This window comes from Odontesthes bonariensis, chromosome 10, assembly GCF_027942865.1.
Source record: "Odontesthes bonariensis isolate fOdoBon6 chromosome 10, fOdoBon6.hap1, whole genome shotgun sequence".
NCBI classification, from domain to species: domain Eukaryota; kingdom Metazoa; phylum Chordata; class Actinopteri; order Atheriniformes; family Atherinopsidae; genus Odontesthes; species Odontesthes bonariensis.
Genome location: NC_134515.1, coordinates 16,759,271 through 16,831,359, shown reverse-complemented (window position 1 = coordinate 16,831,359; position 72,089 = coordinate 16,759,271). Strand labels below are relative to the sequence as shown.

The window sequence follows — 72,089 nt, the reverse complement described above, 5'->3', positions numbered from 1 at the left end:
CCTTATGTGCCTCTGTTGAGATGTGCTGCTGTTCCTCTTGAATGCGTGTGACTGGGGTCTGCGATATTATTGGCATTTGTGATTTGGGATCAAAATGTGATACGTATGTCATTCCGCTTCAGTAGCGTATACAGACAGAGAAAAAACCAACACAAAGCCGTCACTGCAATAAGTACTTGTTGCACGGGGGAGTGCGACTTCCAGAAGTGGCGAAAATAACAAGAATTTCCATGTGGAAATGGGAAGAATCACCATTAAAGAAATCCACAGGAAAGTCTGAGTTGTAATATGAGACAGTTTCAGCGACATCAAACAGCGAAGCTGGTTCACAAAGATCTGCAAATACAAGATTTCCATCCGTTTTATATTTTCCACATTTATTTCCAACCACACCAACAGAGCTGAGTTTTTGTGAAGCTTTTTAACATAGCAACCGCTGCAAGTATTGACTTCATCTTCCTCCATGATTTCATTCGTTAAGCGAATATATAATTGTCTTTAAAGTTCCTTTCCCCCTTAAAGCACAGACCTATCTCTCCATAAGCTCAGCAGATCTAAATCAGACGATCTCTCCTGCGCAGCACCTGTGTGTTTTGTTTCTGGTCTGGTGACATTTTTTTCTCCACCTCTTTTCTTTTCTTCTTTTTTTTTCTTCCCATAAACACATTTCACATTCTTCAGAGCGAGGTGTATCTAGAAATCTTCATCGTTCAACACATTTTCGACGGATGAAATGCAGATAACGAAGCGTTCTCTTTGCACAGTTTTCGCTGGAACATTGGGTCAATGAAAACAAACATCAGTGGTGTGTTTTTTTTAAACTTAAAAAAACTCGGGCCAGCTCACACAGAGAGTTCTGCAAACCACCAGGAAACAGTTGATCTGGTCGTCATGGTAATGACTCAGATCATTTTATTATTGTTCTCTTAAAAGCTCCGGTCCTTTTAGTTTTTCTTAGTGACGTCAGGCTGTATCAGAGGGCCGAGGCTCAGGGTCATGCTCAAGAGCACTTGAAAAGAAGTGCAAATTCAGAGCAGCGTTATGAAGATACAGGTGCTGTAAGTCAAGGCTTTTTTTTTTTTTTTAAAGAATAATAAAAGGAATAGAATAATTGCGACCTTTTAAACTATGTTTGCTCAAAATTAAGTCACTTTTTCACCACGGATGAATAGTCCTCAGATGAGAGCTGCTGCACCACTCCTTGATTCCAAAAGAAACGCGCCTGTGGTCGCTGAGAAATGACCAAGTGTAGTCACAGCGTTGCGGTGGGAACAAGCACAGTTCCCACATTTCTGTCGGCTCTGTCTGAGCTGTGCGCATTTTTAACAAAAATGGGAGGAGGCGCGGATTTAATGCTGCACATGAGATGTTATTTGGTAAACATGCACTTGTCATCTTACAAACACAAACGCAATCCATTGGAAAGATCAGTGTTGAGTCCCATTAAAAAAAGCTTGTGAAAACTGAGCCTCAACTGTCAAACTGTCAAACCGGTTGCATAAATGTTTACTAAGAAATACCAAACATTGTGTTCTATTTGTTTTACTTTTCCTCGAGTTTGCCCGATTGCCGTAGATTAGTCATTCCCAGAGTTAAACACAACTTTGCCAGCAGAACAAACAACTAGCGGCAGACGAGCAACGGGGAAGAAGTGCATGAAACGGCAGATCAAAGCTGGCTCGTAGCCACGTGGCCATTACCCCCTCAAGTAGTTTGCTTCAGAATTGGACCAGTCGTCTCCAGAGCTGAGTGGGAGCGTTTCATCACTTCATAAGTCTGATCCAAAAGGAGACAGCTTACAGCGAGAAGTCAGAGGGGCCTTTTCTCCCTCTCAGAAGCCAGAGTAATTCTCATTCCACTTAAGTCGCCGCAGCACAGCACCGCTAACTGGCAACCGAGGCATGCTGCTGCTGCTGCCGCTTTCTTGGCAAACGGAGAAGTTCTTAAGTGCTAAGCTGTAAATTCGCTTAATTTGACATGAGTCCGAGGGGAATGGGATCATTTTCTTTCAGGGAAAAAGCCTGGCATATTGGCTGACATTAAGCTGAAATGGTCCAACATGGTGTTTCTGCTGTGCGATGACGGCTGGAACACAGAACAGACAGCGTTCGACAGAGCTGTAAAACCGTTTGACTCTGGCACCAGCGCCGTGTGACTCATTTTTATGTTAATTATGTGAAAGCCTTTCAACTGTAATTTCTGGGGAAGAAAATGATGATGAAGCGGCTTAAAGTGGTTTGTCTGTTTGCACATACAAGAACATTAGAATTTACTGAGTGTGCATATGCACCTGCATTAATCCGCCTCAATAAATATCTCTTATTATGAGCCGCAGACTCAGTGATACGAAGAAACTAACAAATCTATGGTTGCATAATGCAGTAAGTGTCACTCATTTCTGACTTTTGAGAAGGAACAATCCCAGGTCACACTGAAAAAAAAAAGAAGAAAAAAGATGACGTTTTGGTCACAGATGTGGAAGCAAAACAGAAAATATTTGTTAAACACAGGAACAGGTCAATCATAAAGCGATATCTGACTCATAAGAGAGCGGAACCGTTAACTGAGATCAGAGAGAAGCTGTCTGAAAAGAAAACGCAGGGGATTTACAATAAACCGCTGAATATCACACGTTACAATGTTGTTACAATGTTTTCAGTATCCATAAATGACATGAAGTAAATGGACAGCCTATTAATGTTTTATAATCATTTTTTATAAACTTCAGTTCATTATAATTTCATTCCTCTCAGCTGACAACTGCTGTGTTTAGGTTTAGCATCGCAGAGATGCAGTATTACTAGGACCCAAGCAGAAAAGTTGCTCAGGCACCAATATTCTTTCTGCCAACATCATTTCCTAGAAAAGTTGTGACGTTTTCAGAAATGTAACCAAAGAAAAGTTTTTCTGTAATTTCTTAATTTCTTTGAAGCTTAATTTAACTACAAGGGAAAGGATTTTCACTGTCTCACAGACCAATCCCATCGTATTTACAGACAAATCTGGAACTGGAGGCCAGCAACACATTCAAAAGAAACAAAGGACAGAAAAGATTCTACACTCATAAGTGACAAGTGTGGGTGTCCAGACTGAGTATAAGAGGAGAAACAACCAAACTTTGTGTCAAATTCCATTAGATAATCATCAATCAGTTAAAGAAAAGTTCAAAATTTCTCAAAGTTGTGTAATATTAAAGGAGGACATCTCAGGGTGTAAAAGCCAAGGATGAAAACCCAAGTTGGATGTGTGTGAGCTCTCAGGTGGCACTGCATGAGAAACCCTGATGTCACCATGATCAGTACAGCCACGGGCATGTGGGGGCTTAGGGAAAACAATTCCCACTCAACACAGTCCACCGCTGCACCCAAAAATGTAACTTGAAACTGTATTACTCAGGGAGGAAGCCGTATATTGACTGAGCAGAACTGTTGCTTCTGAGTGTAGAAATGCTCTGTGGTCAGTTGAGTCCACTTTTCAGCTTTCTTTTGCAAAAAAAAAAAGGAACGAAACTCACATTCGCCTCCATGTGTGAAATGAGAAAAAGACCGTCGAGGTTATTTATGCAGGACATTGTCAGGCCTTGTTCTGTACGACTTTCATCAATGTCACTACACTGATACAGAGTGCGTATGCTTGGCTGGCCTAAAGTCCAGATTTGTCTCCTATTGAAAATGTATGATGCATCAGAGGAGCTGCTGAAATCTGATAAATCTTATAATCAGCGAGAATAGACTCAGACTTTTCTCACAGAACTCAAACAGTTAGTATCCTCAGTTCCCAAGCAACTAAAAAGTGTGATCAAAATGAAGGCTGGTGTAACACAACGTTTACTTTCTTTTTTAAGGAACCCTGAGATGACCGTGAGATCTTTCCAGGCTTCATCAAAGTTGGCAAACACCTGCCTCACAAAAGTTCTTGCTCTTTAGAGCGGTTGTCCGTCCCAGGCTCACTGAACTGGTAGCTATGCTGACAAACAGGAAATGAGGTCATATCTCAGCATTTGATCCATCACAATTAGGCATTTTACCATCATAGAGTACTGCATTGGACGAAAAAGGGTATCGCGTTAATAGCACTGATGCGATTGTCTTTAATAACGATGCTTTATGATTATGATTATGAGGAGGTTACAATCCTCACGTCTGGCCACCTGGAGAACAGTTCAAACCAAGTTTCATAAATTGACCAAACAGAACATCAGCCCTCATCTCAGCTACTTTTAAGATATCGACTCCAAACAAATATAAATAATTCATCCTTTGAGGGCTGTTGGGAAAAAGCAAAAATAAGTTTCTCCTCACAATGCCACAGTTTATGCTTTTCTGTTGTGTTTTCTTTTCTTTTTGTTGTGGTTACATCACTTTGGATAAGAGACTTCAGGTTTTGTGGGTTAGCTTGATTTAGTTCATATTGAATCTTTGTCCACAGGAACTTGTCCTTTCCTGAGTCTGAATCTTGCTGGAGGTCTCTTCCTGTTAGAAGGGAGTTTTCTTTCCACGCTCAGGATGGAGGATTGAATCCAAGAGAAGTTTTCATGCAACCTGTTGAAATTTTGTCAAAATTGAATTGGACTATCTTTGAAGTGCCATGAGATGACATTTGTTGCGATTTGGTGCTACACAATTAAAACTTTATTGAATTGAATTACTCTCCCTGTTCTCTTGCATTCAGTTAGCTGATTACCATCACCTGCCTCATGTTACTTATGATTTTCTGTTATCGTTTACCAGATCCTCATCCTAACTACCTCGTGTCTGTCGTCCTGTGTCTGTTCACCCAGCACTGCCACTTTTTATTTTTAATTTTTGGTGTTTCTTGCCTATTCGTTTGTTGTAAGGAACACTTTTATTTCTTTAAGACCTGCCTGTTTTGCCATGCACTTGGGTTCTTCTCCTGGGATCGTGGACTGTGACACACAATTTTAACATGGTTGCCTCAGGTTTCCATGGCGACTTTTTTTTAGATTTAATGAAATACTTATTCAGTTAAAGTTTGAGGGTTTGGCATTGGCAGTTCTTGGTCATCTTAAAGTATAAAAGCGGGTATGTTTTAAAGTATTACATTTCAGCTTTATTTCTGTTGAAATGACTCTCGAATAGCGCCGGCCTCTGATGAAGACGACAGCCTTTAAAAAGACCGGTTTCAGTATCACAGCTGTGACCTTCATAAAACAGAGCTGGGCAACAGGTGGGCATCATGTGTGTGCTAATCTTCCACATTATGGTTGTTGATAACAGACACTGCATATCACTGCGCCGTTAAAACTCAGTAATTTAATATGGAATACATCAGCAATGTGATATTTGTAGCATGGAAGAAGCAAAGGTTGGGAAGATTCAGCTGATGCTAAGAATAGAAAACGCACATCATTCACTTTGGGTTTCTGTTACCAGAAGAATTCTGAGTACCGCAGACCCTCCAAAACAAGACATTGGGTGTCCACTGAGGGCTTTTGGGATTACTTTTTTCACTTGCTCTCCTCTCTCTGAGGGCATGAAAATAGGGATTGTATTACACTGTGACAATCCATGCCAATTTGGGAGGACAAGGTTGGTGCCTTCCCCCTTTTTCACAGGCTGTCCTTCTTTTACCCATCAATACTGACATGTGTCTGGTTGTTGCAAGTTTGGGCCTTTGGACAGCTGGGAAGCTAGAAGAGAAGCGATTCGACGGGCACAGTTGGAAAGCTAAAGGATGTGGCCTTATGACTAATACCGAACAAAAAGAGACTGAAAAAGACCGATGGATACTCTGAAAATAAAAACTGGTCAACACAATTAGATTTAAAGTGAAAAAAGTAATAGAGTAACTTTCTTTTTTTAATCACATGGCTTCCCTGGAAAAGAAATGGTTTTGATTTCTGATCTAAGAAAGTAAAAAAAAAAAAAAAGACAACACACAGTGGGTAATATGACTAAGAGCCCATAAACCAGTCTTTTGACATGGAGTCCTTTATAATCCAGTTGTAAGTGACCAGCTCTGGTTTTGTTATACTATTCTTTCAAATCTAATAGTAATGTTAAAACAACATTACTGTAACTGATCATTATACCAGCTCAATCACAAATGAACACAACCCCAACTCCAAAAAGGTTGTGACTGAAGTCTGGGCTTCAGACAGGCCAGTCCAGCACCTGGACTCTTCTGCTACGACGCCATGATTTTATAATAGACGCAGGATGCAGTTTTGCTAATATATGCAAGGCCTTGCCTGAAAAAGACATTGTCTGGCTGGGAGCATATGTTGCTCTTAAACCTGCTTATACCTTACAGTATTGATGGTACCTTTCCAGATGTGCCAGCTGCCAGCTCCATGCACACTTATGCACCCCAATGGCATCAGAGAAGCAGGCTTTAGAACTGAGCGGTGATAACAAGCTGGAGGCTCCCTTTCCTCTTTAACACGGAGTAGATTATTCCAAAAGAAATTTAGAATAATGATTCATTTGACTCCAAAACATTTCTCCACTTTCCCTCAGTCTATTCTAAATGAGCTTTGGCCCGAAGAAGATGGCGGTGGTGATTCTGGATCATGTTCACATATGGCCTCTTCTCTGCATGATAGAGCTTCAACTTCAAACAAAATCACCATTAAAGAAACTCATAGACAATGTCTGTGCATTGAAATCAGCTGTACTTACATGTGTGATGACCTCCCACATAATAGTTAGAGGTGGCAGAATGTTTTGAACATTTTCTCACTCTCCACTGCATTGCAGCATCAGACATACTTCACTCACATCACTTGAGTCTGCTCCCGTGCATCTAAACAGTTCCAGTGGTGCAGTTAAATGGCACGGGCAAACTGTTACTGTGGCCCGACTCAACTGTTAATGGAACCATGCTGAAGGACTTCTGCAAGTGTCCTTGAGCCCATACAGTGACGGGCATCCAATATGGATTTCGAGTCGTGCACAGAAATGTCTCCAGATTCTCAGAATCTTTTGATGATATCATGTACTCAAGTGTATGTGCATTTACATTTTCAAACTCTTCAGTCAGAACTCCTGCATGGATTTTCATTTTAATACAATCGGCTGCAGTTGCTGCAGCGTGTACATAAAAAAGAAGGGAAACTGTCACCAACAGTCAGAAGAACAATGAAAAAGTTCACCCATGACGCTTCAGGGACGCTGTTCAAATTGAGCTACTTGAATTGAAATGAAAAAAAGAAAATTTCAACCCTTTTTGTGCTGGCACGAACACAAACCCACAAATGGACAATCCATTTGAGCTTACACAAGATTAGGAACGTGCTTTTCATCTTATGAACTACTGGTTGGAGAAAAACTGTGTAAAGCTTAAGTTAGCTCTTCAAAAACACAAGGCTCATTGCAAATGTGAAAAAATATATATTTAAAAAAAAGAAAAGAAAAAAAAGATGGCGCTGCAGCCTGCCCCTTATATTATTATATCTCCCTCTCTCCCGCCTGGCCGACCACCACCATGCTTCAGGTGCTCCAAAGACAGGCCTTGTTATTAGTCTAATTTGCAGCAGAAAGCGCAGCACCTGTTGCCCCTGCGCCGCCTGCAGCCGCGGTCCCTCAGCAGGCTGACAGCCCTTTCTTTGGATAATCCAATCTTTCCACCTGCGCAAGACAAGTGCATCTGTATTTGCTGCAGCTTGCCTTCCCTTCTCATGGCCACCATGCTCTTGACGGCTCAGAACCATTCATAAATACTGCCAACCAGTACCCAGCACCCTGTTCTTTTAACAGCCAGCTGCTGTTTTCTCTCACCACGTCTTACCGGCACCTTCCTTTACCTGTCAGTAAGGTGAGTAAACCATCGCCTAAGGTTCAAAAGGGGTCCCACAGTCATTCATATGACAGCCTTCCACCATCCACATACTCCATTTGGATTTGAAACAGCGCCAAGAGAAAATCAAGTGACACAGGCCACACAGAGTGGGAGGGAGGGGAATGTGATCCCACTTGATTGTTGAGAGTTTATATAGCGAGTGATGACAAAGTGCTTTATGACTTTGCAGTGTTCGCTGGGCCCTGCGATTGAAGCCTTATACAGGCAAAGCCCCCTGGTGACCTTGGCTTGTCAAACGTTCTCATTTTCACCAGGAAGGAGCCGGTGTTCAGCCGCCGCTCAGAGCTGGTAAGCTGCTTTTAGAGGGACAGCCACGGAGAGCTTTTGGAGGTGACCCATGCTTCCTTATTTTCACTGCTGAAACACTAGTGAGCAAATGCATCAAAGAGAGAGAGAGAGAGAGAGAGAGAGAGAGAGAGAGAGAGAGAGAGAGAGAGAGAGAGGGGAGAGAAAGCTCAAATAGAATACACAACCATGAATATTTTAATATAAGAGTCCACAGCCATGCAGGCAGCTCTTTGAACCTGAACTTAGGGCAGCACTTTGAACCAAATGCTAATGCAAAAACGCTTACAAAGATAATGTGAGGATGTTTACCAGCTGCAATGTTTACGACTAAGTTTGCTCGCCAATGTAAGTTGCAGACATTTACTGAAGCACTGAATCAGCATCTTAAATGAATCATTCAGCCCGTCAGCTCTGGATCAAGCTCTGCAGAAGCCTGATAAATATTCATACTTTTGGGTCAGGTATGCTGGAACGAGGAAACGGGAAAAATGTGACCGGCTGACGAAAAATTATTGGGAAATTATTAAACAAGTAAAACTAGAACCGTTCTAAGGGGATCTTGAACTTGTCCAAGTCTTACATTAATCCATCAAAACAATGTAGTTTTTGTGCCAATCCGTCAAGTTGATATTTCACTGGATGAATGGAAACTTTGATATAATAACCAATAATACTGTGGGGGAAATAAAAAAAAATGTAATAAAAAAAAATCCAACTGATTGCTTCCAGATACACACCTTATCTCATAGGGAAGTAGAAATATTTCAACCGGGGACCTTTGTTTCCTGCATTAGCTGTGACCTTTCCAATGCAAATTGCAGGACACTTCCCTTACAGCTATCTGGAAGTGTGGTAAAGCGTGACGCCTCAGGAAGCCCCTTGTAGTTACGATGTAAATCATTCCAATTCAACGTAGTGTGAAAACAATGAACCGGGGCGGGATCAACACTCAAGGGCTCAAAGAGTTGTTTAAACTGAACAGAAATAATACGCGTGAGGTGCAGACAGAGCCACAGATGTCCTCTGACTGCTCCTGCCGCTGCTATGGGCTAACAACTCTTACATTGATCCAAGGAGACACTCAGCCCTCTAACCTGCTGAGTGCTCAGTTCCAGTGAACAATGGAGTTCAGAGCGTGTCGATACACTATCCTATTGAGTGCTCTCCGTTTAGCAGCAAGATTGATGAGGTTAAGGCTCCCAACCAGGGAGCCAAACGGTGTCAAAACCAAGGTGTTGCTTTGGTCAAACAATCCCTCCTCGCAATGCCACACTGCTGGCGCTGGTTATTGGGTTATACGCCAGGAAACATATTTAAATAACGAACAAGATTTAGGAAAGGGTATGCAAACTGTGGTGGATGTTGCTGGGACACCAAATAAATGTATATGATAATATGAGCGTAGCATAGATGACACTTTTTGGACATGAATGCACTGCAAATCCCCCAAGACAGTAAATGATGTACAAGTGGATTTATTACTGTAGGTCCCTATAAATCTAAGGTTGGCCTGAACTCCAGGGAGAGGTTAATGGATTACAAAGGGATGCAGTATCGAACCTCAGAGAAGTTTATACACTTCATCAATATGTGAAACGCTATTGATCACTTAAACCTTGATAAATTAAATTCATATACTTGACATGCATGGCAATATTCAGAATGCCCCACATGAGGGGCATTCTGAATGTGGCCCAGACATGGAAAACTAAATGCTTTTGGAGTTCGGCATTGTGCCTGCATTAAAGTTACTATAAATGACTAAAACAGTGAATCTGGAGAGTGTTTCCTAAAGTGTTGCTACTTAAAGATATAATCAAGAACACGAAAACTTTACCTGGAGACAATTTGTCCACTGGTGAGATGTTTACGCTGAGCTGTACCAGCTTCCTTTAACTTTCCCGGAGGGTGCCCCTCAGGCCAGGTGCGTTTTAACAAAGCAAACGAAACGTGAACTTTCAGATCAGCTTGATTCACAGGCTGTTATTTTGTGTCATTCAAACAATTAACAGTCGCTCAACTACTTTGGTCCAGAGAAAATGGTGGCTGTTGGATTGGCTCATAATGACAGGAATCTCCACCAAAATCTGTTTCCAAGGCTTGGGGAATTTCAAGTTTGGAGTTCTGCAACACCTGATGACAGACCGGTGGGTCAGGAGTACATTAACCTCAACCATTACACAACACACTTGAATCTCCAACTAAAATGTATGTGCATTTCAGGCAGGCAAAGTAGGCTATAAAGTAGTTTGTTTGTGAATACATTACATGAGAGTCCTACTAAATCTGTAGAGTATTCTTACATTAGCATTATTATAAGAAAGTAGAATAAACACAAAACCTCTTTTATTGTTTATTACTATTTTCATATTAATATGTGTTGTTATTTTGTCATTTTCCAATGCTAAATTCCCCCTCTGCAGGGCTAATAAAGGATTCTTATGCTGAAACATAACTATTGTTCTGAGCATGCTTGCCACTTTAACAATACATCCGTCTGTCCCACCCAAATAAACAACTTGGGTTAAAGCAAAAATCATTCCAGCTAATAAAGGTTGAATGTGCGAGAGGTAATGACATGTGGTTTGCTACACAAACTAAAACTCCTCAACTCACCCTCATCTTCTACGGTGGCGACAAAAAAATGCAGAAAAAGCCTGCTGAAGAGAGTGCATTTGGTTTGTCATAGAACGTAATAGAATTTCATCTTGCATTGGTCTTAATGGATCAAATATTACACAACGGAACTTTGACTCTATTTTTAAAGATGGCAATCAGGATACAGAAATGAATTAAAAAAAACAGAAACAACCAAGAACTGATGATCCACTTAGAGAAATAAATAAAAGTTCAAACGTTTAAGCAAGTCACTTAGTCATTTCCAGAGCGACAGCCTAAATAAAATGCCCCGTCATGCTTTCTGACTACTCAGCAGAGGGTGATTCAAGACTTTACACGAAGCGTACATGAATAGTGCTCGCTAGGACATAAAAACACAAATACATTTCAGCATTCACATTAGTCTGACTTTGGATTGTTCGATACACGAAGGTAGAAGCTCTTGGTCTTCAAATGGCTTAAATCTCTTTTTTTTCCCACACACAGAAAACAATCCGACAGACTGATGATCACATTCACACAAACATCTAAAGGGAATTCAAAGTGCAAAGCTCTCAGCTCACTTTAAGGGCAAGCGCTGTGTGTTCCGACATACAGTCGACTGCACCGTGTGTTGCGTATGGTCGGTTTGCAATGAGTAAGAGATTCCCTCTTGAGATAAAACAGATTTATTACAGTTATGGCTGAAATTCAGACAGTGTTTAGCAAGTTACAGAGGACCAATCAGTCATACTACAGTGGTTATGAAGCATATTGATTTTGAGCTTCTCATTGTTTTTCCATCCACAAAAAAAAGCTCTTATACATAAAAAGAACAAAGAAAAAAAACAAAAACTTTACAGCATACTGAAAGGATGACTCATAAACCAAAACTTAATCTCAATCAACATAGCAAGAAGTGACCTGTAACTCAAAACCTGTGTCTCGGATATGTGCGGTGATCCTCTGCCTTCTCTGTGCTTCGAAGAAGGCCATGAGATAGAGGTGGAAATGGCATAGAGGGCAGATATCCCTTCTTCTCACTCATGGACTCTTCCTGTTAGCTCGAGGCACAGTGAGTAATTCAATAAGTCAAGTATTCATTTATTACTTTCCTTTTCAATCACGGGGCAATTTTTTCTTTCTTTCTTTCTTTCTTCTACTTCCCCCATCCACCTCCACATTGAGAAAAAAAAGAAAGTAATACAAGTTCTGCAACTTCCATCTGTGGCGGGTCTTACTGCAGCTTAATTACAAAAATATCGGCGCCGTTTTCTGTAAAGATTATTCACTGTAGGAGGCCCTACGTAATTTGGACCGGAGGGTTTGTCACAGAAAATAATACAATGCAACTGGGCTTTCTGTATTAGATTTCCGCTTTTAGCCTCCTTGACATATCAAGCTGCATGAACTAATACATCTGTTATTTGTTGATCATTTGATTATTAACATACTTCACAAACCAAATCAGCTGCCCTGCTGGAGAGACAGAGACTGTCTGGGTTTTTCTCGCCTGCCGCGCACAAACACAAACACACTCGCAAAGATGCACAATTCAGCCCTCAGTGAAAAAGGAAAAAAAAACATTTATCTTCCCCTCCTCTGAGCGTATGAGCGCTCTGACACCGGCATGGAACAAAGCCCGTCATCACATTCTAATCTCGTATTTCAGGGCTTTTATTTCACCCAAATGCCACCCTGCTGGCCTTGTGAATTATTGACAGACTGACACCAATGCGAAAGGACACATAAAAGAGGCTAAAAGCTCCAGCCCTGGAAGAGTTGTCCTCTCCTATTGCCATCAACAGGGAGGAAGAACTCTGCTAATGCTTCAGTGGAAGCTCACGGTAACTTTCAAACTGAAGTAACATATGATCGCTGACCCACAGCTGCGCTATACAGCACAGATATCCTGTGCAGCACCACCTCTTTGGTCTATGTAGGAGCCTTAGTACAATTACAAAGATACCAAGGCAAAGGTGGGAATTATCTGATCAAATCATGAAAATTAAAAGTAGTAACTCACACATGATTAGTGCTGCGTACAGGCTTTCATTCTCATTTGACTATTACTCACCATTTCTGCTTTTAAAGAGATGTCACGACGTGGCATTTGGATGGGATGCAGCTGTTTTGTTTGCATGATTAAAAGTAAATCCTGGTAAGCCATAGGTCACCGGACGCTCGGCTAATCAGTCAGTCGTGGACTTTTTTTTTTTTTTTCTTTCTTTTTTTTTTACACCCATGCCTACTTCTCATTTTGCTCAACATGAAAATGGTACAGAAACAAGTGGAGACGGAGAAGACGGATGAAAATAAAAGAAACTAAACCGAGCATGTGAGCAGAGAGAAACAAAGCATCAGCAGAGCTGAGAGGTGAGAGGTGAGAGGTGGTGTTTTGCAGAGTGTGTTGTGATTTTTACTGCCGTCTAATCAACCTCGCTCTCATTGCTGGCACCCTCGGGTCTCCTCAGTTTGTCCACCTGTTCGTTAATCTGTCCATCTCCACCTCGCCGATCCTCTGTCTGCATGCTTAGACCTTCCACCTCCTCCTCCTCCTCTTCCTCCTCCTCTTCCTCCTCCTCCTCCTCCTCAACATGACTGGCATCCTCCTCTTTCTTCTCCTCCTCCCCCTGCACCTCCATGCGGACCTGGTCCAGGGGCAGCGTTGCACCTAGGCCCACAGTGCAGGTATCCCCATTGATACCAATGGCTCCATCTGGCCCTCCCAGTGGATCCTGGGAGCTGTGGTGTCCATCCTTGATTGGGGAGGAGCTGGCGGACTCGTTGCTGACAGGAGAGATGTCGCTGCTGCTGCTGTTGGTGGTGTGGTTAATGGACGGCGAGCCGGGTACTGACGGCGACTTCAGGGGAATCTGCCATGAGGGGATCTTGGGAATCGCAGGAGTTGAAGGGAACTGTCTCCTGTGGGGTGTGGGGGATGGGGTTAGCACAGAAGAACGTTGTACAAAATTAGGCCTGATCACAAATTGTATCAGAAACCTTAGTGTGATCAAAATGTGTGATATGAGCTTTCCCACGATACCTTCATACGAAAGGTGGACACAGTGCAAACACAAAACTGAATATAGCTTTCTTAACCATGTGCTGACTAAGAACACAACCTCACCACACCTTCACATTTTAGCATGCAACTACACATAAAGTACCCGATGTGTTTCTTATAATTAAAGCAGAGAAAATGTTCTTTCTCCCCCAAACAGCCAGATGTTCACCGCACCTGGTAAAGTTGCTCAAAGATTTTTTTTTTTTTTGTCTTTAAGCACATCCACTTCAGCTTTTAAGATCAAAAAGACCACATTAGATGCGTTCAGCACTTCTTGATGCATGAAAATGGTTTGGAGATGATTTGGATCAGCTTAACAAAAAGGAAACAGAGTTTGGAGACAGATGGTAAGAAGAAGAGTCTTATTTGTGATTCAAGCCGTTCTCAGAAAACTCATTGCGTGTGTCAGGATGAAGTTAAGAAAGCAAATGACAAAAGGATTATTACTGATTAGAATGTATGAGGGAAACAAAACGCGCTCAACTAGACAGTTCTGAGGTAATTCATGTCCTTGCCGGTTTTCTGATGTACACCCTTACTCCATTATAGACACTGATACATAATCATGCATGCTAATGGGCCTGACTGAGCTGGGCTGTGCCTGATTAGATAGGAACGAGAGGACGTCAAAAAGCACATAGTGAGGCCTCATGACAACAACAACACAACAGCAAAGCCAAGCGACATAAAAGCACGTGCAATCAAATTTTACAATCAAAAGCATTTTCACCTGTTGTGAACACTTTCCTGGTCAAAGAAGTTACTTTTCTTTTTTACAGTGACAGTGTAGCTGTTGTGCACATTTTGTTCGTGGGTTTCATTGCTTACCAAGGATCAAAACGCACACAGCTGATCCCGCCAGTGGCGGCAGCATGCTCACTGGCTGAGCTGTAAGGTCGAAAAATAAACAAATGGTGCAGTTTGCAAAAGCAACGTGACATCCTGTGTTCTTTTGGTTTGTGCATCCACACCAAACCTTGTGCAGACCTACGGCAGCTCAGCACAGTAGCAGACAGTATGCATGGTGGGTGATTTGTGTGTTGGACATTTTTCCTGGGATTTAAACTCGAAACTCCAAGGACAACATATATATTCTGAAAGGGATAGTTTGCCTCTTTTGACATGAAGCTGTATGACATCCCATACTACGGGCTGTGTAGACCGTGCAGACCGAAGTGCAGACCGAGCGGTAAACACCGTAACAGGTGCGGCTGTCGGCAGGTGGCAGCACGCAGTGATACGAAGGTAGAGAGAAAATAGCGCCAAGCGATTGTGAGGTCTGACTTTTTCTGGATGAACGATTTTGTGATGCAAACGTATTACTCTTTTGAACGCATACTATTTTGAGAAGCAAAACGCTTTATTTTTGTGGCCCCAGCCAACTACCTTCATCAACGCCAAAACTCGGCTGGAACTCGGCTCACAGGACGCAGCAGGGGGTAAGTCAAATTTAATAAATGATATGGGATGTCATACAGCTTCATGTCAAAAGAGGCAAACTATCCCTTTAAGACTCTGAAGCCCCTTTCAGACATGCACTGCTTTCCATTTATCTGATGGCAACTAAAGATGTCGGCGTCGTGTCTGAACGGGTACCCTGGCGCGTCCCCATAAAAGTTTGCAGCAACAAGCTTACGAAGACAGACGAACAGTAAAATGCACTTGCCATGTTCAACATGGCAGAAGCCTAAACTGATGAAGTCACATTAAAAGACAGACTTGCAGATAAGACGGTGGGGTGGGGAGGGTCTTCATTTGTCATATTATCTACTTTTCAGAGGAATTCAACAGGGGCCTGTTGAATCTTTTGTACTTCATGGTTTCCTTTTCACCCAAATATTATTTTTCCACAGAGCGTCAGGCCGATGAACAGATCGGATGTTTCTCATGCTGACAACTCATAAGTTATTCCAATCCAGAAATCAATCAGAGCTATTTATAACTCTGAATTAGAAGAGCCCACCTACCACAAGTAGGTTTCATACAACTGCCGCTCGCCCACGATATTAATCATCATGGCAATATAATTTGTTTCTGGAAGAAAAATAATTTTTATACCTGGCTAGGTAATAATAGTAGTTCTCCGACACCCTGAATGGTACGTTTAACTAAACCCGTGAGGAACACTGAACATAAATTTGGTTGCAAATGATTGGAAGAAGGTTTTAATGCAGCATATCTGCTGTCTGAAAATGGCTCAAGTTGCTTCCAACTGCACTCCATGGGCCTTGTTTAGTCATCTATGTCAATTTGTGAAAGCTGAAACATTATTGCAAGCGTTATTCAAATTTACAGAAGAGAGCAAATGGAATTCTTCATGTCTGACGGTGACGTGTGGCGAAGTCTTCTAAAGGTCTAAAGCTTGTTTGGAAACAATCTCTCAAAACCTGAGGGCTTTCTGGAAAAACTTTAAATTCTAAATAAAACTGTAAATGTGACGCAAAAATCGACCGAAGGGTCAAACCACTCAAAATAAAACAAACAGAAAGGAAGAAAATGTTCTTGAGTTAATCCTCACGTTGCAGCAAATCGCTCCTGGAATATATGCAAGTAGAAAAGGAAAGAAATAAAAAAAAAGTCACCACCACCATTTAACTAAGCAAATGATCTGGGGTTGCTTTTGTCAGTCAGGTCTAGATTCAGCAACATTATGAGCCCGAAATTTGATCTCTCTGAATACACTAAATGACCAGGTTTTTCCATCAATAGATTATGTCTTCTCTGATGGCATTAGCATATTCCAAGCTGACAATGCCAGAAGTCATCAAGTTCAAATTGTGAAAGAGTGGTTCAAGGAGCACGAGGCATCATTTTCACACATGGATCCCCTCATATTTCATGAGGGAAATTATTCGATATCACTTAAGTGTGAGGGACAAAAAGTACACGAACCCCCGAAGATGAGCAGTTAATGCGAAGGTGAAGTTTTCTATCAATGGGATGACATCTAAAATAGGGCAGTCTGGAGTCAAATGTAGAGCAAAGAATTCTGAATACTACCAGCGACGTCTAACAGATAAAATCAGGATCTGTCTATTAACTGATTCTAAAGTATTTTGGGGTAGCCAAGTCAAAGCCCGAACCTTTTCTCTTTGGACCAGTGATAAGCAGTCCACATGAGGAAACCCACCGATATCCCAAAGTTGAAGTTGCTTGGTACATTTGAATGGGCTTATGATGGGTAAATTCCTCTAAGATGATGTGCAGGACAGATCAACGGTTTACAAGCTTTAGCCACTCACGTCCTAGTTTATCATTTTACTCGGTAACTAAATGAGTTTCATATCTTTGTCTCCTTTATTTATCTGGGCTGCCTTTGTCTAATTTTGGGATGGAGTGAAAGTCTGACGACATTGAATGATATTTACGGACATATTAGAAAATCACCACAGAACTTTCACGTACCGGAGTGTCAAGCTGATGGTGCTTTGCTCCTGTTTTATCACTGTCAGAGAGTTGAAATGGAATGGATTAAGGAAATCAAAAGTACCAAAAACAACATGTCCTAAGCCTCTCAACACACACACACACACACACACACACACACACGCACACACGTACACCTGGACTGTTTCATGCGACGGGGGTCTGGAAAACTTTGTTACCTGCTGAGCAGTAAGCCCTTCAAAGAGACAATCTCAGCCTTCAGCTCTCCAACTGTTTGGTTGTCCAGCATGCGGTTGGTTGAGGACGATGCCTGTTGAAAAAACACAAGTGAGACAAACACACACAACTATTAAAGACACACAATAACACACACAAGCACTGTTCCGGTCACATGCGGGGTCACAGCGCAGAGTCAGTACACCGTAGGTCTTTCAACAGTTCCTCTGTGCGTGGTCTCCATTATATGAAATATTAAAGCCTTTTTTTAAAGGAAGGACATGGAAAGTAAACAAATATGGTAAATGCAAATACAAAAAGCCACATGTTTTTGTGTAGTCAAGTCATCTGTCACCATAACAACCTCCCAACAGCCTACTGTGGGTGACGACTGAGAGGAGGGCAAACAAGCTCACTGCAGCCACCTTTATGGTGTCAGGAAGTCCGGTGAGCGTGAATCACGCGGTTTTTACATAATTTTCCATACTATCTAAAAAGATTAGGTCAGTGTGCAGAGTTTAGGATAATGATTATCTGAAACAATGGCCACATTCATGAAGGCAGACCAAAGCTTTGTTTTTCTTTTCGTCTTTTATCAAAGGCTTGCGTTATCACGCACACACACACACACACACACTAGTTCAGCAAGAAATGGTACAGGGTATAATGGGAAAGTATTTGAATGGCAAATTGCTTTCGAAAATCAGTCTCTGCATCACTTTTTTAGGGATAGGCTTGAGTTACAACTATAAAAAAAAAAAACAAGTTTAGACAAACGCCTGGAGAGAAAGGCATCACAGGTAAAATACAACACAGAAAGCTAACTGCTGATGCTACGAAATCTGTAAAATGAAAGACTATCATAGCAGCTCCAGGAGATAGGAAAGCCCAGTTTTGCACGCTCTTAAATTAAGAGGTTTCATGTCAGAAAAGTGGAGCACTTTAAATGAGGGAACACACAGCAAACGGTGGAAAATACCATTACAAAGAAGAGTATTGTTCTTTTTCTCCCCCTGAATGAGTATTCCCAAAAAACATTCCAATTAGACAATGAATCTGAAAATTTGACCTTCCTCTTTTCACGGCCTGCTCTTTCCCTTTTGCAGCCCGTGAGAAAGCACACTGAGAAGGCATTATGTGGTCATGATCGCAAAATATTTGGGATCCACGGATGTGCACGACTGCTTCCTGTTCTTAGTCTATTCCCAAATAAAAAGCACCAACTTGCTCGAGAGCCAGAGGATAGACCAACAAGACCAGAGGGATTAGAAGGGGTAGACAAGGGAAAAAGTGGGATGAAAGAAAAGTAAAAGCTGTAATTAAGACTCTCCTGACTCACCAGAGGAAGCTTGTTAGGAAGTCTGGACCCCCAATTGAGGGGAGAGGGATAACTTGGACTCTTTCGCTTGTAATTAAATCTAAGAGAAATTAATTGAATCACATCTGAAAGGGATCAGACTCATTTACAGTGGATGGAGGGAGGCAGAGGAGGAGAAGTGGAGGGAGACAGAAAAAGAGACGAATGGGAAGGAGAATTTTTCTTTTTTTTTTTCCTTTTTCTTACCGGCTCTTAAACCTCCCTGATAAGGAGCCGTGTTTCAGAAGGTGGTGCACTGGAGTCCCGCTGAAGACACTCTTATTACAGCCGTCACCTCATTAGAACCATCTTAATCCCTCGCCTCCCTAAGGCACCCATATAATAAGGCTCGATTCTGCTTCTCTCTCATTTTATGTTGGGAAAAAAAAAAAATTAATTGCTGTAAAGGGTTGAGCGAAGAGATTTCCAAGGCGCAGAATCCCTTGAAGAAAAGGGTGGATTTCTTAAAATGACTGAAATGCGATAAACTATATTTACTTATGTCACCTAACGTAAGAAAAGAAGGCTTTCGAGAAGACATGTTAACCACCAGCTACATTCATAATATGCATTATCTACAGAGCAGCACCATATAATATCTCACATCAAGGCTTGTCACACAACACTAACTCTGACATATGTCTTATTAAGTCTGAAGAAACCTAATTAAATGTTGGGCCAAGACTGAGTTTCAGCTCAGAGATACATTATGTCGAGGTGTATACACACACACACACATTGTGTGAGAGCTGTGTGTTAAGTGCACTGGGTGCTTGGGTAAGGGTTGAGTGGAGGGGGTATCAGTGACTGCAAAGAATTGGACAATAGCCGACTTTAAAAGCCCCACCTGAAGTGTTGACACATATCCAACAGACCACACAAGCGTGTAGGCTGTTTTCAGAACTGCTGACAAAAATATTTGCCCTCCGCAATTATTTAGCTGTTCACAAAACGCACGCACGCACCCCCTCCTCCCCCCCGATTCCAACTTCCGAGCTGTTTTACTTAAAAAAGTGCATCGTTTTTTTATTAATTTAGCGAATGTCATCAACTTTAAATGTTATATATCTTTGAATATCTTTTCAGCGTGCGGCATTAAGTGTGTTCCACGCAAACTTTCTTTACATGCGTTCACAGCCATTAGAATTTGGACTGGGTGAAATATCTATTAGGACAAATACCATACTCTGCACGTGTTGCAATTACTTTTTCTTATGTATTGAAACCAAATTGAGAATCTTTGCCAACCGCTGTTGCTCGAGTCCAATGTACAAAAAAAATATTTTCTATTTTATATATAAGTAAAAAAAAAAATCTGAATTTGCATTCTGGCACGTAGGTACGGGGCTTTAAGGGTTCTGCGCTCCGTAAAGAGTTGAATGCATTACTTCCATTTAGAACTCGCACGTTGTAAAAAACGATTATGCATGAACAGGCAACCACCAAACAAATGAGCCAAACAGCCAAAACAAAATACCCCAAACAAAGTGGTGCCGGCTATTAAATCAACCACCAACATGTGGTCTGACTGTGAATTTTTACCAAGTAAACACTGCTTACAGCAAAGATTTCCACCAATTGGTTTAAAAGCTTTTGTAACTTGTATAGTTTGGATGCCTAATGAGGGTTGGCGTGTTTCTGCTGGTTAACTAGGTGCGTCAGAAGAAAAAAAAAAAGAAAAATATAGATTACCGACAAAGGGGGAAGAAAAAAAAAAAAGAGCATCAACTCTAGCAGCACCCAAGGATGGCAGCGCATCTGGCTAAATGAAGATAAATGCCTTTGGACCATTAGCAACAAGATAAGATCTTTAACAAGCCTTGTTTAAGAGTGTCTGAAGGCAAATTAATTCACAGTTATTCTGCCGGCAGACAGTGTGTTTTCGTGGAACACATGTATATTTATGATGGAATTAGTTTCAAAAGGAAGTCCCCAGAGGAGCCTTTTTTGAGTGGAAACACTGGTACAGTGCAATTGATTTCACTCTATTTATGCACTTTCCCACTGGCAATTTATCTTGTGCAAGCAAAGGGGGTGGTTTCTAATCTTCTATGTAGTATCCACTAATAAAGAGAACGATCAGCGAGTTGAGACAGTGGAGCAAACACAGTTAACAGGCAGATTTGTAATGATAATGGAGCAGAAATAGACTCGGGTGTTCACCATCAGGGATGGATCTTCCTGAGGCAAATCTATCTAAAACACCAGTGATAGTACACAGCATGCATCTCCTTTCAGAATCATAAGTGGGAAAACAGTAAAGTCTGGAAATGTGCTGCATCAGCTCGTGCTCTGTTGGTGTGTGTGTGTGTGTGTGTGTGTGTGTGTACGTGTGGACATGAGTCAGTCTGCCTAAACTCACATCCATAACGAGGTCCCCACTTTAGGGACAGCAGACGCACTCCGCAATTGAGCGGTTTCAAACTATGAGAAATGTTTTCTTAGCAGCCGAGGAAACAGAAGTCTCCATGTGTTTTGGGTTAAAGGCACATTTCCGTGTTGAGAGGTATAATTGCTAAGCGTGGCGCGTTCGAGCAGCGTGGTGCAGCAAACCCTGAAAGCCGCAAACGGTGAATGATAAGTAGCTCCCCAGCTCCAACATGTGTTTCTCATCAAACATCCCGGACCTGAAAACAATTTCTCAATTTCCCTCATGGCCTGAGACAACAGAGGGCCCTCGTGCCGACTCGCAAGGAAAATTTAAGATCAACACTATAACTATAAAGCGGGGTTTATGATTTGTTTAATGGGTGTTTTGATGGGAAATATACTTTTTATACACTACCACTGTCCAACAAGGCACTCATGGCAAATGAAGTAGACTTTTTAATCCAATTTGTGATTTAGTGATGACAAATGAAAAGAAACGCTGTCACTTCTTCCTTAATGCTGGAGGGAACTCATTGTTTAAATTGGACCTCTTGTCTGACTGAAGGACAACCTTAAATAGTTTAGTTTGGATCGTGTCGGACCATCGCTCCCACGTACTAACACGTGCTCAGTTGGGCCACCAGTTCTCAAAACCATACAGAGAGAACACGGGGCTCAGAGCCTGAAACAAAAGGAGCTATGCGTTGTCACTTTTTGATGAACCTCGTCCAAGGAGGAGATCCATATTTTTCTTCCTCGTTTGTGCCGAAGCAGATGTGTCCACATATGTTTTCCTGCGATATCCAGATGCTACTGTAACACAACCATGTGCTTAACAAGCTGTGGACATAAAACATTGTCTAAGATTGTCTCATCCAAGGCAATTTCTAGAGCCCAGAGATCATAAAGCAATTTATGGGCAGTGTTGTAAAAATCAAGCAACATTTCATCCCTGCAAATAAGTTTTTAAAACAATCGCTCAGCAGGATTCATCTAAACACAATTCTGAGTAGATTATGAACACTGTCCATAAAAAAATCAAGGCGAAGGCGGTATGGTTAAAGATAATGGTCCCATGATGAGATGCACCTTACTTTTTTGTAGCTTGTGTTCTGATGATATACAGCATCATAAGGCTGTCTGTCTCAGGTAGTTATGACTCAGGCAGAATAAAAGATTTTAGTGCACGGAGGCTTCGAGAAGCCTCGCCTCTCTCCTCATCAATCTGGAGATTTTAACCTGCAACTTATTGTTTACTTGGCTCTTCTGCAAGTTCAAAGTTAGTGCCTGTCCAGCTTTCCTTAGAAACATTGATCACACAATAACAAAGCTTAAAAGTGCAACCCACAGCTCCTGTGTCAAAACTACAGCAAAGCTCTCTGAGGATGTTTCAGGCCACTATCCTTAGTTTAGTTTTAGTTTCTAGCTCATTTAGCGAGATGATTATGTTTAGATTAAATGCATATTTTTGTCCCACTACACCAATAAACCAGAACATTAAAAATTACAGTGACAGCTACATTAAAACGACTCATCTTGTTACACTCTGCTGGGAAAAACTGCATCCTGCTATTTACATGTTACTTTAGACATTTAAAATCTATTTAAACTACATTTTAGCAGACCTGTCTCAAATGGCAATAGTAGCAGCTTCCCCAGCAGCACAGCTGTGGGCCATGAAAAGAAAAAAAGAAAATCTTAGGAGGCGCTCAAAGAACAGGACAGAGTCTGAGGTGTTCACTCAACCTCCAAACTCCCCAGATACCAATCTGATGGCATCTGTGGGAAGCAAGCCCCATACACAAAAACCCCACCCCACAACCCACATGGCCCAACGGATCTATTGCTGACTTCCTGGGAACAAACAACCTCAGACGTTCTTCAATAGGTCAGAGTTCTTTTGGTGGCAAAAGAAAGACTTACTCAATGTCAGGCGGGTGGTCAAAATGCGATGGCTGACTAGTGTACATACTGAATTACAGAAGAGTCCTATTACAAGTTGATCAGTAATAGGGAAAGTGATCTGAGGATTTTCAACTCGGCGACAATCTTCAAACCAGTTGTTGGTGGTGGTTAAACGGTGGATGTGGAGCTACTGATGAGGTGACGGCTACTGTACCTCTGATGCAGCCAGCTCCTGTGAGAGCTCCTGGATTCTCTTTTGCTGCTGGATCAGGAGCTCCTGGACAGAAACCAGGGTTTGCTGAAGCTGGCTCACTGTGAAAAACAAGCAGAATAACCGACAGTAAATTCAGGAAAAAAGAAAAGCAAGTAAGACTGTCTAACAAGGTCATTTTACAAACTGATTATTTTCTTTTCAGAAATGATGAGAGAACCGACGAGGGTAAACTTGTGTCACTGATCAAAGCTGTCCTCTATTAGATTCTTAGACTAAGAATCGTAATCAAAGCTAATTCCCGGTAACTTAAGTCGCAGCGTTTTGGTCCGAGGCATTGGGGGTAGAGGGTGGGAGGAGGTGTGGGGGTGCACATAGGATGGAAGTATTAATCTCTAGTGTCTGAACTTAAATTAAATAACAGTCTCTAACCTTCCATTATCCACCCAGACACTGGCTTCTAATGCATCTTAAATCCTCAAACGATCAACAAAGGAAAAAACAGGGCTCTCATTTGGGAGGAGGCTGCCAGACAAAATGTCCCTCCTAATCCTAATAAATATTGTTCTTTTTCCATTGACTTTGAAGATTGAATTAGTTCAAGTGTTGGTGTTGGACGAAGGTGTATGATTTCAAATAACACCGAGCACAGTTTGTTGCCCCCTGCTTCCAGTCACGCGTGTATTACCAAACAATGCATTAAGTTTCCCTGAGCTGATTATATTACAGAAAACCAATAAACATTCATATAAATCATGGGCGTGTAAAGTGTTAAATCAAGCCTAATAGGATTAACATCAACAGATATTGTGGCGGTCCACTGCTGAGGTTGTCAGGCCAATGGTTAAAAGCCTGAGCTGCAGCCGGCTGGACTGGGCGTAAAGAACCCTCCTCTCGCACTAACCCCGACCAGAACAAAAGAGAGAGCCTTGCTTGGGAGCTGGTTTTTCTTTTGAAAAACCAATGCAGACAAAATATTTGATCTTTCAAAGACACTAATATCTTGTAGTGACACCTGTGTTTAAATGGGTGGGGCTGTATCAATATAGGTGGGGCGCTGAAACGTTTCATCTTTTCATGCTTGCAGAATCCAACGGGTTTGAGCAGGATTATTTGTTGGAGCCAAAGGCCATTGTGAAAATAGTTTGAGTTTGTTGTTGCACGGTTTGTGATCCAGAGTGCGAGCGACATCACTGAGGAGGGCAATAAAAGCAAAAATACTGGCTGTTCCTGCTTTAAAAGGTGTTACTGTGACAGGGTGTGCACTCTAAACTAAGAGCTGTCCAGTTAGTCTTTGAATCCGCCTCACCACAGAGCAGCTTATCCAGATGTGTGCATCACTCTGCCAGCCCGTGGTGCTGTGCCTGAGAATTACCACTGGCACTGCTTTTTCAGCCACTTCAGCGAAACAGTTCACAGCTCAACTCTTTTCATCTCTCTCCACAAAGTTGACTCCTTTGTACTGCTCAGACACTTGACAAAAATGCATAACTTCTTCCTTCAAGTTACCACAGATATGAAGCCAAGAATATTAATAAAGTCAATGGATTTGGCCAGCCATGAATCAGAAGGAGGCAGTAGTTCCGATGTGTGTGTGTGTGTGTGTGTGTGTGTGTGCGTGTGTGAGAGAGAGAGACAATCAGAGACAAGATGATGTGTGAGGCTTGCAGCTGCTGCAAGGAGGGTGCACATTGTGCATTCAGTAAATTATTCAGTAAATACCTCGCTATAATGTACACTACATATGTCCAGGCCTGTCTCTGTCTTTAATGGCCAGCTGGTCACCAATATGGCTCCCACCAACAAAGAGTGCCCAAACAGCCACGCAATTCCATTACAGCCTGGGTGCGCTGAAGTAGTTCCAAGATCCATTCATTAATTGTCTGTGTGAAGTTGTAGGCAAATCATAATGGGAGTCAAGGCCCTTACTCTTGAGCTGGGGCTGGTGAAAAAGACTAATGTAGTCCCCATTCAAAAGAATACATCACCTCATTGCGCCTGGCACTAGAGAAATACATGAACTTTAACAAAAGGGGGTTCAAGCAATTGGCAGCAGCGAGGCAGTCGGTCGGTATTACTCAGTGCAGAGAGGAGAGTGGAAGTGAGAGGGAGAGGAAGACAAAGGGAAAGCAAGGAGAGAAAACTCTCAGTGTAATTGCAACCCCTCTCCCCAACTGTTAACTACAACAGTCATTAACTACAATAGCAGCTTGGCTACTGCAGTCATAGCAAATTAGTTCTACACACTGGTTGAAGAAAAGGCCAATGTTTTTTTTCCCCTTCATTGGAGTCTCACCTTCACACTGGCAAAACCCGAGAGGTCTCTCCCTCTGAAATCCTGTCCTCGCTGACCAACAGAACAGGGTTTTCAAGTTGGCGAATCTCCAAAAATGGGATAAGCAGGGCAAGAACGGCCAGTAAATAGCCAGGGGAAATGTGTTTGCATAGTTGGGACAAAATGACCATAAAAGAGCATATATTTGTTTATCAGATTCAGTGTGGCACACCTCGCACGTCATCTCACACAACTGCCCTCCACCTACCTCTGTCAGCCAGGAAACAATAGCATGGGTGTGACCTGATGAAATGATAACAGCCCTATTTTCACCTGTGGGCACTTGACTGAATTTGTTTTTTTCTTTGGAGCTGAAGGGGATATCAAACAAAGAATGTGCAACTCTAAAAGTTTGGCTGATCTTTGGCTCTGCATTGCTAAAAAAACCCAAAAAAAACAACAACACAGGTCTCCTGCTAGTTTGTGCGCTTTGTCTCCAGAAACTGGAAAAATGTCACAACTGAGAAAGAGACAAGTCCCTTACCAGCAAACTATTAAATATCTCATGCGCACAAGGACAAAGGAGCTCATTTACAAATGACTGTGACCTTCTGAAATGAAAGAAAAAAAAGGAATTAATTTGGTTATAACACATTGAAAAAAAAAAAAAAAAAAATCACATTTCCAACAACAACAAAAAAAAAGAGAATCATTGACCTTGATTATCTGTGTATCAGCCTGGGAACAGAGCATTAGTCTGATTGCAGTTTACAATAATAATGACGATAATAAAGCCACTCCAGCAAACATCAACCAAAAAAAAAGACAGAAATCTATTGGTACCAAAAGTCTTCTCTCTTTTACCAGCAGACTTGACAAGTTCTATGCACGTATCTTCAAAACTCGCTTCAGAAATTCTGCCATTGTGTTGATTTGCCAAGTTGTTCCATGGAACTGTGTCTGCTGGCGAGCCGCTTGTCCCAGAAGGTATTGTCTTTTCCTTTGCTCTATCTCTGTGTTGAAGTTTTTAAATGACTGGCAACGTAGCGGGCCTGCTTGTTCTTTGTTTGTCTATTTCTTTAAAAGGTTTCATACATCTAAGAAGAGAATACCCCAATAATGAGGAGGTGCAATGCTAACACAGCCCTGACCTGAAAGAACCTTTGAGTATCTAGAAAAAACACTGCATAAATAACACGTTTTATCAACATTAGCATTAAAGAACACAACTGTTTGCCTGAGCCCGTTTTTTTCCTACCACGCCGTCCGTCTCCGACGGCGATTGGTACCTTTCATGTGAAAACACACTCCAGTTCAACACTACTGCTAACGAGATCTAAGTTTCTCGGAGAGCCTCTCTCATTTACGCCTCCCTGGATTTTTAATTATACTGACGAAGAGCTAGGAAAGCATCTCTCTCTCTCCCTGTCTGACAGCCAGGTTGAGATTCCTCACCTGTCCAACATGGGAGCCGCACCTGTCACCGTGCACTTAATCACACCGGGGCCAGTGCTGAGCCCAGACACCACACAGCGCCACGCCGCACACACAAACGCCAAAAACACACGTGCATGCACACAAAATTAAAATGAACTTTCTGCCCACCTACGGGGAAGAGGGCGGCTGACGGTGATGGCAACAGAGGTTTGGATGGGGGTGAGGTTGGTGCAGGGGGGGGAGACGGATGGAAGGGGGGAGTGAGAGGGAATGGGTGGGTGGGTGGGGGTTGAGAAAAGTTGTCATTTCCCAACTCCTCATTAATATTCCGAGGTTAAGAGCTTTTCAGCGAAACGTAATTAATTGAGCCCGAGCCTGACAGTAAACAAGCAATTTCAAATTAAAGCGAAATGACAGCGGCGTCATTCGTTAAAAACGTGCGGGGCCCCCCGATTTTGGCGACAGATAAATGAGGGAAAATGTTAAGGAGGGAGAAAGTGATGAAGATATTAATCTTCACCTGTCTGTGTCAGCGTGCCACTCATTGCCGCAATGTTGCTTTCCATCCTCTGCAGATGCTTCTTGTCCTCTCGGCTCCCAATAATGAGGGGAAGGATGTATTTCTGCAATTAAAAGCATGGCACAATATTACGCCTCTATCTGGTGGAAAGGGGCAGAAAGATGAGGAAAAGACAGGACCACCTCGACTTGGCAGCGCAAGGTCAAAAGCACTGTTGATTGGACACTGGCCTCACTGTCATAACAGCATGGTTACGCGTGTGAAGAGTCAAAGCACTTGATGCTAAATGTGTGCAGACACGTCAGGTTTTCAAACCATTAGTGGGTTCGAAAATTAATCAACCATTTTGCTAAATGAATAGTCATTTAAAAAAATTTTGTCAAGCAGATATTTCCTGGTTTAAATTGCGTACCACTGCAACTTCATTTAGAATGAAAGACAAATCTAATGGAAATAAGTCTTGTTGCAGCCCTGGAAACATATTTCAAACAACATAAATCAACAGAATCTGCATAAGGACAGTGGAAGCAGGAGGCAGGGAAAAAAAACACGGTGAACGGTAAAAAATTGGTTTTCAAAACCAAAAGCACATCGTCATTTTTATATCATTTCGAGTTTGTTGTCCAGTGTGAGACAAACTCAGCTTGTGAGTGTCTCCTGAATCCCTTTAAAGCTGTGTTAACTAAACAAAGTCAATGTTCATGCTGACACGCACACTCAAATAATTTGAAAATGATTAATGTTTCTTGTTCTTTCTTTCTTTTTTTCTCTTAAAAAGATGTACAACTTAATCCCACGCTGCCAGTTGCCAGGTCTCTGCCAGGGTTTCGCTCCAGCTTAGCGGGCAAGCAGGCACACCGGTGCAAGTAATAAACACTTTTTAGAGAAAAAGATTAAATGGGTGTCAACACGTGGTAATTAATAAGTGGGTTGCTGGGAAGGTAGTGTTTACAAGGTGCGCCATAACATAAATAAAGTATGGCCAGAAGCCTGGACATATGGTGCGACTGGCGCTCCGCTCTGGTGACATGACAACAACCTGTGCCGTCCCACCAGGGAATCCCACCTCCCAGATGACTGGTGGAACGCAAACACTGCTGCATGCAGGAAAGAGTGGGCTGCTAAAGTGTGTGTTTTTGTCTGCTGCAACAGAAGATCCTGTGTGTACATGGGCAGCCTTTTAAAAAAGCTCTGAAAAGAGAAATGAACATCAGGATATGAAACAATTCAAAGAGAAGGGGTCAGGGAGGTATATGAACGTACATGTTAGGCGCTGCCTTTCTCTCTCTAACACACACGAAGAAGAGAGGCCTGTCATGTGGGCCAAGAGCTACCGCTGGAGCTCCTGTCCTCCTCTAAAACGAGAGTAATGGCTTCCACATGCCATTCAGACTTCTTCTAACAACCACTATGGGATTAATGTCATTGGGGACAAGGGGCCTCATGAGCTCATGTTCAAGGGCTGCTAAGCCCGATAAAAACCAGGGTGATTATTTTTAGACTGTAGGACATCCAAAAAAAAATAAAAAATTGGTGTGTGCTGAGCTGGCAAATTTACTTTTTGAAGGAAAAAAAATATCTACTTGAGAGGAGGGCAAGTTAAAAAAGAAGGGGTTCAAATGAGATCATGCTTTGACGTAAAGCAGAGTAGGTTTAATAACAAGACCAGAGTGATGTTATGTACTGCGGAGGCGCCTTCAATTCTAGCACCGCAATTCATCATAAACTAATACCTACCATTTTCTATGTAATACGAGGGAGAGGCAGTACAAACAGATCTTAGGACGCAGCACGAAGAATAATGTCTTTATCAAACATTTACTGGGAATGGAAAATCTGCGAGGACACGCAGTCAAAGTGCAGTTGTGAAACTAACCTTGTACAGCTGATGAAAGCCAAATGCGAGGCCCACCATGATGATGGTGAGAGCCCCATAGTCTCTCCATCTGTAGCCCACCGGTCCTGGAGAAGGCAAAGGATAGGTGGTAAAACATGGGCACTGACTAAAAACTACATAGGCTTACAGCGTTCATGTTACGTACGGTAGAACCAATAATGCTTTTTTTTTTTTTTTTTTTTTTTAAATCGTCATTATGAGAGACAAAACAAGCAGGTGTCACAAGCAACTATCAGAAAACTGAGTTTCATACAGTAAACAGAAAAAAAGAAGAAATAAATGGAGGCCAAAACATGTGAGGCACAACAGATAAACATATTCATTGCACATGAAAAAAGAAAGTGACACGACTTGTGGTGTTACATAAATACGATTTGCAGCGCTCGACTGACATTCTAGATCCTCCTTCTACCTAAAGAAAAATATTGACTTCCACTAACTTTTTAAGTGGGGCAAACATGCAATTTGTATATAAAGCTCCTCAGAGGACCAGAAAGGTAAGAGGGTGTGTATTTGTGTATTTAGAAGCCGACTGTCTGACTGAGTGACAGATAATGTGAAAGTGTGTCACTGTGCAAGCTGTCGTCTGGGTAGGCCAACTGTCTGTCAAAGTGGAAATTCCCCACTTAAGAGAGGCATTCAACTGAAAATGTCACTAAACAACAAACATGCCAGCAGGAAATGCGTACGTTTTTTCTTTTATTTGCTCTGGTGGGGCCGCAATGAATAGGAAATTATCAGAGGTTAAGCCCCTAAAGCACACCATTGATATTCTATTAAAAGGTCTGATTTCACCTAATGGGTAATGTGGTACATGTTTACTGGCCTGAAAGAAGTAAACCACATTGATCTTGAGCCTTAGCACTTGTGATTTTACATGCAAATAAGATGAGAGACCAACTCATACTGGACTACATTGGTATGGTTCCAAGGTAAATGCTCTTTTATTTTCTTTACTCAAGGACACGTTTCACTGATACAGCAGCATTCAGCGATAAACCTGTAACCTTTCCCATCAAAAATTTTGAATTGTTCTCCAACGGCGACATAATAACCACATAAATTTGGATCTTCATCAACATTACAGCTGGAGTAGGCAGTCTCCTATCCTAAAATACCACGCATCTGAAAGACCTGGGAGTCCTTGGGATATGTGGTTGACCCCGAACAAGCCTGAATGCATCAACTGGATCTTCCCATGCTCTTTTTTTTCTCCCGCCTATGGGACCTTTCAGTCTTCTTCTGTCTTTCCCTTTTTCTATACCACTTCCACACTGCCATCTTCCTTTTTTTTTTTTTTTTTTATTTGGTCACTTAAGCTGTGGAACTCTGGTCTCCATCCTCCGTTTTTCCAATCTCGTCTCAAATTTATTGGGTTCAGTGGAGGCCTTGCTGTCCTTCTGCCGTGTGGAAATAGAGATCAGAGTATCCATTACTGCGACAGAGATGGATGCGGGTCCCTCTGCACCGTCCCCATAAGAAGGACATCAAGGGGAGGTAGCCCCCTCTTTTCGGCATGACCCCCGATACAAGACTCCCCGCTCTCACCTCATTATGCAGCTCCCTTATAGCCGTTTTGATATAAAACCCCCCACGATGGACAGAGAGCTGCGAGTCTCCCTAACTACATGGCCATCCCATCAACATCACTTTCATTACAAAACATGAGATGCCGGGGGAGTCAAGGACAGTGTGGTAATAAATGAGGGTGGAATACATCTGGAATCATTGTCATATGGGTTAAGCATTACGCAGACTTCATTCTGCATTGGTAAATCAGTGGACGGCACTCACAACCTTCTGAGGTAATAAAGATACAGGTTGTGGTGTGGGGTCTTGTCAGAGTGGAACCTCTTGAAAGCAGAATGGCGAGAGAGTTCACGAGCTTCTTCTGTGCCTGCTGACTTCACAATCGAGGCAGGAGTATGGTAGACATGGCTGCACTGCTGGTACTGTAGAGTTCAGGTATTTGTGGCTGTGCAATGTGTTTTCATTCAAACTAGTAAGGGAGGAGATCTGTAAGAGCAAATCTGCATTTGACCAGGAACTAAAAAAATTTTTTAAGGGATACATATGATCAGGATCAATAGAGCACATGTGTCAAAAGGAAGTAAAGGGCGTATGCACTCACTGGGTGGAGCAGGAGCGAGCTGGGCTGCATAAGGTGGATACGGGAGCCCCAGAGGGGTCAGGGGCAGGACTTCTTCTGTGCTTCCAGAGCGCTGGATGGCTAACTCGACCTCCTCATCCGTCAGTCCTGGAATCAACACACACACACACACACACACACACCTTAAAGGCATTCCAATCATGAGCAGAGCCGGAGCATTAAGGTGAAAATCCAAATGGCTCCTTGGCTCTAATAATGTAATTTTAAATACTTCCCAAGCTTCCAACAAATCTTTTAAGTACAATTCAGAGAGTATGCCAAATCACATTCAATTTTACCAAGCCTCTTCTTAAAAATGTATTTTCATTTCATAATTCAGAAATACCGTTGAGACTTTCAGGGACATCCATCAAAGGAAGTGCAGGAAGGTTCACACAATGAAATTTGAAACTCTGCGAGCCTATTAACTGCCACCAAAGGCAAAGAAAATAAGAGTCTGACCACTTCTCCGGTTATATTTCCCATGTGGAGATTTCATACACCCCAGACAGCGAAAATGCATTATTTTAATTTCTTCATTGTAATGTAAATGTATTACATAATTTTGCAAATGCCAATATAATTTAATCTTCAGATCTTTTTAATGATTTTAGTGATGATTAAATTGCAAAGGGCTCCCTGATGGAGAATCAGAGGGGAGGAGAAAAAAAAAATCTCATATGAACATCTCCTTTTGTGGCAAAGAAAGGATTTTATTTCAGGCGCCATATGCTGCCGTTACTGTGGGTCTCATTGTTTAATGAGTATCTCGGTCTAAACAAAGAAAAACAATTACAACTTTTGATGAACTATGTTAAAACATATAATTAACCCTTAATACCAAAACAGTTAAGAGGAAACTCAAGACAATGAGCAAAAACTGGAATATTGTGCATTTCTTAGATACTGATGTGGTTTACCTCGTCATAAAATCACGAAAGTTCTCATCGAATGTTGTCGTCTTCTCGCTTAACAAGATGCCATTAAGTCATCTCCCTGACTCAATAAAGGAAAATTACCTTTGCGAGTGACTCTCTTACCTTTAACTATTCCCTCAGGATTAAGAAAATGTATATATGCATAAGGATAAATCTTTCTCCCTCATGTGAAAAACACTAACAACTAATAAGGGTCAGAAGCAATGTTTCAAATGGCAGCTAAGTTTTCATAACCGTTAACTGCTCAGAGCCAGATCATAACATTCTGGTACTGTCTTTCTTTCACAAGGCAGATTGTTGAACTAACTGAACATGTAAGGCTGCAATTTCCATTTCTTAAGGGGGATAATAGAGTTACATTCAATTCAATTCAATAATACCTTTGTAATCCCCCAAGGGAAACTTTATTGCCGCAGCATAAACTATTATTATTATTTAAAACGTGCTATTGTTACAGGTGGATGACAAAATAAACACAATAAAAATCATCTCAGAAACATTTGGAAAGTGTGGCAAAGAGAGGTGTGGTAGGAATAATCAGAAATCACCATGAATGCATCGGGGTCCACTTTTTTGTAGCTTGGCAACAGCTGAGGTGATGAGTACAATCACAGTGTTGGCAGGTAACACCGGTAAGCTGCAGCCATGTCAAGGCAAAAAAAAAAAAAAAAGCAACAACCTTTCCTTCTCAACATTCCCACCGCGTCCTCATCAGTGCGTCAAGCTCATCCATTTCATCCGATCAACTTCCCTCTCCTTTTTCTAAGTTTTGTTCCTGCTCCACATCCCAGACATCTCCTCTTTCAACTCATCTGGATTTGAGATCTTACTCGAGGCATTACTTGGGCTTTTGGAAGGCCCTCCCTGTTGCCACGGTTATGCATCATAACAGGTGTGAAAACTGGCACACCATATAAAAACCAGCATTAAAAAAAAAAAAAAAAAAACTGTAAAATTTCGAAAGATATGTAAAATAAGATTTAATCTGGAGTCCAATCTGAATGGGAGGTGGACCCTTAATCAGAAACCCCATTTTAAACTGCTCGTGTACCAGCGACCAAAAAGGGCACAAACAGGTTCTCTCGTAATCGAGCACACAACATTTGCGAAGAGGAAGTAGTCGCCCATCTTAACGCACTGAGAAATGAGCGTGAAAATAGTTGAATGATTGAATTAAAATATTGGCCAGTCTGAAGTATTCAGCACGTCCTGAATGCCAGGAAGCGGTGGGAGCCATGTGCTGAGTTTGTGTTGTCAGACTACACTGTCAAATAAGCAATAGTGTGTCCCAGGACTCCTGATTCATCTGACCACAGCAGACTTCATGGTGACAGACTATTGAGTGAGACTTGCTGCGATCTCAGTTTCGCCAAATAAAGGAAAGTACGGGTAAAAAAAATATTCCCTTTCACCTTGAAATGTAAAGTCCTTTTTTTTTTTTTTTTACGACTACACTTAAGCTGCTTTTGAGATTAATATATGTACATCCCAATAGCCGTCAACAACTTTGATGTTGTTTATAGAGCAAAGGAAATATTTATTTATTCATTTATTTTACCCAAGATGAAAATTCCTTATTTCTGGTCAAAGTACTGCTTGCTGTAAGCTGTAAGCTCTGATCTGTTTATTGTTGAGGGAAAGACAACGGCAAATATAAAAGAAACCTTAGATCAACAAGAAGAAAAATAAAAAAAGAAAAAAAAAGAACAAGGTGAAAGTGGGTTTTACATATAAAAGGAGAAGACAAAAAAGGGACAGCAAATTTATTATGGGTTCCAAAACCTGTGGAATGACCCTTGGACCCCCATTTCAGATCGACCTGTGGGGAGATGAATTTTTAAGACATAAATTACACCTAATGACGACACCATAAAAAAGAACAATAATGGAAAGCTATTCTGTATTTCATTATACTGTATTATTTGGTGCACCTGATACACGTAGTGCCTGTTTATGAGTCACCGTATTAGCAGATGCTCTGCCAAAGCATTTGCTTTGACCTTGCCATTCTCATTGGGGCATGAAATTACGGTGCTGGCACCTCGATATTACAGCTATAAATACTGTAAACTGCATATCTGGGCTACGTTTTCTATTGTCTTTCAACATAAACCTGATCGGTATTTATTTAAAGGAAAACCCATTGCTCGTCGGGTTATTTACAGCTCTATTTTCAGAGGCTCATATTCTCTGGGCATTTTTTAAGGGCAAAGAGGCAGCGAGGCTCCAACGATAAATCTTTTTCTCCAATTCTGGCACTTCTAGACTTTATGGGTCAGGACCTGGCTCGGACAGCCAATTATAAAAATTGCTTACGAAAATATTTTTGGTGGTAAGAAGTGAATGCCTTTTTTTTTCCCTTTTTCTTTTTTTTTTTTTGCCGTCCTCAACGGCTTGAATTATGAAGTTGCCCTTGAGTGAAAATAACTTACGTTTTGAATATATGTTTAGGGAAAAAAATTGCATTACAGGGGTCATAAATAGATGGAGGTCAAGTGGTGTTTCAGAGGAAGTTCAGCCTGTTTCTCATGCTCTCGTGGCGAGGGGGATTCTACATGTCATTTGGTTCCGTGCAACTGCTTGAAAATGGCACGCCCTAAATAATGACCACTCTCATAGAGTATTCATTTATGTATTAAAAAGGGGGACTCTGCTCTCATTTCCCTGCTTTATCACCTTGTACTGATGACAAAGTAGGCAAGGCCTCGGCTAGGTGGCGCCGTGGAGTAATTTATAACCACATCAATCCCTTTACCTTCTACACAGGCCTTGGTCATTGTCATTTTTGTCCGAGAGGTGAGTCACATAACCCCACTTGCAAACAGCATCCTATCAATATCTGGGATGATGAACCTTAGCCTTACCTTCAAAGCAGGTATGTTAATAGACAAAAAGCCTACCTGTGTCCCCCTGACCCTTGATCGCCGTCCTTTCACTCAGGGTGAAATCTATTAGCATCACTTATTCAGCTCAGTAACAACCAGGACAGCATAAAAAACAAATAAGTAAAGCCATCATTTATGTCTCACTGACAGAGAAGGCGCTGTGACTCTTTCACATGCTTTATTCACCTGTACTGCAACAATGAATGAGCACTCGGCACTTTACTTTCCCCAAACAAAGTGCATTCAGTTTGGCAATCAAGGAACTGCCGAGTGATGTCAGTGTAGGAGTCCACGGTCAAAGTGACACGTTGAAAGCTGGAAAATGCTGTTGACTTTGTCCTCAGAATTTGATTTTTGTGGTAATTATGTGTGTGTAACTGCTTATTGTCTGGGCTGAATGGTGGAGCCAAAATGGGGCCCACAGCTCTTTAGTTGTTACATCTGTTAATTGTGGAAGACACAGACGGCACGATTCTCTAGATTAGACTGTAGTGCAGTATATTTCACTCAAACCCAATAAAATTTACTTATGCTTGGTTGAGGAACAAGTGAAGCAAAATTGCTTCAAGATTGCTGTATGACAGTTTAAAATGCAATTCATTTACCCACTCCTCTGTCACAGAACAAAAAAACAAAAACATCTCTGGGTTTAAATCTTGATTTATATTACATCAAAGTGACAAAGTTTCCATATTTCAGCCAGTTTATACAACCTCAAGGACTCGAGAAGGGCAGCCAGAAATACTGGACTACATAATTGCCAATTCATATTCTGAAATTGACAGTTAAAGGAAAACAGAAAATCCCGTTTTTCAATGAATATTGAAATAAACCAAGCTATTATTATCTCTTTGGGGGGAAAAAAAGGAGATGTAACCAGAGAGGCTTCCTCCAGTGCAGATTAGGGCACAAACGCACAGGGAAATAATATGCACGACTGAGATTATTGTGTAAAGATTCTGCAACATGCAATCAAAGCGGGCCCTATTTTCCCCTTCATCAGCTGTCCAGCATAAGCACTGGCAGCAAGAGGAATCCAATTTAAATTCCACTCTACCGGGAGATGGTATTGTTTCATTTTATGTGTGCTTTGACATTTCTGGCTGTTAATATAGAGTAAAATCAAGAAGTATTTACATAAATATGACATTAAACTGTATTAGAAATTAAGACTGACACATTTTCTGTGGTGACTGTGGGATGAGGAGGATGATTGAGTTTCCATGTCAAAAGGTGGAGGGGATGATACATGCAGGGTGCAGGAACAGGAAGAGTAGTGGCCTGCTGCTGCCTTCTGCAAAGCCTTCTGTGCTTCACTTTAGACAAAAGAGGAACCAAGCAGTTAGCAATAGTCAAAATAAATATTCTACTGCTAATTTGATTCAATATCTGTATTTTTTTTTTTTTATGGATGGGAAGTGGTCAATTCCAAATGGATCTCTTGTCAATATAAACATGTCGACAAGGCATACAGCACTTTTGAGTACACGAACACGCACTAAAATGCCTCTTGCACTGATGCTTTGTTCTGGATGCAACCAGTAAGTACAGCCGAAAAATAAAGTACAACTCATAATGAGGGCAGGGGAGACTCATCACGAAAAAGAAAAAGCTCAATCACTTCAAGCGATACTGCATAAAGATATCTATCTAAACCATCGAAATCTAATTTTACGCTTACTTTCCGACTTTAAACGACATTTTTGTGAGACAGATAAGTCAGTTTTAAGTGACATAACTTAAAACGGTCTTATTATGAGACAACTTCCTGTAACGCACACACTCAGAAATGTGGCTGTAATTTCGAAATGATCGCGCCGAAGTGAAATCAAAAGGAAAAAAAAAAAGAAAAAAGAAGGACAATCAAATGACATATGAGGTTTTGGTAAAGCTTAAAAGACTTTCCAGGTGCACCGCCGAATGACTGTACCGCACAAGTTTGAGCTACCCAAGAATGCTGCACAGAGCTAGTCAAATATACTTTGTGCTAAGTGTTTCAATGCTCGTATCTATGCTCGCTCACCCTATGATCAATGTCCTCATGCAAATCGAGAGTTCTTGCTTAGATCTACAGGGGAACTGCTTTTCCAAAATAAATCAGCATTAAAGAGTCATACATATTTCATGGAGTTAAAGTGCTGTAAGAGCAAACCATTTTGGATAGTGGAGCTCCACAAATGTTGCGACAAAGCTGAAAGTAAGAAGAAGAAAATGAGGCGCAGCATGACATCATTTGCTGGTGATGAGGAACTGGAAATACCCAACGGTAGATTAGGAACAAGTTGCCACTAATGAGACTAACAGATTAAGACATTTTTAAAGATATCAAGACTCATTACAGCCATGTGAGATGTGCATAGTAGCAGCCGGCAAACATGGATTTGGTTTCAGGTTACCTTCCCCAGTCACAGAGCTTTTAGGCTCACTTTTCACCGTTTGGCTACTCAAATGCTGGAGGCAAAGTCCCTCAGGAGTGTAGAGGTACAGTCCCTTAAGTAGTGAACTGTTTCACAACCAACAAAAATAAAAACTCTCACCACAAAGAGTTTATTTGAGGTGAAGACACACGCTCTCCCCTGTACGTATTGCCACCGCTCAGCCATAGACCTGCAATCCCTGAACGCTGTGTTCAGAGTAATTAAGCTTTCTGCAAGTTTAATGGCTCAAACAATATGCTACAATGTGTTCCAAATATCTGAATAAACCGCAGAAATAAAGTGAGGAGGCAGCAAAAACATCTCAACTTTCCCTGCCTCGAAAACCTCCCTGTATTGTGCCTCAAATTTACGATAACCGTTAAATTAAGTAAAAGGGTTAAAATGCTAGAAGGCGATATTGATAATTCCATTGAAAACTCAGAGGGAGTTTGTCAATATTAATTTTCCTGAACCCAAAGGAGCATCCCAACTGGTGTGTCATTTATTCACAGGGCCTGAATCCCGTTCTCTGAAGCCAAATCGACCCTTTATCAGACCCCCCCGCCCCAGGGCAAAGCGCTATAGCAACCACCTTTGACCCTTACAAAGCAATTTTATCAGAGCGGGGAAACAGTGTCTAGTGTATTACTGGCCAGCATCATGCTGCAAAGAAACACAAATGATCAAGATCATTTTTTGATAAGCACGCATGGTTCAAGGCTTTACTTGCATTTGTAGTCTGTGTTATTCAGGCAGAAGTCGCTCACCTTTTTTCTTCAAGAAGGCTTTTCTGGTGGCCAGTGGGCTCTGACGTACTTTGGGGTTCTGAAGAAATTTTACAGCAGTGGTAATCTGGGAAGAGACAAATCTGATTTTATTCCTCTTAATAACATAATGTGAGTGGAAGGAGATAAGCTGTGCAGGAAAACTGATGCTTTCAGCAGTGCAAACAAAGACTCTACACCTTCCTTAAGAAAAAGGTTCATTATAACTCCAACCGTGCCTTAAAAAAAAATAAAAAAAACTTAAATGGATTGCTTTTATGCCCCCCCACACCCAGCGGTGAGGAAAAAGACCACCTGACCACTTTCCAGCTAAATGTGGAGAATGACCAAATCAGCAGTTATAAAATTAGCCCATCAGGAGTGCCGGACAAATGGAGTATGGAGCTTAATTTGCTATTACCCTCTTAAAGACAAACTTCCATTCTTAAGTGTGCAGAGGAAGAAAATCTATACTTAATGCAGAGGTGATCATTTGTATCTAATAACTTGAGAATCCTAGGCTGAAAACTTCTGTAATTCTTCCAGTTAAAAACCTGCCATGATCAAATCACCCAGCCTGACTGTTGTAATGACTTGAAACGTTAATGCACCAGAACGTTAAATAGCATCAGAACATCAGTAGTTTTAAGTGCACCGCGTTCATCGATTCTATTATGTTTTCCTTCGAGATGCACCTTAATTTTCCACCCAGTATGCATTTCCAAGAATTGGAGGAAGAAAAAGACAGGGGGAAAAAAAACTTCCTCAAATGGCATTAAAACATAAATTTGAAGTGGGCGCCACTTCATGGCGCCTCCTAAAACAGATAAATATGTAAGAACACAGAGAAAGGAGAAACACACTGGAGGGGAGGTTTCGATGACTTATTATCGCACCTGTGGTCCCCGTGATTCAATTGTAAAAGTCATCCCTCTAATAGCTTGAAAGGTTTTGATTACTCTTCTTTTCTCTTAGTGTTGAAAGATACAAAGTGATTGAGCGCCCTGCCAGTGGTAATTCATTTTGGGTAATGCATTGCATATACTATGAACCTGTTTCAATCTGAAAGAATTGCAGATTAAACTTGTCCAAGGGGCAGGAGTGGCAGGAAAGCTGTTTGGGGAAAAAAAAGAAAAAGAAGAAGCTTGGTTTCTGTGACAAACACAGAGCGGAGGAGGCTAATGGCACAGGAATCCTTAAATAATGTTTTAGCTTTCCTTTAGCAGTCCAAAAAAACAGTAACCAGGTAACACGTGTTGTGCCAGAAACACATCCAGTACACGTAGAAAACTGTACATTGTTCGGTTTATGCAGTAATTTTATCAAAAACTACCAGATTCATCCCATGAGACGCTGCCACAATTTATTTAGACACTAATCTACCATTTCACAGAGACATTACCGTGACCTTGATGTACACAAGGGTTAAGCAAGAGGTATGGAATTTCCTGCATCTCGATATGCTGAGGGCTTATTAAAGTCAGCCGCCCGGAACCTTCATTGTGACAACCAGATTAAACCATTTGCCTGGTGAACCCCTCAACTGGTGTTCTGGGCCAAAAGATACATTCAAAACACAGAGGAAAATATCCTTCTGATAACGAGGCTAAATCATTCAGCTCCTGACAAAACTCTCGCTGCATTCGAGCCAAAGACACAACTTGTGGTGAAGACGGAAACCCGAGATAATGAACACGCTAAGATCTAATATTCTAATTTTCATTCCAGTAAACAACGAAACGATGCGGGCGCTGCGAGAGGTAATGACCTAATAGAGCAAGAATCTGCTGAACGAGCAGTCCTTGTTTACATTCCCTTAAAATTTCAGGAGCACAATATTGACAAGAAAATTGTATCAATGTTAACAGGCATAAGTATGATACCTTAGCGAGGACCGCAGCTTGCTCAGCGGCAAACTAATGAGGCAAATGTCCATTTGGTTAAAACTGTAGTGGTGGATCTTCGGGGAGAGGAAAAGTGCACTTCTTAGCAGATGACATAAATGCCTTGCACAAGTTCCATCCAGACATCTCAATCAATTATAACCACATTGCACGGATTTCACTCTTGTTATTGACTTATGGATCACCCCAGTTACAGTGTTGGGTAGCACACAACCGGGCTTTTAGGGGGCTAAGATGGATAACACTACAAGGTACATTTGGGCCAGCAGCACGGATAACTTAATAAATAAGAAAATGAGATGAATATCCTTCTCTCGTAAAAAAAAAAAAAGAAAAAAGAAACTGGTGACTTTTTTGCTTTTAACAACAATTTGTCTCTCTTGTACAGCTTCGTGTAAAGCTCTGACTACTAATGCACCATCGTGGGGCTCCGGGTAAAGAGCAATAATCTTTGCAAACCAGATAACCAATAAAGTGTCAGGTAAAGCCGAAAAAGAGGCGAAAACTCAATCAGAGGAAGAGATAACATTAACCAACACACTTAAAGAGAGTGAACTTGATGAACAGACAAGATTACAGAAATGTTATTGAGTTTGAATTGGGCCAGACTTTGCACTGCACTTGTCTGAAAATTACAACGGCGATACCTCGAATTGTGAGAAATGAGGGTGAAATACGATTATGTTCGAACCGCACGGATGGACGCCTGAGGGAATCCGTGTAACCAGTTGTATATTTTTGCCCTAACTAGCAACAGTGCTTAACTATAACATTACCGCAAGACCTATGGATATTTTGCAGGTGTGCATTATGGGTATTTGGGAGGAGGTGGTGTGAGCAGGCAGGAAATGAGCACTTCTAACAGCAAGGCTAAATATATACATTACATATGTTTTACTTTGACTGGTTCCTGTAACCAATGTTAGTTTCAGTTTGAATTACACAGGCCTCTTCGAAACACCGCTCGTCGAGCATTTACTCTGAACTAAAGCCGCACGAAGGCAAAAAGGAAAAGGAAAAGAAAACGCCGTCTTCAAATCTCTTTCGGATAAACTTCTAAATTAGACCATAACAGACACACAGCGTATAGGACTTATCCAATCTGCTCGGATTTGCAAAGTTTGCATCAACCATAGTGCAACAGACTTACCCACCACATGCCAAAGTTCAAAAGGGTGACACGAACATGCAAAGGACATCACACGTACGGGGCAAATTTGTGGGATCAGTTTCACAGAAAACATGTGCACATTTTGTGTAAAACAATGCCGAGATTTCCATGGCAGGATGGAACAAAAAGTTGGGTTGGGGATACAATGAAGGGGCTAAAAGGAAATCATTAGCAAGTATAGGATTCAGTCTCAGTGTGAATCAATTCATTCCAAATTGCCCTGGCCTGTACATTTGTGGAGAAGTGCCCCTGATATAATAACAGACTGATAGACATGAACAAAAATTGTGTTAGGGTAGTCTCAAATTTCTCCCCCAAACACACGTTTGGAGGACCAAAAGCGAGAGAATGTGAGAGACGGCAAAAAATGAAGCTCTATATTAATTTGGTGCTTTCATGGATGATCTGCTATCAGGGGCAGCCGTCTTAAATGACTTAACACAATACCTCCCTGATATCAGAGCCCTGCCAGAAAGGAATTAAGTTTTAATGCAATTATTGTATTTCCTTTGGTCGCCTGACTGCTTGATGTGGCCAACAGTGCTTTTTAATCTTTTTAAAAGAGCAGCTTTAAATGCCCTTCTAATTGTGACATCTTTCCCGCCTTAATGTGACCTTTAGTGGAGGAAGCAAGGCCTCGTGGGAGCAGCTATAGGGAATTATTGACCCTGAGAGACATCAGGAAGTGAGGTGCCGACCCGAGCATTTAGCGGGCGTTCAGTCGTTCAGACCATGCAGGAGCCTAAACGGCCCTGCAGGAGACAACCCATTCTGAAGACTGCACGAGAACAACCTTTTTGTTTCTGGCTTCGTTGTCTCTCGTCTTTAGTTTTCTGCAGCGCTTTTACAGAAGAGCTAATGTGGGTAAATCAAATAAACAACCATTACCGAAACTCGACTTCAGCCTCAGCAAAATCTGATAAAGAAGAACTGGTGAAATGTGGGGGGTTTTTTGTTTGTTTTTTCTCCTCTCTCTGGCGAGCTGCAAGCTTACCAAGCACAGCTTTTACATCTGTACAGTAAGCACATGGGTAAACACAACAAGTTTATGTTCTGTGTATTATACTCCGCAGATGTGGTCAATCTTTATCGAACGGCCCCAACTTTTGAGATTTAAAGGTCGAAGTCAACATTTCAGTGGATGAAAACGGGGTCATGGAAAACTTCATTGACATTTGCTATGCAAAGGTTTAAAAATAACATACAACGTTGTATCAGTGTCAGAGCCATGGGCAAGGCGACAAACATGACATCAAAAGCGCATTATGCAATTTTTTGCGAAAGGGGGGCTGGTGGACGGAAATCTAGCTTTTTTTTCAAGACCACTGCGCATGCAGACCAAACTTTCCATTCAGCAGCATTTCCCTGTCGCAGTTCTGTCATCGCAAACATGGAAAAGTTGAGTGGGCTCAGTGGTGAGAAACACACAGAGCCCAACGCATTTGGTCCAGTGAGGACACCGTTAAAAGCGTAGAAAATGTGCAGAGAACAGAATGAAAAACACAAAACACGGTATTAGGGCGATCAAGGAAAAGTGGATTTGTTCTTAGAAAGATTTAAGCGACCTTTACAACAGAACTCGTCATTGGATTTCTCCACTTCGTTTGCATTGCAAATTCTAGTTGTGATACGTAAAAAAAAAAAAAGAACAAAAGGGTATTCACTACAATTTTTTTCCCCTTAAAGTTAATCAAAAAGCCTTTCTGCGTGGCATGAAGAAATGATTTTATTCTACCAACGAGTGAAGCAGAAAAACAAAGCGATGCACTTATTTTGAAGACAAACATGTGGCACCTAACCCGCTCAAAACTCAACCCAACCCAAGTCTGACATTTCTTAATGTGCAGCTGTCAGTGGTGCTGCCTGGGGTTGCCCTTGCTAAACTAGCGAGACAGATGACTGTTTAGATAAGGACATCCCCAGTGGTGCCCTGAGAGCACAGTGAGTCCTCATGACTGAAGAGGAGCAACTCTGCCAGCGACGCCTCTCTTTCATCCGGTTGGGACCAAAAAAAATATATACTTTTAAAGCGCACATATTCGTTTTCTTTTTTAATTCAGGTAAAAGGCCCTGAGTCTGGAGCTGCTCTGAGAGATGAGGGTCATCAGAGATTAACCCATGGCACTTTAGCAGCGGGGGTGCAAGAAGGGAGTCGCAGTCAAGCACAACAAACTACTTAGCTACCACAAAACATTCCAGCCTCTTCTCAGCTGCAATCCAGTAATGGATACTTCCTCAGCTCCTCGATTGGTCAAAATGTTTTCATAGAATAATTTAATTCAGAAACACATTTACAAAGCAGGAGTGATCAATTTTAATTAGTTGATTTTTTTTTCTTTCATTCGCATAGAATTTAATGTACTACCATCGATCTCTTTTGTTCTTTAATGCAGTGCCTCTTTCCTGTAATATGAAGCTTTTCTCTTTTTTTTTTCCTTTTCTCTTGCAAGAAGTTCTGCTTGCTTTTTCTTTTTTTTTTTTTTTAGTAAGGACGAATTAAGAATTTCAGAACATAAGAGCGCTCATCGCGATACTTCATATCATTGGAGCGTGTTTTTTTTAGTCTGGTTTGAAAATGCATCCTGCAAGTTTTTGCTCAGAAAGGAGACGTCAAATCTACTATAAACTGTTCTAAGATACAATAACAGACATAGAACTGTGTATAAACTTATTCATTTTAATTTTCCTAGACGAATAAACCCTTACTTCACAAAAAAAAAGCTGTAGTGGGCTTATTTTGATTACAACATGGGCCTTTTAACAGTCACCTTGATAGTTTTAAATCAAATCTTGATGATTTGAAGGCGACACGAATGGTGTGAAAGTTGTTCAAATGAACAGACAGCAATTTTACAAAATGTGTGCCTCAGCGTATTAGTTGCTCACTGGATGTATTCCAATTTTATTCAATCTCAAGAATGTGACCAAGAATGTACATTCTGGAAAAATAAGTTTTCATAAATGAGCCAAATGTCTATTTATTTTTCTGAAAATATGAAAGGGTGCTACAGCTGGTTATGGTAATCTGAAAGGCACAAAGTCTTTTTTTTTTTTTTTTTTTTTAAACTGCCACTGCCCTGTGTGTTGTCCCTCTTATCATCAAGGCCCGCCGGCCTTTCACATCCAATTAGTTGATTGAGGCAAAATGCAAGCGGCACCAGCAGCAAACAACGTGAAGCTTGTGTCCGAGCGACACGCCACAGAAGTTGTGTTGCGGTGTCAGGAGAAGAGCTTCCTCCGTCAAGAGCAACTTACAGTGACAAGCCTATCCTCCTCTGTTGATTCAAACTGCTCCTCTCAGTGAGGAAGCACCCACCCACAGAGACACACGCACACACACACCCTGAATGCACACAGAAAACGCAAGTTGAGTTGAACCACATCGATAGGCAAATAAAGTAGAGAGGTGGGGTGAGGATGCAGCAGGTTGGCATCGCTTTTGTGTGCAGCCTTGCCGGCCTGCCAAATTGACTAATAAAACTAAAATGGAGAGGCCAGGAACAATAGAGCGAAAGGTGTCCTTTTTATTGATCAAATTATTCCGTCTTGGGTACACAGGACCATCGGATGAGACTACGCTCACAGAGACAACTCGACAGATTGTGACATTCTAGTGACATTGTAATCGTGTGTCAACTCTTCTCCAGTCAATAGGCTCAATGCACTAATCATGTGTCTTGGATCAGCAATTTCATGGTCTTCAAAGGAGGCCAGGAATTGGTGGCATGACCCTCCATACAGGGTGAAACCCTCTTTGCTCAGCGAGCGCCACAGAGAGAAGGAGAGGGGAAGGATGGTGTTCAGGGAGAAGGGAGCAGTGCCAGAGAAGATGAACATCGCCATCTACTGGCCGGGGGTGGGACAAGGTGGTGGCAAGTTGGGGGAGGAAAGCCTGGCAGTTTACCCTTGCGGCCCGTCTTTCACTGAGACCTGTCAGAAACATTTAGACACACTTGCCAAGACAATGGGCCACACATCTACAGTGGCAGACAAGTCAGAAGGAAATCGCCATCAAATATGGGAGGAAACTTAACGCAGCAGAGCCTTACTTTTTTTTTTTTTTTGGAGAAGGGAAGCAAGCAGGAGTCTGTAACGGATCACACTAAGTGACAAAGAAAAATGTTGGCTAAATCTCTTTTTCTGGAGGCGTTCAACGACCACTAACCGTCGAGCCTCGAGAGTGGGATAATCATACAAAGAGAATGGTGCTGACAGCATTAAAAAAATAAATTTGAGAAAAGGGTCGGAGATGAAGCACAAAGACAGCTCATCAGATGAAATAACAATAATTCATTTCAGCCTCAATAAACCTGTTGGGTCACACTTTAAATAATTCATTGAGGACAAAGTCTATGTGAAAAAAGGATGTTTAACATTTGGTTCATACGCCCCACCTTAACATAAACCGCCTTTTCAGAGAAGTGAGGACAGAATGTTCAGGTTTTGCCACATGACTGCCTGATGCAGACTGCAGCCACATATGACTGTGTGAATACTTTCAAAAGGATCTTTCAAAGAAAGTCACGAGAGTCAAAACCCATTGGACAGAAACAGCAGAACGAGAGAAAATGAGTAATCGGAGAGGAATGCCGCACGTAACAGCTGCGCAGCGCCCATACTTTTTGTGACTACGTGACATTCGGCGGCAGTGGTCGAAGATCGGGCTTTAACACCCATCTTCGCGGGACACTAAATCATGAGGTGGCGGGGGGGCAAAATACATATTTCACCAGCTTCCTCCAAAAGATTGAGGAGAGGACACAACCCACGGTGAACCACTATAATGTCACACAGGGTGGCGTGTTACAGCAAAGGGGCTGAGTTGGCAAGCAGCTCAGCAGCAGACGCACACCTGTTCTGACATTTTCTGTCAACCTTGACACAGAAAACACATGACAATGCCACTCCATGCTCTTCAAAAGTACAGGATATTTTGTGAAGCCCCTTCACTTCTCCTTTTCTCATCCCCATGATAAAACCACTTTCCACACACTTCCAGAGCCATGACGTAGTACTACGGCAGTAAGGAGGGAGAGAGAGGCAGGAGATAGTTTCTAGTCTTTTAGGATGAGACATACAAATACCTAACAGGCAGTCTTATTTTGGGTCAACCAAAGACTGCAGGCGACTGCCTGCGCTGGCAGACTCACACAAAAGGATTGCAAGCCACCGATACCTCACATTAAATCCCAGAGTCCACAGTAAACACAATCTGGAGTTGACAGAGTGGCCTCATCCTCTCCTCTATATATATCATCTCCTTCTCACCCTTTCTTTTGAAGTTCGTGGACAGAGCTACAACGCACCCATCTATCTACTATTTTAATCAAAGAGAAAGCAAAGTACCGCTGCCAGGAGAGCGGCGCAGGAAAACAAATGCAATCTTCCTGTTAATCACTGCATTAACAAGAACTCAGCAGTCTTGACACACGTGTCAAGTGAGGGGAGCCACCAGGTGTTGGATAATTGTCAGTTGTGCCAGTGGCTACAGTGGGTTCCACTGCTGGCCTACACTTGTGCCCCACCTTAATGATAGCTTTGAAAGTCTTTATTTTGCTGAGAGAGCACCGAGACAAAAAGAAGTCTTGGCCTCGACATTTTGCATGCTGCCTGGAGCGGACTAAGGATGAGGGCACGGACGGACCGTTGCGATCGGTGTGGAGCGAAGTACAGCTCAGGTTTTCAGATGCATGTGGAAAGTGTAATCCAATTGAAGGAGGGGGGGTGAGTTAAAAGCAATTTCAAGGCAACTATTCTGAGAAACATGCCCATGCATTGACTTTCTGGCAGGCAAATTTATTTTAAAAAGAGACAGCAGAGTAGCCAGACAAATTACTTGCCAGAACAGAAACTTGTCAGAAATGATTCACATGTTCCTTTCATACAGTACAAAACTGCAGGTGAAGATGATGTCAGGGCGAAAGCTTTAGTTTACTGGCAACACTCTTCAGGAGCGCAGGCCTTAAGCCGGGCTGAGCAGAGCGAAACAGTTTTCCTTAAGTACAGTTTTTTTTTTTTTTTTCAAAGATAATCCATTTCAGTTTGTGTACTCTGTCGCTTTCATTTTAGCCTCGAGAGTAACACGCTATCTCTCTTTTTTTTTCAGATTCCCCAGATAAAGCCACAATCTCAGGGTGCCACACACTGAGCTGAAATCCCATTAGCATTTTGCTTTCATTATTTTTAATCAAACCCAGAAAAACTGACACATATTAATTAATATCCATTACCAGCTTCTTTTTTTCTTTTTTTTTTTTTATGCCCCTCTCCCAGAGAAGACGTTCGGGGGGAAAAGAAGCAATTAACTTAACAAAATAATCAAAAAAATTGTTACAGAAATCTCTGATAAATGTCATGCGAGGTCCCGTCTAAATGTAAGAAGTGTAATACATTCTTGCTGTCATATTCCATTAAACTGCTATTACAGTCTTGATAGAACTATTAGTCACTACATTATTAATATCATTAATGTATTTACATTTTTGGTGTACAAGCCTGCTTTCATGCCATAATTTATGAAGGCAACTTCAGATTTGTTACAACGTTCTCCATCTAGGCTCTTTTGTGTTTATTATTGATTGTGAAAACAGCCAAAATCCCAAATCTAATACCCTCCTGCCCTCCCCCCTATACCCCTTAATGTATTGGAGTGGGCTGTTTACATTAAAGGACTGGAATAAAGTGCATTTACATCTGAGGCATAAGTTCATAATTTACATTCCAACATTTATTAGAGGTGACAAATGTGCATTTGGTCCTCTCATTCTTTTCCACAATGCAGCACTCATTCAATCCATATAAATTACAGCTGGGCTATGGAGTGCAAGAGCAAATTATTTTATTATATGCATGCATGTATGACTCTATAGGGGGTTACTAAGACAAACAGGGAATTACTTGATTAGGCCAACTGTGGTTAACAAAGAAAGAAATATGAGACTGAGTGTCAGGCCAATCAAACTTTAGCATAAATGTTTGGCTCCCAGTCAAAAAAAAATTGAAAATACACAGATCTAAGTGTAGAAGCTTCAGATTGCTGTATTCCTTTGGTTCACTGTACTACTCTTTTATAAAAGTATATATGGCTCTTTTAAGTAGTGCTGCTCCAAAAGCTTATCCTTTGTTGGCACTCACATTATTCAATTAAAAGAAACTTGCCTAAAAGGCAGTATTATATTACATAATTAGACAGGGCAGCATTTTCAGAAGAGTAGTTACAAATGCACTGAGGGGATCCCTGCATTTGAACAAATATCTGGCGCTGTAGGGGAGCTTGCCGACAAATTAACAGCTAATAACTTACTGGGAAGCCAGATAAAAAGAGAAAAAAAAAATGTTCCCCAAAGTGTCAATTACAAAATAATTTTTCCTCTGATTTCCACACTTGCGAAAGCGTTATGTGCTGAAAGGCAATTCGGTGCGAGTCAAAATTGCATGTTGTTCATTTATTCCTTTTTTTTTCTTCTCTTTTATTTTTTTTCATTTCTTCGCGCCGGACTCGTTCTGTGAGAAAAAAAACGATTCAGCCTCAGCAGCAGGACTGTTGAGGATGGCTCTGAAAGAATTAGCACACGGCTCCCTTATGACAACCCAAGCTGGTCTGAGAAGAGACAGACAGACACACAGGTGCAGGGACAGGGGAAATGAAGGGGGATTCAATCAAATTCGTGTTCATTAAAATCAGAGGACATCACAAAAATTAGAAAGATGCTGACAAATCAAAGGGTCTCAGTACCTGAATTACCATAGTCATTTACTTATTAAAGCCAGGATGCTTCCTGTCAATCAAGAGCCATCACATTCCCCATTTGCGGCGGAAAGCCACCGTAATTGCTTCTCATACTAATCAACGCAACTTGTGTAATTATGCCTTGAAAGTGACATTGGAGGCTGAGAGCGATGTGAGTAGTCTTGACAGCGGAGACATCTCAGATTCATCGGGAGATTTCTAGCCTCGCTGCAAGGAGACAAGCCACTCTCAGGCCAAGTTACTCACTCGAGCAGTTTACAACCATAAACACAAAGAAAAGACGATAAATCAAGCTGAAGTAATTACAAAGCAGAATGGAGAGTAAAAAGGAAGCTTAGCTCAATAAGACCACTTTCCCAAGTATATTGAGGCAAAATGACTACGCTGTAATTAAACCGGGTCGTATTTCTATCATTTCTTAAGTAAACATATTGTGACAGTTCGCTAAATTGTGGGAGAATAGGAAATTACAGCTCTGTTACCAAGTCGTTTACATTAATCTACGTGCTGCAACAAAAACCCTACAAATAAAGTCCTAAGCATTCATTAAAGTTTATTGAATTCAGCTTAATCACAGACTTTACGTTTGTCTCCAGAATGAACTTTGCGTAAAACTAGCTTCAACATTCCTCCGAGCACTGCGGAGCTATCCAAACCATATTCCCAGGCTGCATCTGTCACTCGTCACACTGCGGCCCATCCCGGAAGGTCAGAGTGAGGTCAAAGTACTGCAACAAATCACGGGCCGCGGGCTACGACAGCAAATCTGTTTGAAAGATCTGGATTATTGACACAATGACAGCTGTTGGATTTTAAGGCCTTTTCGATGCTTTGATAAAAATAAAAAAAAACAACAACAACAAAAAAACAACAACAAAATTGCTGTTGTATGGGCTGGCAACGCAGATCAAGTCCAGCTGAACACACAAGGCAGAAACCACAAAATGAAAATAATTCATAAAAAGGGTTGGACTCATCTGGGCTCATCCTTTTCAAAGAGGTGGGTGGAACCATTGCTTGAAAAAAAAAAAAAGAAAAAAGTCGACAACATCAAAAAGAAGTCTACTGATAATTCTGGCACGCTATGAGTGGAATAAACTTAATGATTTCATCGGCAAAACAGAAACAAAGACGAAAGATTTATGGCTCGTAAAAAAAAAAAAAAGTTCAAAGGACAGAAAAACCAAAATCCCTGTCTGTGTCATTCCCCGCTCATGACCTCCAAACTTCAGCACATGTTGAAGACAAAGCGATAAAAGTGCTCTTATGTGGCCAAATATGAGCAAAACAAGTACAGTCACTGACACAGAAAACGGAGGCTTTTACAGGAAAACGCCTGTGTGATTCACCCCTGCGTTCAACTCTAATGAGTCAAAAAGTGTGACCTGCACTTAAACAAGAAGTCACAGCCAGAAGCTGTAAACTCATTTTCCCCATCCAAGCCAGCAACGTCGGCAGGACCTGGAAGATGTGCTCCGAGCATGCACGATAAATCTGACGTGAAATCATAATCATAAAAGCAATTAGCTGACCCTGCGCCACTCGTCCTTGGACATGACAGTGAGAATTCATACAGAGTCCTCTAAGGAGGCTGGCTGCCGGGTTGGGCGAGGAGGGGAAAAAGTGCAACACAGCAACAATAAAATGGAGGGCCCTTCCTGTGTCATTAACCACTGAAACAAACAGCGCATGATGCACAATAAGTACTGTGAAACAGAGAATTGAGCTTTTATGCATTACAAAGGGAAAACGTTACCACGGCCGCCCGAAACAAACTGTGGTGAGCAGATGTTTTTTATTTTGTAAACTACATGCATCAGTAGCCCGATGAAGCTAAGTCACTCTCATACATTACTCCCCTCATCATTAGCCCTGCACTTTAATGCGCTGTTCAGATAGCACTCAGTAACGACGCAACTTATTCAAAGTCAGACGACAAAAATAGGAAAATTGATGCTTCCCACACGTGCATATGATCAGTGCCGTTTACAGTTCAACGTGACGAGACACAGAATGGGTTCATCGGATCGATGCGACGCCGTCTTTTAAGGAACACGCCAGAATTGGAGAAATCTCTGCTCTCACAGCCTCGCCTGCAGACACATGCACACAGTTTCTCACCATCACTTCCCACTCTGTAATTGCAGCCAGGCCGAACTAGTGGCTGCCACCTAGTGACCGTCTTCCTCAATAATCATGAAATATCTCTGTGGCGCGCGCCCCCACTCGGACCATAACTCTCCTTTACTGCAGACAGCTCCAATAAAGGATTACAATTACAATTAAAGTAATGAGCAAAGAGGAAAAAAGGAAAATCTCAGTGAGGGTTCCCTTGACTAACTAAATGGTAGCCTAGTTTCTTGACAGAATGGAGTTACCATACCAGACTCATTACTGGCTCTCATTTCTTACTCTGCCCCAATAATTAATTTGGAGCACGTTGAAACCTGAAGTTCTCAAAAATTAAAACAATGGCTTTAAACGTGATGAATGTGAAATGAATTGGTGAATTTTCAGATGCAGCCCTTGTTACGTATATTTTTTGCTTTATGGCGTCTTTAGTGATTTTGGGTTTGTTCTGTTTTAGGAGGAAGAAACCGTAAAAGAAAACAGGATAAACCGCAGTAAAGATGTCTTTCATATACACATGTTCCACGAGGAAACTCGCTGTGGAGAAAAAAAAAAGAACTGAGCCGAGACCCGAGAGTAACCTTCGACTTCCTGGTTTCGCCACTGTTACATTTGTGTGACACCCACGTGGAAGTAAAGAAGAAAAAAAAAAAATCTTTGAAAGCCAACATGTGAACAACATCTGTGTCCCTCCGACTCATGGGCCTCGAAAAAAAAAAAAAAAAGAGTCATCAGGGCAAGAGAGGGGAAATGAGGAGAAAAGGAGCCAGAGAATTACAAAAGGGAAACAGTAGCTGCAGCGGTGCCTTCGGGCCTTAGGCCACACCAGTTACTGTTGGCATGGCTTCTGCTAACACGCCAGCTCCGCCAAAACTCCTGAACTCAACACGATCTTCTTCTATTCCCCCTCGATAGTAACATGGCTATATTGTAGCAGAGGGGCTACGGAAATTTGAAGACTGCTGAGCCAAAACAGATCACTTCAAAGTGGCTTATTTAACGCTTGCTAAATTTTTCATCACAGTCGCTTAATATCCTGGGGAAGCAGGGCTTTTGAAGTTGCTGTGAGACCGGGGATGTTCTTCTTACAATTCTTTTTCTCCTCCCTCTGCTGTACTAAAATCCCCAAACCTAAACACATAACACACACCCGGTTCACACCATCTATGCCTACATGCACACGCTGACTGTGCAAGTGGTACAGATTCGCCTCCCGCACACATAAACCACACGCCCGCATGTCCACAAATAAAAACACAGTTATTCATTCGGGGCCTGTATCTTTTTTTTTTTTTTTTCTCTTCAGGGTCCAGAGAGTCAATAACAGGCTTATAGCCACCAAGGATACCCAAAAGTATAACGGGCTCTATTTGGTGAGGTGGGAACTGTCCCGCAGATCGACTGCACACCCACACGACCCGTCACACACACACGGTGCAAGGCAAAAGTTTTCAATTGGAGGCTTTATTTTGCCTCGTTTGCACTGAATATACAGAGTAAACTTTTCCTGGAGACTAAACGATGTCGGCACAGTTGTGTGAAAGTGAAAAAAAATATCACAATCTTATTTCCACTACGGCTAAGGTAATTAATCCACTTTTAACTGGCAAAATAATTAGCTGAACACTGAATAAGCAGTAATGACAAACATTTTTAACTGAAACTATATATATATATATATATATATATATATATATATATATATATATATATATATATATATATATATATATATATATATATATATATAGAAAGAGAGAGAGAGAGAGAGAGAGAGAGAGTGTGTGTGTGTGTATATGGTGCATTTTCATATACCCATCATAAAAAGTATCAACCCATTAAGACTGGATGTAACATCCTTACTCCTTCCCTAAAAGCCTGATGCCACCTGAGCTTGTTTTATATTATGACACCATTATCATGGCATTAAACTACTTCTATTTTCCTTTCTTAATGCAGGTGAATAATTCTTAATAAAGATGTGAGAATTCTCCAGTAATTGTCATTTCGTGTCTACCAAGCTCTCAGAAAAAGGTGCGGTTCTGAGGCCGCAGACCTCGGCGTTCCTGTGAGTAACACCTGCAGCGATCTCAGCAGCGGAGTTTTTAAATTTCTCCTTCCAAGTTCGAACGAGAATTTTAAGCACGGACGACGGTGCCGGTCGACCTATCGGCAGGCTCCACTGTAATCTAAACTATGGTTTTTGAGCGCGATGAAATACGTTCAATTAAAATTAGTTAAAAATAAATATTAGTTAAAAATATTCTATTGAAAAAATACAAATTTAAACTGCTTCAACTAGTCCAGTCTCACGTCAAAATACGCTGCTGTGTTACTGGATATCATGCAACAATATCACCTATTTTTTCCCCCTTTATTTTCACTGAATGAAATTATGTATAAATCCTCCTAAACGTCTGACAACTTGAAACCTGGAGAGTGATTGAGGGAGATCACTCTAGTGAGCGAGCACCGAAACTATGGAAATACCAGCAATAGACTGGGAGGGGTAATGGCCATGGCATGGGTGAGCGAAAGGTGGACGGGTGGGGGTGTGGGGCTGGGTAGATGGAGAGAGCCGAGGTGAAAGCGAGCAAACAGCAGCGCCAGAGGCAACAGCAGCGGCTGGCGGCGACTGGTACACCAGTCAGCCGTGGAACACACACTCACACACTCTAAGTGCAGGTCCAGAGCTGCCCCTCTGGGTTGTGTGGTGGCAGAGGCTTTGGCACTGGCCCCTGAGCTGGGCCCTTTCTGCCACCGAGGAGAGCCCACGCTGCGTACTGCGCCAGGGCCGGCTGATCTGGGCGAGGTGAGTCAGAACCTGTTAACATGACTGGTGTCCTCAGTCTGACACACTGGCTTGTTTTAACATGGCCATGTGCACATGAATGTTATACAAATGTGTGTGTGCGTGTATGTGTGTATAAATGTGTGCGTGTGTGCGTGCATGCGTGTGCATGTGTGCTCTCTTTCTCTAGTCCCTCCCAACCCTGCCAGCACTCTCTTTCCTCTCATCCAGATAAAATCCTTTCAGACACAAATTTCAATTATTCACCTCATCCAAATAATGCCATGTGACAAGAATTATCCCTACTGTAATAATCCACTTAACTGGGAAAGAGCAGCTCATCAAAAAGAGAAAAGAGAAAAGGGGTTGGAAGTGAGGGTGGTGGTGGTGGGACTTGTCAGCCGGTCTCGAATCAGGACCCTTGTAACAAGAATTTCTTCCCTTTTTGAGGAGGCAGTCTTCAAGCTCACTGGGATGATGAAATTGAAGTAAATTGAAAGAAAGCCTGGGAGAATGCTCCCACAATCAATAAACCCAGGATTAAATTAGCCTTGGCATGAAGGGATGATGGGGGGAAGATGAAGAGTGAATGGTGGTGAATGACATTGAGACATGCAGGCTGAGCAATGCAGCACATCTCTAACCTGGATGCTGTGCCCATACAAGGACAGTGAATGTACCTGGGATGTATTCCACCCATTTAGCTATAAAACAACTCTATAAACACTTCCTTCTACGGGCCATTGAAGACTCTTCTTTAACCAACAACAGATCAAAAACAAAAACATTCTTTAGACCCATTATTGGCAGACCAAATCAAAATGTTCCCAAATGAAGGACAACAAAGACACGTCGTCAACGTTTTTCATGCTATACGTGATTAAAGCGACTGCTGCTGTTAAAATAGACCTTTCTCAATCTATTTTCCTGTCCAAAGACAAGGAACATAAAGTACACTCTCATTACGGCTCAGGGAAATCAGCGTGCTGCTAAAGTGACTGTCCGCTAATTGGAAATCTTTTACACTCGCTGTCCCTAGGGAATGTGTAATATCATCCGATTAGCCAAATAAAAGTTGCCAAAGCTAAAGGATAAAACAATGTTAACGTTACGCTGCGTTCTGCCGGAAATCATGGAACAAATACAACAGACATTGATTTCACAGGCAAGCAAACAACAACAGCAAACAAACTTCAACTTTTTTGGGGAAAGAAAATAATAATAATAATTGGATTACTTAATATGCAATAATGTGACGGTGTCATTTGATCCAGCACACTAACTCTGTCTAATCTAAACTTTAATTCCTTGTTGCTTCTTCGTCCATAACCTCACACAAATAAATTGATTTGTATGAAATTCGAAATCCTTACTAGTGCTTCCCTGGGCCGAGCTGCTCCATCATCTCCAGGTGGAAGGCCAGGCTGCAGAGATAAACAAACACTTGTATTAGAGGGCCATCTACTGGAGGACAGAGGGAGTGCTGGTTTCGAAGTTACCGACTAAAAAGATTCAAACTTGCACATATTTAACACGATACATCTGAACTCCGCGCTGACCACTGCAGCAAAAAATAGAAGACAACATCATCTTTGTCACTTGATCGTCCCTGGGAGTTTCTTGATTGTGCTGAATGCATTTAATATCTAGTTGTGGATGAAATAAAGATTGTATATTTGAACTACATCTATCTAGCCTTGTCCTTTGTTCCCATCCTGTGTCGTATAACTCAAACCTGGTTGCATATACATATTTGTAGATACAATTATTCTTACATGTTGGGACTCCATTTTCATTACTTTATACAGTATGTTAGAATGTATTCAAGTTACAATCACAAAACTGATAGTTGCTTACAGTGAAGACTCGCAAATGCGCATACAGGAGGAATGATTTAGGGAATGGCCTTTCAACACCTGAAACCTTATTAGGGAATTAGAATAACTGTTTCTTGGACAGGCACTGACTATTCCTTTATAATTTCTTCTTGAGTTAAGCAGGTAAAGGGAGTTGATTCCAAGCGTGACATCTGCACTTGGGAGTTGTTTCTGTGAAAGTACAATATTTGGTCAAATTGTCTCACAATGCCAGAGAAACTGGTACAAAGTACATAAACTGTCACATTATGAGGGAGCAGAAACACAGTAGCGAGTTTGGTGAAATAAAAAAAAAATAGAAAAGAAAGGACATCCACAGAAAAGCCTGGTTGTAAATGATTGCTTGAGTCATTCACGATAGGGAGAAAAAATATCCCTCTCAACATCTAGCCAAGAGAAAACTATCCCTCGTGATTATACAGCGGTTTCACTGCAAGGTGCAAACTGTACATAAGGTGTCCATAAAGCCTCGAGAACAGAAAGGCCAGACAAGTCTTTGCCAAAAAAAAGAAAAACACGTTAAAAAGCCGGACCAATTCTGCAACAGCATTAGGCCGATGAGACAAAGATTAATTTCTACCTGAATTATTGGAAGGAGAAAGCACCAGAAAGCTTGGAAGCATGTCATGATCTGAATTAAACACCACCTTTAAAACACTCGGAAGTGATGTAATGGGCATGTACGGCACCCAATGGCACTGAAAGTGTAGTCTGGTGTTTTGTGGTGATATGATGGAAGCAGCTGACTGCACTGAAGGATACAGATATACAGGTTGCTAATCCCCCCCCCCAATATTGAGTAGTTCTCAAATTGTACAAAGTAAATGGTAAACCAAAGTAAATTAGGTCTGTTTGTTTCCCTTTTCAAACGAGCCCTTTTCATGGAAACACCAAAAGAACTCAACAACCTGCTTCAAGTGATGGCGGACCAGAATGGTTTCATTACGTAAATCCTGTTGAATTGGTTCTGGATAAACAGGACAAGACGTGAAAAGCAAAGCGACGAAAAAGCGCAGTAACATTTGTGCACTTCATCCCAACACTTTAGCCGCACAGCACATGAGAACCTTGCTGTCGCTGCAGTGTCAACATGCGGAATATCGATATCACAAAGACACTTTGACTTGTAATAAGACATCACAGGTCTGTGACTGAGGGCTGCGACCCACTCAGAGGAAGTTTTTCCACACTAACTGCAATGTACAGTCACAGAGGTGGAATGCAGCCCTCATTTATAAAAAAAAAATAAATAAAACCTGCGATTAGGGTCATATATCAAGCATGTTTACTTATTGGAAACATATTATATATTGCATGTTTTACTAATGCTGTACACCCCAAAGTAACACAAATCAATGTAAATACATGCAAAAGCTGCATATACTGGGGTTCTCTGAAGCTGTTGAGGTGCTATATCTGTTGTCCATATAGTACGTGATAAATTTCTGAATCACTGTTTGAAGTACAAGAACTTTACCACTTCATTTTTTTCCAGTTTCATGAGTCTCTTGGTTTAGTTGGCATACACTATATCGAAACACTTCACTTCTCTGCTGTTCATGTTCCATTCTGAGTATCTTTGGTAAATGTGCTTGCTGAAAGTAACATAACTGTAATTGCAGAGGCAAAGTAATGAACAGAAACTGATGAGAAGTATGAGACCCCTTACTATTAACATTTATTGTCTTGGATGTTTGTAACCATCTGAGGAACGACTGTGTTAGCATAAGACGGGGTCCAAACCACATGCCCTGTGGCTTTCAGTGACCTTTCAACTCCACAATCTCACCAACTGCCCATGACAAGACAGACAAGGCTAAGTGGTCAAATGGAAAACTTAGCAACACTTGGCCATGACAAATAACTAGCCAACTAAGTAAACAAGTTACGTTATTTGCAGCGAGGAATGGTGAAAACACATCTTTTTGTGTTCACTTCTCAGCAAAAGCCTGTGTGAGAGGCAACTTTTGAAACGTAACCTAGTTAGCATGCTAACTAGCAAACAAGCTACCACTCGTTAGCTGAGTAGTTATAAGAGAAATCGCTGAATATGTGGACCGTTAAAAGCCACTGAATATCAATACACTAGAAGGATCCAAAGTTTTATCTGCACATCAAGATGTAAATGTCTTGGAGGCATAGAGAGACCTGTGTTGGTGGATCAGGTTGGTCGGTGGATGCCATCTTCCTATCCCTTGATAGCTCGAGTGAGCCACTTTCGATTGCTTTTCCTGGAACACGCTTAGTTACTACAAACAGCAGCGTTGAAATGATAGAAATAATTAAAAAACCGGGCTCCTGTGTAAAGGCCCAACACTAAGCTTACCTAAAACTACAACTAGATAGAGAGTGACACGAAATAACAACAACAAATTAAGATAGTTTCGCAGTTTTTTGTATACAGTAAAGGATCTTGCACAAATTTGGCGAAAATTGGTGACACCTAGTGATAACTGTACATATCCTATGTAGATATATGTAGATATCCTATGTGTGTTTATCTCGTTTTGGTCATTGATTGGATTTGTTATTTTACATCTGTGCATATTTTGTATTTCGTATACTTATTTTGCATCTAGCCATTCTGTGTCTCTTGGTGGTCGCTTTACATCGTTTTAAAGTCGATTTGCATCCTATTTTGATTTTGTTTGATTTTGCGGTGCTTTCTGTGTTATATCTCAAGACCAGGAGGAGTCCTTGGCCCTGAGGCCTGTCCCTGGCAGGGTCGATCTGTAACCTGGAGCATAGTTTAACGCCGACAGTAACAAAACTTTATAACAAATGTAACTTTACAACGCAGGATTAATTAAATGGATCGCAGCTAATTTGATTTATTTGGTCGCTATCTAATTGGAGTTGCATTCAACTTGTTGACATTCTCTTTGAAATGTCATGTCATTTCATTGTGAATTGGCTTTATTATAATCGACTATTTAACTGAACTGAACTGGGGGGAAAAGAAAAAAATCAACGCTTCATGGGAGAGACAACTTCTTAAATTTGAACTGCTTAATGGCTGGTGCCCATCGAAGAGTTTGAGAAAATCCTAATCTTAAAATTGTATTGTAAACAGCACAACGGGACCGTCAAGTTTGACGTTTGCGTTATTTGAAACTACATATCCCAGAATCCATAGCGCTCCGGCGGCGGTTCCGTGTTCAATGAGAGATAGTAGTAGATGATAGTGCAGAGCGGCTGTTGGTCCATATTAAAGTAAAACGAAAAAGAGATAGGTGCCCAAGCTTTAAGCCTACGATGACAGATATTAAAGCGTGTAAAGTTTGCAACTTCACACGACAAAAATCATACGGGTTGGTTGTTCCCTCTTTGAATGAGCTGAAGAAAAAGGGTGAGTTGACATGGTTTCAATTCCTAAACGTGTCTGAAGAGCTGCATACTTGTAAAGCTTCATTTGGATTTTAAACAATGTTTTTTTTTAAGACGAATGTTGGATAAACCAGTCTCCCGTTGTTCTGGTTACCTAATTTAGACGTTTTACTGTGCCTTTGTTAAGTCAAATAAATTCAATAACGTGCGGTCATAGTCAGGACTGCTGCTCGCCACTAACAGTGGAACCATGGTGATGATACAGCTGGGTTTAAGTTTACTTATCTGTCTTGATCAAGACGTGATCAAGTCGTGTGCAGCTACAATTCCTTTAACATCGTGTTCAAACTTGCAGGAGCTAAACATGAAAAGTCAGTCCTCAGTTCCTGCTCATTCCTAAAATGCTAGTCAGCAGGCGTTGCCCAGGTCGTTGACTTAAAGGCGTTCGCAAGGCATTTATTTTAGCCTTTAACCAAACTGACCTAAAAGATTGTGTCATTGGTGATGCTGCCACCTACAAGATGTATTTTAGATCTTTACAAACTCTCGTAACTCTCAAAGACACTGAAGACTACATTTTTGTCATTTAGAACCTTCCACAATTTTTTTTCAGTATTAATGGCACCTTTATATTGTTGCCATTAACCAGTTATTCATACTCCAACCCAACCAGGTTCAGTCAGCATGCAAACACCATGAAACTTGTGTGATTTTTAAAGGCATGCCAACAGGCTGCTTTTGGCAACTACTGTACTATCGTTGTTCTCTCTGGCATAGCTGTTATGAACATGGGAGTGACGCATTCATGGATTAACCTGTTTGAAGTTCTTTGTATTAAAACAACTCAATATCCTGTTATGTGAGACATGTGACCGCTTTTTACAGATCTGTATAGCTAATAATTCTTCTGCTCTTTCCAAAGGGTGCGAGTTTCTTGGGCTCAGCCCCAGTGACGCGGTCACAGTGGTCCTGGAGAATGATGGGACAATAGTCGAGGATCAAGCCTACTTTTTGTGTTTACCCTCGAACACAAAGTTCATGCTGTTGCACGACAAAGACACCTGGGCTCCAGGTCATAAGAGTAAGCAGGTTCATATGTCTAAAGTTTGGACTGTTTCCTATCAATGTATCAATGAAATGTTCATCTTTGGTTGTGGGCACCCACTTTATTCGCACTGTAGTTGATGGTGGCACGGCTTGGATGGCGAGAGATTCCATGTTACTGGAAACTGATGCTGTGGATGCATCCAGTAGTGTTGCACCGTGGTGGGATCTGGCTCAACAGTTGAAGCAGGACCTGGCAAGCATCATTCTCATGTCTGAGGCAGACCTACAGGTACCAACCTGACTGCTCTTTCACCATAACCTCCTGTCAGGCAGAGTGCACCAGTGGGTGGAGGAGTACTTGGAAAAAAAACTCCTTCCTCTTTTGTCTCCTTAAATATTTTTCATCTTTGTCATGTTAAATTACACCATGATGCGTCATTTAATTTTATCGAAAAACAAAGTTATTTATGTTAAATGATGTTCCTAATAGAAATTGTTTGTGTTGCCAAAGCTTGATGTAGTTGTTTTTTTCCTTTTTGTTGCTCTGCTTTCATGGCTTTTTGAAAATAATTAAAACAAGTTTGAGTCAGACTCGGAGCTCCCGACCCTTCGAAAAGACAAACCTTTCAACTTAGCACAAGTCAACCTCGCATACACGTTTTTAAGTGCTTTAACCCAGAGCTAAAAGTTGTTGCCCACAGTAGTATGTTATTGCTTTGGGAATAAGTTGTGTCAACTGCTGTTTCAGAGCTTAGTGGACGCCCCGTACTCTGAACTAGCCACTGCTCTGGGCTTCCACGAGAAAAAGGCTCAGGACCTCCAGGAGACACTACAGAGGGTTTTGGATCGAAAGGAGGAGGAACGGCAGTCAAAAGAACTGCTCCAGCTGTACCTCAAAGCTGTGGAGAAAGAGGACAGACAGCAGGAGGAGCCCAGCCAAGCAGGTACGGCTGTGTCAATATGCTGTGGTTTTCATTTTTACTGCTTAGAAATAGTTATTCCAAATACTGTAGTTATCTGGGACATTTTATTCTAGCCATACCCGGTAAAAGGGTTTTACAGTCTGAAGTCTTGTTCTCCAACCAAATAGAAACTGTGATACGTTTTGGCTACAGAGTTAAGTTTATTTTTGTATTTCATTTGGGATAAAAGCCCTCGACAGAAAATGTACATTGTACTGTACTTTTTGAGACATTGGTGCTTTAGGATTTATTGCCTCTGCAAATCTATGGCAGCATGATATGGAAATCCCTTTAAGCTACTCTTAAAGCTCTCTAGGTCTGTCTAGATCTTTACTGTAATATCATCAAAAAAAGCTGTGATCAATAAGCATGAGTACAACACTGAACAAAACGACCGTGTAGTTCCCAAAACTGGTATTTTTCATATTTCAGTCCTCTTTGATAAATCAGTGATCAACCTATTCTCTCTGCTGGCTCGCATTTGTTTGCTCACAGTGGGGGAACTGCACTTGTGCCTTTTCGTCACTAGATGGAATCATTGTTGTTGCTCAATAATCCCACCCCTTGCAGTGATTTATTATGCTCAGTCCTTTTATATAGCAAATGGTCCTTTAGAGAAAACCTGTTTCAATTTGTCAGGTGCTGGGGATGAAGATTTGCCAGATGGAATGGAGGTGGACTCAGCATCTGGATTCATGTCCAGGACACTGATGGTCCTGAAAGGCAAAACAAGCCCAGAAACCAGACTTTCCACTGAGGATCTGCAGGTACTTCTACTTAAAAAAAAACCTCTGGACATACATTTTTCCCTTAATTTGACTTTTAGATTTATACTTTGTACAACTGCAAATGCTTCAGAGCATCTAGTCTCTCTTAGAACCAACAAAACAGTTCATGCAGCAGATTTAAACAGATCTGAGCAACCAAGGTACTTCTGCCCAATCCGCCTTACTATATTTCATCATCTTCTTCCATCACTCCTTCTGATGCAAGGCTTATGTTTAGCAATCACTCTGTTCACACCTGACATAAACATACATCTTTGTTAATACGGTCCCAAGTGGACAGCCGTAAGTATGTCAGTTCACACCTCTGGCATTAGAATGTGTCAACAAATGCATCCCAAGCGACCACTTGTTATCAGATCACACTCCCCCGCTCTATGTTCGAATTAACTCTGCATCATTCCTGTTTGCAGAAACCAAATGTTGGAGTCTTGTACGGTCCAGTTTTGCAAACCTGCTTTTACCTATTCCTGCGTATCTCTTTAGCAGAACCTATCTGTTAGTAGCAATTAATTCCAAGTCAAATCTAGACACCACACTCACCCATTATTTAAGTCCCCCAAACCAATGAGTGATTAACGCACAACTCGCTCACTTTAAATAGATTCAGTGCAGTCACACCTGTCGTTAGAGCTGTCCACTCATGATTGAGTTTAACATGTAATGATGACAAAGCAAGTAGTGTGTGTAAAGCTGTAAGTCCTCGCACATTTGAAATTCATCTTTACTTTGACAGTGACATAATTCTGATGTGTAATCCAAAGGGAATTTAGACCCTTTCAGCCCTCCTCTGACACAGTCCCAACAATTTAGCATTAATCTACACATTTATGTATGAAAGAAGCTGCATATGTTCACAATACCGGAATGTGAAATCAGGCTTCCTTCTTTATTTTTAATAGATGGTAGTGACCAGAGGGGTGGAAGCTATGCAGCAAGTGCTGGGCTGGGACTCAGCGAAGACGAGCGCGCTGCTGCAGGCCTGTGAGGCTGAACTGTCCACACGTCTCCAGCAGATTCAGGCAATGCGATCCATCAGCAGCACACAGCGGGACAGTAGCAGGCAGCCCAGTGCAACCAGCACAGAGGAGGGTGCAGAAACGCCAGCCCAAGGCAGCACCTAGGACCAGACTTTACCTGAGCAGAGACTAATAAGAATTCCCACTGCCTGCCTCGGGGGCTGTAGAACAGGATTCACTTTGTTACTGTTTATACGTATACTGCTGGAATACGTGAATGTTAAGGGTGTTGACATTTGCATCACTTAGTAAAACTTGCCAAGCACTTGGATGCTTTATGCCTCAAGAAGAAGCAGGATGATCTGCACTCGTCGTGTTTACCAAAGACATCATGACATTAACCACTTTGCATCTGCTTTCTACATATTTGATGCGTGCCATGTTGTGAAAATAACTACAGAGTAACAGATTAATGTGAAACTTTGTTTACGGACAGGGGACATCTTAGTTTAGTTTAGATAAACTCAGGCTAGCTGTTTCCTCCTAGTTCCCTGTCTCTTCCCGAAAGCTTGACTGCCTGCATTTGCCTCCACATTTAGCTGTCAGATATGAAATTGATACATGTTTCTAATCTAAATTTAAACAAGAAAACAAATGGCCATTTTTCCTAAAATATGGAACAAGGTATTCCATGATTCATTTAAAAATCTGCTTTCCAGTATTTTTGCCAATTTTGATAGAAGATATGCACTGGATTATATTAGATCGAAAGTTTAAAAATAAAGGTTAAAATGTACTTTTAAATTGCAAGAAGTGACTTAAATTATTTCACATGAGAATAAATCACATTAATAACGATATTTGGAAGTTTAAATTAGAAATCTGGTAAGCAGACTCATAATGTGGATCCTGACTCTATCTTCCTTGTTATCCTTGTTTTTTCTCCCATGAACGTTTAACTCTACTCGCAGTTTATTAATTCTAAACTGCTTTGAATAGATTTTCTTGGTAAACATCAGCGAGAAAAGCGCAGCATTTTTACTTGGATTCAGAAATAAATAGTGGAATGTAGAACGAGAATCGATGTTACCAGACAAGTTCTCTTTCAGGCTGTCTATCATATACCACTGTGAAAGTTATGTATCAGTCTGGGGGCTGTGTGATGTAAGCCGATGTGGACAATGTGTGCGGGTCCGTGTGACTCATGCTCAAGATGGCATTTCTAACGACTGTCATCTCCTCCGTCTCTTAACAGTGAATACAAATTATGGATTTGAATTTGACAAAATATGTTTTTGTGTTGTTGCGCTATTAAAGGGTCACCTGCCCGTTTCATTGTTTTGAGCAGTGTCACCATTTTGAAGAGAATCATTTTAAATGCAGCACAGTGGGAATGTGTATATGACTGTAAAATATGGGATTTAAAAAGTACTTCTTTAAAGAATTCAGTTGCAGAGGAGTTTTGTTTGTTTGTTTGTTTGTTTGTTTTTTTAAACAAATAAATAAAAAAACATTAGACAGGGCTACATCTTTCTCATATTTCTTTCGACACCACCTTACTATGTTTGTGCATGAGTGAAACAGTAATGGGCATATGAGCTCCAAGCCTATTGGCAACGTGCTGCTGCTAGGTATTTTCCAACAGCTGGTTAATGGGTTTCATGGTGTGCGTAATTCCTGTGCAATTGGCTCCAACTAGGCTGAACCGTTTGGAGTGCGTATGATACAGTGCAGGAGCAGTCGATTGTGCTATCGTGTGTCACACTGTCTATATGGAGTAGATGATGACTCAACAGTGCTCAGGTAAGAAGTACAGGTTTGCTCTGTAAGCACCCAGGTGCCCTCGGGACTGTGAGGGCATTTTACGCTGGAAACAAACCGTATCCCATGTGGTGGGATGATTTCCACCTAAGAGATTGCAAATGCCAAGGTGGCATATGGGTCAGTACATACCTTGCCTTGCTGTGTTGTTGTGGCTGTCAAACTTCAAGTCTTCAAGCCAAATTTAACATGCTGAGGTTTAAAAAGTCATAGGTTCGTAGACAAGTCGTGTTGGCTTCATTCTGCCCAAGTATAACAAATAAGACAAATAAAGGCAAGTACTTTTTTTCACACATTGACAGAGTCCGGTGGGCTTTTTGGGGCCTCCTCTGGGGTACACAGATAAAGAAAAGTGAAAGCAAAAGTGCTTATTCAGCACTTTAGCAATTTAATGAGATTGAAAATCCTACAAAGATAGAGGAGATGAGCTGCATAATGTATGAAGGTAAATGACTTGCATTTATTGCCTGTCAAGAATGACTTCCATAATATCTTCCAATATATTGAATTAAAAACATCTTCAGCTTCAACAGAAGAATAGCTGTTTGATGCCAGTGGCTGTATTCTGCGGGATAACCTTAAACAAAAAAGTTTTTTAGATAGCACAGGGCACATGTGATGCTGGACTTAATCAAAAAAAGCTGTCCCCTAAATCTTGATTTATTTGCACAAGGGACAAACAATCAAGCAAAATTGCAGATTTCAAAACAATTTGTGCAAATGAATTTCCAGAAACATTTCAAAACAAGAAATCAAGACTGCTGAAAAAAGTTTGAACGCGTTCCACATAAATGCCGTTGGTTCTAATTAGAAGTGAGAGATTGGGCTTTGGTACTGGTGAACTTGATCTTCCAGCCCTTGTTTTTCCCACTGGAGTCGGATCTGAATGCAATACGCACCTCGTAACTCCCTGTGTCAATGCGGCCCGGTGGCGTTGGACCACAGAATGGTCCGTACTCTTGTCCTGCCGTTGAGATCTTACAAAAGGAGACATCGAACAAGAAAAGAGAGGGATGTTGATTTATTACCTGACTGACTGATGTCGAGCCATGCTTAAATATACAAGAAACCACATGACCGTATATCACCCGAGGAGGACATGTCAGTGACAGGCTACCACGCGGGCATGTAGAGGAATACATTGCTTATTCATTATCTTGTGAGTTATACTCTCGCAGGAGTCTCAGAACTGACCTTCAGCATATCATACGGACAGGGGACATCTTGGTGTCCCTCTATGTCAAAGGGTTCCAGGAAGTCCAGGATAATTCTGGAGCCCTCCGGTAGCCGGATAGTGTGGTCACACTGGCTCATTGGTGGGTAGGGGCTCGGATAGCCCGGACTGGTGAGAACCCCAGATGGAGAGATCAACACCTGGCTTTGGCATGGCACTGCAGAGAAGGCACACACGTTGAACGTTCTGCGGCGTGACTTGAATATTTTGTGTTCAAACCTCGATCTTCAAAGCTCAGTTCCAAAAAGTTTGGATGCTGCGTGAAATGTAAATGAAAACAGACCGCATTGTTTTGCAAATTTTCTAAACCAATTTTTTATTTACAAAAAGAATTTAGAAAATGAATCTGATGTTGAAAGTGGGTGGAAAAAAATGTCGGCTCATTATGAATTTGAGTGCAGCAACGCACCTCAAAGAAATTGGGATGGGGACCACAAAAAGCTGGAAAAGTAAGTGGTACTAAAAAAAAAAAAAAACAACAGGTGAAGGAACATGTAACTGATTAGGTCAGGTGGAAAAGGTCAGATCCATGTTTGGGTACACTAAGTGCACCTTAAAGAGGCAGAATCTCTGGAAAGCAAAGATGGGCAGAGGTTTGGCAAACTACGTAAAAAACGCATCTGCAAAATGCAAAGAAATGAAAATGGAAAACTGTTCTGTGGTCAGAAATTTGAAATTCTTTTTGGAAATTATGGACTGTCTGAAGAGGATAGGGATCAACTGGCTTGTTATCAGCCTTCAGTTCAAAAGCTTGCATCTCTGATGATATGGGGGTGCATTAATGTCTCTGGAACTGGCAACTTGCTCATCTGGAGAGGCATCGTCAATGCTTAAAAGTACATACAGGTTTTAGAGCAACAAATGCTCCCATCTAGACAATGTCTTTATCAGGGAAGGTCTTGCATATTTGAGCAAGATAATGATAGACCACATACTCCGTCTATTAAAATGGTAAGAATTTATAGTAGAAGAACTGGACTGCTGGCAGGTCCAACAACTGGTCTCCTCAGTTCCCAGACATTTACAGACTGTTGTCAAAAAAGGATCTGTATTATACATGGTCACCCCCAACTTCTTTGAGACATGTTACTGCCATCCAATTCAAAATGAGTGCAATTTTTTTTTATCAATAATCAGATTTCTGACTGTTTTCTAAATAAGATAAAATATTGGTTTAGGGATTATTGGAACGTATCAGCTATAAAGTTGTTTTTTTTTTTTTTCTAATCAAAGAAATACAAATTTTCACATGAACTGAAAAAAAAATGATGGCATCATTAATGATGGGATTCATTTGGCTTTGCGATATTGCCCCATTAAGTATGCAGATGTTAGGGACAAAAACAAACGAGCATTGCAACGTGGAAGAGTTGCTGTGATTTAGATAATCAGTAAAATCTGTGGGCAGATAATCATTTTTGTCTATTCATTGCATGATTTGTTTTGCCATCCTTTTTCCCCTGGCAAAGTATAATAATTTAAGGCAGATCGGCTGGTAATTGTGATTAATTACCTTGTGTCAGTGCACTATTAGTGCTGCGCACAGGTATCAATTTTTAATGCCATTATGAAGTTGCTTTTCCCTTAGGATTCGACAGTGATTAACCTCGCCACACACCCACTGGCAGAGATCAACAACTTCATGCGTCAGTATTCCTTTTCAGTACGAAAGTTGTTAGCACAGGCCAGCTGTGATAGAAATAAATCCAGTATGTAACACTATAAACTCCAGGCCCAATGCGAAATTACAAAAGTATATTTTGAAGACTTGTTCTGCAGAGCTGTGAAACGATTAGAACAGATGTTCCTAAAATCATTTAATGTATTTCTACGTAATCTTCTCAGAAAGTCTGTAACTATGTCAGCACCACACGAAGAAATTGTGACAAAGCTTGGGCATTATTATTGTGTTGGTATCAAAAAATGCAGTGGAATTTAACGTGTCTTCACAGACATCTCACAGTTCTGAAAATTGCCCTCTTTTGAAAATTGGCTCTCAGTAAGGCGCTGACAAGGAGTTTATTTAGCCAGAGAAACATACCCTATTTACAGAAATCAATGATCAACGCTGCATGCCGAGCTCTTAACGCTGCACCTCACCGCAGAGCTTTTACTACATCTGATTGCGCCCAGATGAGCATGCCTCTTGAGCTCCAGTTTGTATGGCTCTTACCTGTGCAGGATCTTTTGTTGTCATGGAGAAGGTATCCTTGCCTGCACGTGCAGTAATAGCCTCCGATGTAATTGTGGCAAAAATGATCACACACTCTCTCGCCATCAACCTTGGACAGACACTCATTGATGTCTGAGAGAGACAAACACGGTGGAGAGTGAGTCACTACACAACAAGTAAGCATTTTCCATCCATGAGCAGATTTCAAATACAAAACGTGGGATCGACTTCATTTGAATAGTTTTCAAAACGTATGTGAATCTTATGTAAATTCTGGTTATTAACTTGTTTGCACTATCCTAAATGACATACGCCACCACCGTAGCTTTTAGAAGTTAAACACACTATTGCTACAATTATACTACAATTTGGTTTGTCTTAACTCAAGTTCATACCAAAAGTATCTAAAAGTGCTACAACGGGCTTCAGGTGTGATTCTCAAAGGCAGTTAAAATAAAACTTTAGATCAGAAAAGCAAACTTTGGAAACAGAAATTGTAGAAAAAAAAAAACTCCCCTTCAAACCATTTGTGACATCAGGTGCCTTCTTCAGTAATGTCTAGCTTTGCCTGCAGTGACTCATGAGTCACTCAATTCCTGCAGTAATTTATCGCTGTTACTTATGCATGTAGTCTGTTGTCTTTCTTTATTTCCAAAGCTGTTGTCTCTCGTGTGCTGGACTCCTGACACAGACTTTCCCCCGCAACAATTGGCTGTGTTCAATCCCTGGAGGCAGAAACAGCGCCATCCCAACCTTTTCTAATACACGACATCAAAACGCCCTTTCCACAGAGCCAGTGCAAGGTTGGTCTCTGCTCGATCTAATGCAACGTAAACTAACAATACCTATTTGATCACTCAAATTACTCATAGTTATCAATATTATTTTGCATTTCTGCCACCATACTGCTATAGTTCCTCACACTTTGACATTAATACATTGCTTTTCTTGTAATTATATAAATCTGCTATTCTTTCTACAGAGGCTCCACCACTCTCTACTCAGTGCAATTATGAAGGCCAAAAATACATATGCCTTCTGGCAACAAATGTCCCTATTTTGCATCACCTTCTGAGGTGTAAAATGCTTGGAAGCCGGTGAATCGACCTTCGTTAGAGTAGTCACTCCTAAAGACCACTGACATGAGGTTCCCAGCTGACAGGATGATGGTGTTCCTGGGGGTGCTTTCAAAGTTCTTTTCCTCCTCGCCGCAGAACCGCAAGGTTTCGTTTCCCTCTGCCAAAACCTGGTTTGACAAGGTCAAAGGCCTTGCAGTAAGCAAGCTGTCCAATGCAAGCAGATAATTGGAATTTTTTTTCCTACATGTACCTGAATGTAGTCATATTCACACTGGTTGGAGGGCTCCAAGCTGAAGTGGGTGAAGTAGAGTTTGATCCGGTGGCCTTGTGGGACGGTGATGTTCAACACTATGTGCTGGTTGTCAGGGTATGGCTGGGGGAAGTCGGGGGATGAGAAGTTGCCATATAACCCTGTCATTTCCACACTCAGTGAGACACGAAGGAGGGAAAATAGGACAAATACACAAAACCCACTGAGAGAATTGGTTGGATGGAAGCAGTTTTGAATATCATTTTCCAAAAATGAATAACTGACACTCACCTGGTCATGCTTTCTTCACAGTCCTCAGTCAGTCCCTGTTTTGGAATGGTTCCCTCTCACTGATAGGAGGGTAAATGAACTCAGCTGTCCTGGCTGGCTCACATTTAGGTAAACAAAGTGAAACAGGCACATGATCAGCGTGTCATCATCCCCCACCTTCTTCAGTCACAGAAATCTATTAAACTGACATATGTCAGAACAGTTTGTACTCCTTCTTCTGCTCTTCAGCACTTTTTCTGCTGATATATTTCTTACACCTCAGTTTTTACAAACGGAGAACTTAGTTGTGACATATGACTGGAAGAACTATATTGTTTTCATTCATTGAATCTGAAAATATGAAGGACAACTGGCAGAATATCAATAAATAAAATATTTTCACGTTTTTTTTTTTTTTTTTTTACATTAATCATTACAATCTAAAAACAATTATGATATGGAAATCATCCATCACTTTTGTCATACTTCAGTGCTTTGTGATTCTCATGTAGACAGTGATGGTGATGAGACAAGACTCGTGCCGCTAACTAATTATGTCAGACCCTGCTCCTGTGATAGCCAAGCAGTGAGGCTGTGAAACAAAAGCCACAGAGAAATGAATACACTGTAACCACAATATCTACCAACCTAGCTGTTTTGTTTGCATCTCATTACTGTATTAGAGCTGAAAACAATCAATGGTACATCAACAACAGTTTCCCAGTAAATGAAACCCAATCACATACTTGCTCTTTCAAATTTTTCTTACGTGTCTGCTATTGCACTTTGCCAAATGCTTTAGGTTCAGACTTTATTGTAAAAGCTATTACAATAAGGCAATTGCAGAGCATTTTTGCCGTCTGTTTTAATGGAATATGGATATTGATGTTAGTCAAATGCGACTGAGGCCTTTCAACTGGCAACAGTTGTATGATAAGTAGCTTGTAATAACCAAACCTCTGTTTTCCCTAACACTACAGCACTAATGGCTAGCATTTGACGTGAATAACAATAATTATCCACATGAACACCAATGTTAATTTCCATTTTCAAAGGACCTTTTTGATGGTACTCTTTCTCAGCCATAACCTTTTAGTTCCCCTGATTGTGAGCTGGTGGGATGTTGAGACACAGTGCGGTCTTTAGTGATAGCAGATGTTCTCCGCTTGGACGTCATTCATCTGCAACTCCAGCTTTAATGATCCAGTATGATGCATCAACAGGTGCCCTCTGACTCAAAACCGAGCAATTCTTGGGATTTAACTTCATAAATGAAAAGTAATAATTATGTAATAATTATAAGGTAAAATTAGACAAAGATCCTCTCTTCTCCCATTATTATCCTACAAGGAGATTTATCACCTGTTGGGGGACCATAAACATCTTATCTGTGGTGCATTTCGAATCTTTCCAACCAGTGTGCTTTTTGAAGGATGTGGGATGTTTTCAGAAGGGAAACTTTTGGTCTCTTTCTGGTCTCTTTCTGGTCTCTTTCTGGTCTCTCAGAATATTTTGCTTGACAACAGTGGGAAGATTATAGTGAGATAAACACCGCAGCCTCCAGGGGTTGCTAATGCTTCTTTTCGATGGTCAGACCACTCTATGCCGTTTTACCCCCTTTAATATTTCTCTGCTCATATTTGCATATTGGATTATATCCATTCTTCTTCATCTTTTTTTTAACATGTATTTACATATCTCAGTGATTTGAGCTCATACTGACTTTGTCTGAAGATTTAATAATTCAAGTAGTTAGCATTGATTTCTAATTATCATCAGTCAAAGAACATAACATGTACGGATCTTAAAATGATACAAATGAACAAAACAAAACAAAAATGGTGTCAAATTGCTTTTCCAAATAATAATAATTAAAAAAAACACATCATAGTATTTATTTTGAAATAGTACAATCACACCGTCCTTGTACTTTAAACGGATTTTATTAAATGTGAGATACAAGATTGCATGACTGAAATTTTAAGTGATTCGCAAAATAATCATAATATCAAATAATTGAAACAGCTGAAACAATTCTTTTATAAGATAATACAATG

The 72,089-nt window shown here is 41.3% G+C and overlaps 3 protein-coding genes across 3 annotated transcripts; 1 reads left to right on the top strand and 2 right to left on the bottom strand.

The window, feature by feature from the left end:
- Positions 1-12,240: 12,240 nt before the first annotated feature.
- On the bottom strand, positions 12,241-58,513 carry pex14 (peroxisomal biogenesis factor 14). The gene is made up of 9 exons (XM_075476507.1): positions 58,274-58,513; positions 55,622-55,672; positions 38,506-38,590; positions 31,481-31,606; positions 29,329-29,414; positions 27,453-27,555; positions 23,224-23,321; positions 17,380-17,471; positions 12,241-13,632 (listed from the first exon to the last, which is right to left on the bottom strand). Exons 1-9 carry the CDS (start codon positions 58,307-58,309, stop codon positions 13,137-13,139), a joined length of 1,173 nt encoding a protein of 390 aa, XP_075332622.1. The 5' UTR covers positions 58,310-58,513; the 3' UTR covers positions 12,241-13,136.
- Positions 58,514-59,250: 737 nt separating this feature from the next.
- dffa (DNA fragmentation factor, alpha polypeptide) lies at positions 59,251-64,708 on the top strand. Its single transcript, XM_075475637.1, has 6 exons — positions 59,251-59,474; positions 60,375-60,533; positions 60,634-60,788; positions 61,248-61,443; positions 62,101-62,228; positions 63,149-64,708. The coding sequence occupies exons 1-6, from the start codon at positions 59,381-59,383 to the stop codon at positions 63,368-63,370; spliced, it is 954 nt and encodes a 317-aa protein (XP_075331752.1). The 5' UTR covers positions 59,251-59,380; the 3' UTR covers positions 63,371-64,708.
- Positions 64,709-65,825: 1,117 nt separating this feature from the next.
- masp2 (MBL associated serine protease 2) lies at positions 65,826-70,093 on the bottom strand. The gene is made up of 6 exons (XM_075475636.1): positions 70,054-70,093; positions 69,763-69,985; positions 69,502-69,679; positions 68,434-68,565; positions 66,221-66,417; positions 65,826-66,003 (listed from the first exon to the last, which is right to left on the bottom strand). Exons 1-6 carry the CDS (start codon positions 70,059-70,061, stop codon positions 65,830-65,832), a joined length of 912 nt encoding a protein of 303 aa, XP_075331751.1. The 5' UTR covers positions 70,062-70,093; the 3' UTR covers positions 65,826-65,829.
- Positions 70,094-72,089: the final 1,996 nt, after the last annotated feature.

Excerpts from the sequence above, each read along its gene's own strand:
- pex14 (XM_075476507.1), bottom strand. The coding sequence starts at position 58,309 with ATGGCATCCACCGACCAACCTGATCCACCAACACAG. Across the intron at positions 29,415-31,480 it reads GCTCGCTCCTGCTCCACCCA|GACCGGTGGGCTACAGATGG; the intron begins GTGAGTGCATAC and ends TGCCTTCTCCAG. Across the intron at positions 27,556-29,328 it reads GCTTTCATCAGCTGTACAAG|AAATACATCCTTCCCCTCAT; the intron begins GTTAGTTTCACA and ends TTTTAATTGCAG.
- dffa (XM_075475637.1), top strand. The coding sequence starts at position 59,381 with ATGACAGATATTAAAGCGTGTAAAGTTTGCAACTTCACACGACAAAAA. Across the intron at positions 60,534-60,633 it reads CTGGGCTCCAGGTCATAAGA|TTGATGGTGGCACGGCTTGG; the intron begins GTAAGCAGGTTC and ends TTCGCACTGTAG. Across the intron at positions 60,789-61,247 it reads TGTCTGAGGCAGACCTACAG|AGCTTAGTGGACGCCCCGTA; the intron begins GTACCAACCTGA and ends CTGCTGTTTCAG.
- masp2 (XM_075475636.1), bottom strand. Across the intron at positions 69,680-69,762 it reads GTGAATATGACTACATTCAG|GTTTTGGCAGAGGGAAACGA; the intron begins GTACATGTAGGA and ends TTGTCAAACCAG. Across the intron at positions 66,004-66,220 it reads GTCCGTATGATATGCTGAAG|ATCTCAACGGCAGGACAAGA; the intron begins GTCAGTTCTGAG and ends TCCTTTTGTAAG.